The sequence below is a fragment of the Oncorhynchus masou genome, chromosome 5, assembly GCF_036934945.1.
Source record: "Oncorhynchus masou masou isolate Uvic2021 chromosome 5, UVic_Omas_1.1, whole genome shotgun sequence".
NCBI lineage: Eukaryota > Metazoa > Chordata > Actinopteri > Salmoniformes > Salmonidae > Oncorhynchus > Oncorhynchus masou.
In genome coordinates, this window is record NC_088216.1 from 25990464 (window position 1) to 26056535 (window position 66072).

A 66072-nucleotide genomic window follows, 5' to 3' on the forward strand; every position below is an offset into this window, starting at 1 on the left:
TATAAAGGATCAAAACTGACAGAGGAATAAAAATAGCATAAATAGGAAAGTATACCAGTTTCATTTGAGGACCAGGATGTTGACAACTGTGCCATACCGATTGCAAAATAGAGATTTTTGATGTACCGATTCCATGGTACGATATATAAAACAACTCAAGATTCAAGACTTTGTGCTTTTCAGCTAAAATTATTATATAGAATTCTTGCCACCAACAAAATGTTGAATATTTGGGGCATAAAATCATCGAAGCTCTGCAGATTTTGTTGTTAAGGATACAGAATCAATAGACCATTTATTTAGGTATTTCCCTCAGGTAGCCTGTTTCTGGTCTCAGGTTCAGGAATGGCTGAAAATGCACAGCATTGATGTCAAATTGACCCTATAAATAGTACTGTTAGGAGATCTGGACAGACTGGGTCAGTCAATTACTAATATACTAATACTCTTAGTAAAAGTATTTATCTTCAACTCGCAATCTGTGAATTCTATTCGATTAGATTCATTGAAATTGTACGTTAAACATCACTGCATAGTTGAAAGATATGTTTTGTGGAGCAACCCATTGTGGGTGGCCAGCAGAGATAGATGGGATGGGCTGAGGGACTCTGAGGGTTGGGATGTGGAATTGGAGTCAAGTGGGAGTGGAGTTGCTGTGTGGGAGATAGAATGATGGTCAAAGATAAAAGTAAATGTTTTTTTAAAGTCTAAATGAAACATAATAAAAAGTACATTTGAATGACAATAAGTGACAGTGTTTTTACAACTAATGCCGGTTTACCTGAGGCTGATGCCGTGCAGGTGTTTGTACACATGCATATACACAGACTCTCATTAAAATGAACACATACAAGAACACCCACATACATGTAATAGTGCCAGACATGCACAGAAACATATCGTTGGCATTGCTGATATGACTTTAGTTGTCCTTGATGTCCTTTGTTTGAAATGTATTATTATTATTATTATTTTTTGCATTGTTGTTTACTGTTTTCTTCTGTCTTTTCCTTTAAAAAAATCTTTAGTTCATTCTCTTGGTTGTTGGTGCATTGGGGGGGGGGGGGTTCTTGGGGGTGGGGAATGGAATTAATTGTATTTTTATTTTTATTCCTGGGGGGACTGTGGGAGGGGTCTCAAATGGTTGATGGACAGCTATGGGGAACTGTGGGGGGATTTTGGAGGGTTCGGGTTCACGCTTTTTGGCCTGGTGGTAGATCGGTCAACATGCCCTTGAGCAGGGCATTGACCCTGGATGCTTCTGTGTGTCGCTCTGAATGGGAATCTGTTGGATGACTGGTATGATGTAGTTGTTGAGCGGCTTCCCTGCAAGTATATTGTGTGTTTTGAATATTCAATAAAAAAAACAATTTTATTATTATTCTTTTTTTTAAACATCATCTATGCCAATAGTTACTGTAGACATTTGCATTACAAACCTGCACATACTGTTGCAAACTTGACATAATCATCTAGCTGCGGCAGGTAGCCTAGTGGTTACAGCGTTGGGCCAGTAACCAAAAGGTTGCTGAATTGAATTCCTGAGCTGACAAGAGTGTTGGAGAATGGTTGTAATTGAAAGTTTGCTGGTTCAAATCCCCGAGCTGACAAGGTAAACATCTGTTGTTCTGCCACTGCGCAAGGCTGTTAACCCACTGTTCCCCGGGTGCTGTGGATGTCAATTATGGCAGCCCCCTGCCCCTCCCTGATTCAAAGAGGTTGGGTTAAATGTAGAAGATGCATTCAGTTGTACAAGTGACCCTTACAATGACATCATTGTGGACTTTGTAAACACTAGCAATAGAACCTGGCACCATATAGTCTGGATGGAGTACTTCAGCAAAAGTTTCTAAATGTAAATTGACAATTAATCAAAATCTTACCTTAGGCTCCATTGGGTTATTTTGACCATGCAGTTTGTAGTTACTCAGACCCTAGGAGTTTTACCACAGATGTGAGAATGTTGAGTGTTAGCAGTCCATAGTGTTCCGTACTCCTGTAGGAGTGCCTACCCTGTGCCTCACTCAGCGAAAGCATACCCTCCCCAAAGCAGAAAAACTGGTTCCACCTTCAGCATACCTTCTCCATGCCTCAGTCGGCGAAAACATACCCTCCCCAAAGCAGACAAACTGGTTCATCTTCGGCATCCCTTCCCAGCCACAAACTGTCACACACATTCTCCAGACCAGGTAGGCAGGGTGATCACAGAAAACTGGCCTCTCAAGACTGGAACTGTGAGATGGAGAGTGCTCTGTTTTTCCCTATCAACACACCAAGACAGGTGGAAAAAAATATTTGTCTGTTGATATAACAAAAATGCAGAGGTATGCCAAAGAGTTGTCTTGTTTCAAGGGAGGGGCAGCTAGGCGTTCATTCATGACTCATGGTAATTATAAGGCACAACAATGAACGTGTGGCATGATTGAGAGATTAAGACTTAAATAGAACTGATTTATGAGACATAAGTCGCTCTGGATAAGAGCGTCTGCTAAATGACTTAAATGTAAATGTATAACATTCTTACTACCGGTATGTAACCATACCTTTAAGGTGGGGCTCCTCCTCCTTCCAATTATCGTTAATGACAATTATGTAATCGTACTGACATTCTGATCAACCCAAACTCAAAACTATAACATGGGATGTGTAAAACAGAAATATAACTAATGACTAATTATGACGATTATCATAATGAACTTCAAGCAAACTCAATAAATAAAAACAGTGACAAGACGTGTAAAACCAGTAAAGCCATTTAATTTTGAACATGTTACACCTTCATATTACTGTACATGAGAGTACTGACCTCAAGTGAAAACGCTGTATGTTATGGCGATTCTCCCTGAGATGTTCTCTCTTACAGTGTATTACAAAACAGAAACATTCTCAAATGACTGATATACAGTAGTTCTACTACAGAATGGTTTGAAATCAGATGTAACAATATTGTGAGGAGCTTCCAAACAAATGTTATCTGTGTGAATGGTAAACAAATAGAAAAAGAGTAACTTTAAAATGTCTCTATTTATCTCAGTCTATTCGTCTGCAACACATCCATAGAGCAAACAGTGTGTAAACATGCATTTTATCTATGTAAAGAATGTCCATTATTGTGCACTCTGTCTAGCTATAAAGGTCATACTGCCAACAGACCAGGTGCAAGAGGAATCTCAGACATTCATAAAAGACTGACGATACTGAAATGTGAATGACTGACTTACTCTTGGAAGACAACTTTTCAGTCAAAATAAATCCATTATAGCTCTATAAATTACACCCTTCAAACACAAAAGCAATTACAGTACTTATTCTATGTTCCTTCATTCCTTCTGTGATACTGACACATCAGTTCTTTGTACCACATTAACGTGTTTCCTGAATAAAAAGCAGAGAAATTCCACAATGCCCAGGTTAGAAAATGAACCCGGCTTCCTAAAATGTAGTAAAATAATAATATCACTTGGGTTGGACTATTCAGACCTTGCTCTCAGAGGTCAAATGTCAGTCAGTGGGCCCTTAACCACAGATCTAGGATCAGATCACCCTACACTAAATCCTAACGATTATGGGGATGAAAAAAATCGATTATGACCCTGGACCAGTAATTATTATAGGGCCAACTTCTACCACCTTCATTGAACAGGTGGCTGGTTGGTCCACCGAGTCCAACCACCACTGGCCTCCTGTGAGGAAACAGAGAGAGAGAGAGAGAGAGATCCCCATTGACATTTCCCATTGTCTTTAGTCCTCTGATAGCTTCTCTTCTTACTCTCCCCTCCCACCAACCAGCTTGCAGAAAATAGAGTCATCTCTTTGGCACAGATCAGCAGGGGTGTCAAACTCCACCACCTTCCCAGAATGCATCACCAGCACCCTGTCGGAGTCCAAGATGGTGTTGATCCTGTTGACAGAGAAAATCAAGGTGTCAAATTACGTTATAAATTGTACCATGAAAACTTAAGTTATTTATAATTCAGTTTAAATGTCTACTAAAGCACTTAAGATTATTATGTAAAGTTGTGTTCATCAAGTCATTTACCTATGGGCAATGGTGAGGACGGTCTTGTCTTGAAATGTCTCTCTGATTGTCTGTTGTAGCAGTTTGTCAGTCTTTTGGTCAACGCTGGCTGTGGCTTCGTCAATACACAGTATCTATAGAGAGGAAACAATGGTTGAGAAATAAAGCCATGTTAGTTTTTTATTTAACGAGGTAGGCCAGCTGAGAACAAGTTCTCATTTACAACTACGACCTGGCCAAGATAAAGCAAAGCAGTGCGACAAAAAACAAGTTAAACATGGAATAAACAAAAGTACAGTCAATAACAATAGAAAATCTATAGACAGTGTCTGCAAATGGAGTAAGGAGGTAAGGCAATAAATAGGCCAATAGTAGCGTAAGTAATTACAATTTAGCAAATTAACACTGGAGTGATAGATGTGCAAGTAGAAAAAGACAAGCAAAAAAAGTAAATAAAAACAATATGGGGATGAGGGAGGTAGTTGGATGGGCTATTTACAGATGGGATGTGTACAGCTGCAGCGATCAGTGAGCTGATGCTTAAAGTTAGTGAGGGAGAAGTCTCTAACTTCAGCAATTTTTGTAATTCGTTCCAGTCATTGGCAGCAGAGACCTGGAAGGAGAGGCGGCCAAAGGAAGTGCTGGCTTTGGGGATGGCACTGTGATAGACTGCATCCAGTTTACTGAGTAGAGTGTTGGAGACTATTTTGTAAATGACATCGCCAAAGTCGAGCATTGGTAGGATAGTCAGTTTTACGAGGGTATGTTTGGCAGCGTGAGAGAAGGAGGCTTTGTTGCGAAATAGGAAGCCGATTCTAGATTTAATTTGGGATTGGAGATGCTTACTGAGTCTGGAAGGAGAGTTTACAGTCTAGCCAGACACCTAGGTATTTTTAGTTGTCCACATATTCAGGCGGGCGGGTGCAGGCAGCGATCGGTTGAAGAGCATGCATTTAGTTTTACTAGCGTTTAAGAGCAGTTGGAGGCCACGGAATGAGTGTTGTATGGCATTGAAGCTCGTTTGGAGGTTTGTTGACACAGTGTCCAAAGAAGGGCCAGATGTATACAGAATGGTGTCATCTGCGTAGAGGTGAATCAAGGAATCACCCGCAGCAAGAGCAACATCATTGATATATACAGAGAAAAGAGTTGGCCCGAGAATTGAACCCTGTGGTACACCCATAGAGACTGCCAGAGATCCGGACAACAGGCCCTCCGATTTGACACACTGAACTCTTTCTGAGAAGTAGTTGGTGAACCAGGCGAGGCAGTCATTTGAGAAACCAAGGCCGTTGAATCTGCCGATAAGAATACGGTGATTGACAGAGTCGAAAGCCTTGGCCAGGTCGATGAAGACGGCTGCACAGTACTGTCTTTTATTGATGTCAGTTATGATATCGTTTAGTACCTTGAGCGCGGCTGAGGTTCACCCGTGACCAGCTCGGAAACCGGATTGCACAGCGGAGAAGGTACGATGGGATTCAAAATGGTCAGTGATCTATTTGTTAACTTGGCTTTCGAAGACTTTGGAAAGGCAGGGAAGGATGGATATATGTCTGTAACAGTTTGGGTCTAGAGTGTCACCCCCTTTGAAGAGGGGGATGACCGCGGCAGCTTTCCAATCTTTAGGAATCTCTGACGATAGAAAAAAGAGAGGTTGAACAGACTAGTAATAGGGGTTGCAACAATGGCGGCAGATACTTTTAGGAAGAGAGTGTCCAGATTGTCTAGCCCAGCTGATTGTCTAGTAATTGATATGGATGTTTGAATTCAAAGCCATGATGGTATGGATGGATGAATTCAAAGCCATGTTAGTAATCGATATGGATGGATGGTGTGAGTTGGTTCTTACATTAGCTTCAGTCAGCAGAGCCCTGGCCAGACACAGCAGCTGTCTCTGTCCCAAAGAGAGAGACTTGCCCCGCTCTCCCACCTCAGCACCAAGACCACCTAAGATACACAGATGTTAGTGAGGACATCTGACCAAACTCTTACAGACAGAAACATGAACTAATTACTACCGTCAATCTCTTCCTTCCTTGTTCTTTCACTCTCACTTGGTTTGATACCAAACGTGAAAGAAGAATTAATGTCTTACAGGTACTAGACATGCTATGTTTTTTTAAATGGGTCTAATCTAAGGCTGTGGCGGTCATGACATTTTGTGATTGTAAAGCAAATAACTGCCGGTCTCACGGTAATTGACCGTTAATTAACAAACACATTTGGCATCTCCTGGCTTCCACACTGATGCAGACCTTTGGAACCTCTACATTTTAAAAAGTCTAATAAACCTATGTAATATAACCTACACCATCACAATAAATCCATTATTTATTTTAGACAGGTCTAAAGAAACATGATATGAAGAAAATGCAGTTTATTTCAGAAGAACAGAAACGCATATTCGGAGTTGTCGTTATGTTAGGCCCTGATCTGGCTTTGCCATATGGCTGTGGGCGACGCTATTTCAATTAGCAGACAAGATTTGCTTAGAATTCAGTGGCATTATTTTAGTGTGAAGAATACAATTCAAAAAGAATACATACAGTTGAAGTCGGACATTTACATACACTTAGGTTGGAGTCATTAAAACTTGTTTTTCCACCACTCCACAAATTTCTTGTTAACAAACTATAGGTTTGGCAAGACGGTTAGAACATCTACTTTGTGCATGACACAAGTAATTTGTCCAACAATTGTTAACAGACAGATTATATCACTGTATCACAATTCCAGTGGGTCAGAAGTTTACAAACACTAAATTGACTGTGCCTTTAAAACAGCTTGGAAAATTCCAGAAAATTATGTCATGGCCTTAGAAGCTTCTGATAGGCTAATTGACATTATTTGAGTCAATTGGAGGTGTACCTGTGGATGTATTTCAAGGCCTACCTTCAAACTCACTGCCTCTTTGCTTGACATCATGGGAAAATCAAAAGAAGTCAGCCAAGACCTGAGAAAAATAATTGTAGACCTCCACAAGTCTGGTTCATCCTTGGAGCAATTTCCAAACGCCTGAAAGTACCACGTTCATCTGTACAAACAATATCACGCAAGTATAAACACCATGGGACCTTGCAGTCGTCATACCGCTCAGGAAGGAGACGCATTCTGTCTCCTAGAGATGAACGTACTTTGATGTGAAAAGGGCAAATCAATCCCAGAACGACATCAAAAAGTACCCTGTGAAGATGCTGGAGGAAACAGGTACAAAATTATCTTTATCCACAGTAAAACGAGTCCTAGAGCGACACAACCTGAAAGGCCGCTCAGCAAGGAAGAAGTCACTGCTCCAAAACCGCCATACAAAAGCCAGACTATGGTTTGCAACTGCACATGGGGAAACAAGATCATGCTTTTTGGAAAAATGTCCACTGGTCTGATGAAACAAAAATAGAACTGTTTGGCCATAATGACCATTGTTATGTTTGGAGGAAAAAGGGGGAGGCTTGCAAGCCGAAGATCACCATCCCAACCGTGGCGCACGGGGGTGGCAGCATCATGTTGTGGGGGTGCTTTGCTGCAGGAGGGACTGGTGCACTTCACAAAATAGATGGCATCATGAGGACGGAAAATTATGTGGATATATTGACGAAACATCTCAAGACATCAGTCAGGAAGTTAAAGCTTGTTTGCAAATGGGTCTTCCAAATGGACAATGACCAAGCATACTTCCAAATTTGTGGAAAATGGCTTAAGGACAACAAAGTCAAGGTATTGGAGTGGCGTCAGCCTCAAAACCAATGTGATTTTCTGGATTTTTTTTCTTCTCATTTTGTCTGTCATAGTTGAAGTGTACCTTTGATGAAAATTACAGGCCTCTCATCTTTTTAAGTGGGAGAACTTGCACATTTGCTGGCTGTCTAAATACTTTTTTGCCCCACTGTATATGTGCTTACTTGAGCAGGGGGACCTTGCGGGCGCTGCAGGATTTCAGTCCTTCACGGCGTAGTGTGTTACCGATTTTTTACTTGGTGACTATGGTCCCAGCTGCCTTGAGATCATTGACAAGATCCTCCCGTGTAGTTCTGGGCTGTTTTCTCACCGTTCTCATGATCATTGCAACTCCACGAGGTGAGATCTTGCATGGAGCCCCAGGCCGAGGGAGATTGACAGTTCTTTTGTATTTCTTCCATTTGCGAATAATCGCACCAACTGTCACCTTCTCACCAAGTTGCTTGGCGATGGTCTAGTAGCCCATTCCAGCCTTGTGTAGGTCTACAATCTTGTCCCTGACATCCTTGGAGAGCTCTTGGTCTTGGCCATGGTGGAGAGTTTGGAATCTGATTGATTGATTGCTTCTGTGGACAGGTGTCTTTTATATAGGTAACAAACTGAGATTAGGAGCACTCCCTTTAAGAGTGTGCTCCTAATCTCAGCTCTTTATCTGTATTAAAGACACCTGGGAGCCAAAAATCTCTGATTGAGAGGGGGTCAAATACTTATTTCCCTCATTAAAATGCAAATCAATTTATAACATTTGTGACATGCGTTTTTCTGGATTTTTTTGTTGTTATTCTGTCTCTCACTGTTCAAATAAACCTACCATTAAAATTATAGACTGATAATTTCTTTGTCAGTGGACAAAAGTACAAAATCAGCAGGGGATCAAATACTTTTCCCCCTCACTGTATTTGGCTAAGGTATATGTAAACTTCCGACTTCAACTATAGCTGAATAAAATAGAAAGGATGCTTTCACCAAACAATTTGAGGCAGTGCGCTATTCTGTGTTGAGGGGTTAACGAAGAAATACAAAACTTTAGTTGTGATACAAACTTTGGGCTCTATGTTTTGATTTGTAATACAATCTAAGGCTGCAAGATGCGAGTAAGGAAGATTTGAAAAAAGTTGCATGAAAGGCATGAGCTCTGCTTTGTTGCTTGCACAGGCTGCACACACTTCATCAGTCTCTCATTCACAATTTGACAAGCACTTGATAATGCCTCAAATTTCCCGGTTGCATCCCCCTAGTGTGGCTGTAATGCAGCCTTAAAAAAACAATGCCTTTTTATGGCCAGTGGCAGTTGTGCGCTTGGTCTGAATATACAGTGCATTCGTAAAGTATTCAGACCCCTTCACTTTTTCCACATTTTGTTACGTTACAGCCTTATTCTAAAATGGATTAAATTAATTTTGTTCCTCATCAATCTACACACAATGACAAAGTGAAAACAGGGTTTTAGCATATTTATTACAAATAAAAAACCTTTTAAAAGCAATGAGGCTGATCATTGACTACAGATCAGAACATGTAGCTTAAAATGTTGATAAACATTAGGCTATTTCTTCACATTATAAGCACGAATGTTCCAAAATGCAATCAATTAGCAGGAAAATGCCATTCGCAAAAGTGAGCATAAATGCGATTATGCATGCAATTCTTTATTATAAAGGTGTATTTTTATGGTGAAAATTATTTGCCCCAAATTTGAAACTTGCGTGCTGCCTATGTATGCACGTTAGGCTCTACACCGGTCATTAAGCAGATTAATGTGTTTAATTTTAAGAAGTTATTTGGCCACTTTAGTTGTGATTCAAACCTTATCAACACATATAGGCCTATGGGCTTGGCTACATTAGGTGTTTCCTGCCTTAATGCACACAAGCGGCATCATTCACAATTGATAATATATCATTCACAAGTGATAGGCTAATCATGTCACCCATTAGACTATTCTCAAATCAAACTTTCTCACATGCGCAGAATACAACAAGTGTAGACTTTACCGTGAATTGCTTACTTACAAGCCCTTAACCAACAGTGCAGTTCAAGAAGAAAATATTTATCAAGTAGACTAAAATAAAAAGTAATAATGAAAATTAACACAATAAGAATAACATAACGAGGCTATATACAGGGGGCACCGGTACCGAGTCAGTGTGCTGGGGGTCAGGCTAGTTGAGGTAAACAAATGGAAGGGGGGGTTAACGTAAATTGTCTGGTGGTAATTTCATGAATTGTTCAGCAGTCTTATGGCTTGGGGGTAGAAGCTGTTGAGGAGCCTTTTGGTCCTAGACTTGGCGCTACAGTACCTCTTGCCGTAGCAGAGAAAACAGTCTATAACTTGGGTGACTGGAGTTTCTGACAATTCTATGGGCTTTCCTCTGACACCACCTATTATATAGGTCCTGGATGGCAGGAAGCTTGGCCCCAGTAATGTACTGGGCCGTTCGCACTACCTACTGTAGCACCTTACGGTCAGATGCCAAGCAGTTGCCATACCAGGCGGTGATGCAACCGGTCAGGATGCTCTCGATGGTGCAGCTGTAAAACCTTTTGAGGATCTGGGGACCCATGCAAAATATTTTCAGTCTCCTGAGGGGGAAAACATTTTGTCGTGCCCTCTTCACGACTGTCTTGGTATATTTGGACCATGATGGTTCGTTGGTGATGTGGACACCAAGGAACAAGAAACTCTCGACCCGCTCCACTACAGACCCGTCGATGTTAATGGGGGCCTGTTCGGGCCGCCTTTTCCTGTAGTCCACGATCAGCTCCTTTGTCTCGCTCACATTGAGAGAGAGGTTGTTGTCCTGGGAAAACACTGCCAGTTCTCTGACCACCGCCATATAGGACGTCTCATCGTTGTCGGTGATCAGGCCTATCACGGTTGTGTAGTCAGAAAACGTGATGGTATTGGAGTTGTATTTGGCCATACAGTCATGAGTGAACAGGGAATACAGGAGGGGACTAAGTACACACACCTGAGGGGCCCCAGTGTTAAGGATCAGCGTGGCAGACGTATTGTTGCCTACTCTTACCACCTGGGGGCGGCCCGTCAGGAAGTCCCGGATCCAGTTGCAGAGGGAGGTGTTGAGTCCTTAGCTTAGTGATGAGCTTCGTGGACACTATGGTGTTGAACACTGAGCTGTAGTTAATGAACAGCATTCTCACATAGGTGTTCCTTTTGTCCAGGTGAGAAAGCTCAGTGTGGAGTGCGATTGAGATTGCGTCATCTGTGGATCTGTTGGGGCGGTATGCGAATTGGAGTGGGTCTAGGGTGTCCGGGAGGATGCTGTCGATGTGAACCATGACCACCCTTTCAAAGCACTTCATGGCTACTGACGTGAGTGCCACGGGGTGGTAATCCTTTAGGCAGGTTACCTTCGCTTCCTTGGGCACAGGGACTATGGTGGTCTGCTTGAATCTATGCACTTAAATAGCAAATGAAGGAAACTTTTCCCGTGATTAATTTTAATGCCAGCAAGGGAGGCTATACTTCTGTTTTAAAGCAAAGCAATGTGTTTAATATTAGGGAAGCCTAGCTTATAGAAAGCTGATGGGATCCTCTGGTTTTTAATAGAGGCCATCAAAACACTTTTCTCCCACAATTTCATATCCTATAGAAATGTTGATCAACATGAGCTCATGAAGTGTTTGATTTGATTTCTGATTACATTTGCATTGCTGTCAGAGTGATTAGAAGGACAATAGAGTGCTGAGTACCAGGCAGTTAGCAAGTTTGGTAAGCTACTAATTACCATCAGCAGCATCAGAGCTTGGAGAAGCCTAGTTACCATGACTAAACGGTCACGCGGAATTTAACTGCGGTCATGACTCGTGACTGCCGGTGTGGCGGTAATATGGTCACTAACAGCCCTAGTCCAATCATAGAATGACATATAGATGGATATATTACATATATAATCACTATTAATGTCATATGATCGCCATGTCATAACTTTAATCATGTGTTCCCTTCGAACCACAGCACAATTTCAAGGGTATGCGGACCGATTTTAAGTCAACTCGCTCATTTTCATGCAGCTGACATGCGGTAATGTTAAATAATGGTGTCATTGCATATAGTTTTCTTGGCATTTCCTTTTAATTATTGCAATGGGCAACGTTTTACCAGGACGGCATTCCACCACTAATTATTTTGTCGGGACATGTTACCGGAATGTACCGACTTACTTTCACCCATGTTTGATACCCTTCTTCTCTCCATTGGTCTCTCATTCTGTTAGTCTGTTTAATTCAACTACTCCTCCTATTTCTTATTTGCTATATCACCCTTTCATTTGCATGCTTTTTCATCATCCATCTCCCTTCTATCACCATCACAATCTCCCTCCTCTATTGTCCTCAATCCTCTCCCACCCTCCCGCTTTCTCACCGATGCGGTTGATGACAGGGCTGAGGTGACAGTGTTCCAGGACCTCCAGTAGCCGGGGGTCAGGGTGACATCCACATGGGTCCAGGTTCTCCCTCACTGTCCCGCTGAACAGGAATGGGTCCTGGGGGATAATGGCCAGTTTGGACCTGCAGGGGGAGCCACAAATACAGTGTGAAAGATTGATCTGTCAACTACTCTAGATTCATGAATGAATGAAGGAAGGAACACAGATTTCTTATAGTTGAAAATATGCAGATGTGCACGATGGATGTCATCACCTATAAAGGGCTTTTATTACAGATGCACAGATCACCATCCAAGTACACAATAATGTTGAGTCTAGCAGTTGGAAAAGTACAAAAAAACATTCAAAGCCATCATCATCATATTCATCATCTCTTAATCCTCTCACCTGAGCTGGGCCAGTCCCACCTGTCTGGTGTCCACTCCGTCCAGTAAGATCTGACCCTGGTTCAGCTCCACCATGCGGAAGAGGGCCAGGAACAGGGTGGACTTTCCTGAGCCCGTCCGGCCCACCACCCCCACCTTCTCCCCAGGCCGGACCACCAGGCTCACCCCGTCCAGGGCGTTGGGCAGCCCCTCTCTGTAGGACAGCACGGCCCCACGGAACTCCACCCAACCCTGCTCCGGCCACGAGGTGGGCACCTATGGTAAAGACAGAAGTAGATGGGTCCTCAGTCATTTTACAAATGTACTTGTTTTCTATTCCCCTGAGTGGCCACTTCAGTAAGAAGTAACTGACCAGGCTAAAAGACTCAAAGAACTTGAACAAATAGATTTAGTAATTTTAGAAATAACATCTATCCAACACCTCATAAAAGACAACAATTGAAAACCTGCCACATAACCTTCTAAAGGTCTACAGAGTGGTGTACACTTCTGACATTGAAAAAAATGAATTATGAAACCTCTTCAATGAGGTGCAGCTGAGTGGTATGCTATAAGACACACGCCCTCACAGGACTCCTCACCTGTGGGTTGCTGTGTTGTGGCTCAGTGGGCAGGGTGGTGGAGTACTCCTCGGTGCGCTCCACACTCACCAGCTGCAACTCTGTCTGGGTGAAGCTGAAGATGAGGCTTGACAGCAGGCCTGTGATGGACAGAGCATAGGACAGGGACAGACCCACCAGACCTGGCAGGGAGAACACCCATAGGACAAACAGTCATTATTAAGGCCTAGACACAGCAAACAGGACATGTCTAGAGTATACTCAATACAAAACAATATTGCCCTCAGAACAGCCTCAATTCGTCAGGGAATGGACTCCACAGGGATGCTGACACCAATGCTTTCCACAGTTGTGTCAAGTTGGCTGGATGTCTTTTGGGTGGTGGACCATTCTTGATATACACGGGAAACGGTTGCGCGTGGAAAAACCCAGCAGTGTTGCAGTTCTTGACACAAACTGTGCGCCTGGCACCTACTACAAAATATTTTGTCTTACCCATTCACCCTCTGAACGGCACATAGACAATCCGTGTCTCAATTTTCTCAAGGCTTAAAAATCATTTAACCTGTCTCCTCCCTTTCATCTACACTGATTGAAGTTGATTTAACAAGTAACATCAATAAGGGATCATAGCTTTCACCTGGATTCACCTGTTCAGGCGATGTCATGGAAAGAGGTGTTCTTAATGTTTTGTACACTGTCTGAAAGCGCGAACCACTGCTTTTAATCAGGGCAAGGTGACTGGTAATATGACTGAATACAAACAGTGCAGCTATTCCCTCCGCAAGGCTATCAAACAAGCTAAGCGTCAGTATGGAGACAAAGTAGAATCTCAATTCAACGGCTCAGACACAAGAGGTATGTGGCAGGGTCTACAGTCAATCACGGACTATAAGAATAAATCCAGCTCAGTCACGGACCAGGATGTCTTGCTCCCAGGCAGACTAAATTACTTTTTTGCCCGCTTTGAGGACAATACAGTGCCACTGACACGGCCTGCAACGGAAACATGCGGTCTCTCCTTCACTGCAGCCGAGGTGAGTAAAACATTTAAACGTGTTAACCCTCGCAAGGCTGCAGGCCCAGACGGCATCCCCAGCCGCGCCCTCAGAGCATGCGCAGACCAGCTGGCTGGTGTGTTTACGGACATATTCAATCAATCCCTATACCAGTCTGCTGTTCCCACATGCTTCAAGAGGGCCACCATTGTTCCTGTTCCCAAGAAAGCTAAGGTAACTGAGCTAAACGACTACCGCCCCGTAGCACTCACTTCCGTCATCATGAAGTGCTTTGAGAGACTAGTTAAGGACCATATCACCTCCACCCTACCTGACACCCTAGACCCACTTCAATTTGTTTACCGCCCAAATAGGTCCACAGACGACGCAATCTCAACCACACTGCCCTAACCCATCTGGACAAGAGGAATACCTATGTGAGAATGCTGTTCTTCGACTACAGCTCGGCATTTAACACCATAGTACCCTCCAAGCTCGAGACCCTGAGTCTCGACCCCGCCCTGTGCAACTGGGTACTGGACTTCCTGACGGGCCGCCCCCAGGTGGTGAGGGTAGGCAACAACATCTCCACCCCGCTGATCCTCAACACTGGGGCCCCACAAGGGTGCGTTCTGAGCTCTCTCCTGTACTCCCTGTTCACCCACAACTGCGCGGCAACGCACGCCTCCAACTCAATCATCAAGTTTGCGGACGACACAACAGTGGTAGGCTTGATTACCAACAATGACGAGACGGCCTACAGGGAGGAGGTGAGGGCCCTCGGAGTGTGGTGTCAGGAAAATAACCTCACACTCAACGTCAACAAAACTAAGGAGATGATTGTGGACTTCAGGAAACAGCAGAGGGAACACCCCCCTATCCATATCGATGGAGCAGTAGTGGAGAGGGTAGTAAGTTTTAAGTTCCTCGGCATACACATCACAGACAAACTGAATTGGTCCACTCACACAGACAGCATCGTGAAGGCGGCGCAGCAGCGCCTCTTCAACCTCAGGAGGCTGAAGAAATTCGGCTTGTCACCAAAAGCACTCACAAACTTCTACAGATGCACAATCGAGAGAATCCTGGCGGGCTGTATCACCGCCTGGTACTGCAACTGCTCCGCCCACAACCGTAAGGCTCTCCAGAGGGTAGTGAGGTCTGCACAACGTATCACCGGGGGCAAACTACCTGCCCTCCAGGACACCTACACCACCCGATGTTACAGGAAGGCCACAAAGATCATCAAGGACAACACCCACCCGAGCCACTGCCTGTTCACCCCGCTATCATCCAGAAGGCGAGGTCAGTACAGGTGCATCAAAGCTGGGACCGAGAGACTGAAAAACAGCTTCTATCTCAAGGCCATCAGACTGTTAAACAGCAACCACTAACATTGAGTGGCTGCTGCCAACACACTGACTCAACTCCAGCCACTTCAATAATGGGAATTGATGGGAAAGGATGTAAAATATATCACTAGCCACTTTAAACAATGCTACCTAATATAATGTTTACATACCATACATTATTCATCTCATATGTATACGTATATACTGTACTCTATATCATCTACTGCATCCTTATGTAATACATGTATCACTAGCCACTTTAACTATGCCACTTTGTTTACATACTCATCTCATATGTATATACTGTACTCGATTCCATCTACTGTATCTTGACTATGCTGCTCTGCACCATCACTCATTCATATCTTTATGTACATATTATTTATCCCCTTACACTGTGTATAAGATATTAGTTTTGGAATTGTTAGTTAGATTACTTGTTGGTTATTACTGCATTGTCGGAACTGGAAGCACAAGCATTTCGCTACACTCGCATTCACATCTGCTAACCATGTGTATGTGACAAATAAAATTTGATTTGATTTGATTTGAAACTGATACCATTTCTAAATTCTCCTCTACACCAGCCTCAACAACTAGTAGACATAAACAGTGTAATCTGAGTCAAGGCCTGTGTTGTGCTAGGTCTGTGCTGACTATGGGACACATGCTAACACGCTAGCTGGCTGCTCACCTGGGTCGATGGATTTGAACTGGTGCTGGACGACGGCGATCACGCCGATGCCCGTCACCACGACGACGCCGATCATCTGCAGGCGGATGTCCAGCCACTGCATGGCGGCGTTGCAAAGGAACAGACAGCGCTGGTTCTGCTCCAGGCGCCGCTCATTCTCCTCCTCGAATCTGGAACCACAACAGACAGAGAACATGAACCTCCTTCCACTCAAAGTTAACCTAATTCATGCATTGATAGCAATATTTCAGCTGTAACTGCAGGCAGACAACTGTGTATTTATACTGAAATCCTATTCACTTATTTTTACATTTTCAAATATTACAGTAGTAGCCAGCACAAAAAACATGTTTCGGCTTGGACCTTGGACTGGTCCTGGTCCAGGTTAAGCAGGCTTTTGTGCCAGCTCAGCACTAACCGCTAACACCCCTGATTCAACGAGCCAAATCAAAGTTGGCAACCACAGATCTAGTTTGGCCTAAAATATCAATTCCTCATTCTAACTTTACCGTCCTCACCTGGAGGCACTGGAACTTGCTCGGATGGTACCCAGGCCACTAAGCGTCTCAGAGAAATGTGAATACACCGGCGAGAGGGTGAGGCTGCACAGACGCTTTAGGTCTCTGGATGTGTGTCGGTAGAAGCGCTGTGTGCAGTGGTAAAGCAGGCCCAGGGGAAGCAGGGGCACTAGGACCCAGGGCAGGCCGTAGCTCATCACTATCAGCATGCCCAGTAGGCCGAAGATGTTAGCCAGCAGGATGTTGAGGAAGAAAGGGAGAGTGTCGTCCACGCTGTACAGGTCGGAGGAGAAGCGGTTAAGGATGCGGCCCAGCGGTGTCGTGTCAAAGAAGGTAACTGTAGCCTGGATTGATATAGAGAGGCGGGTCAGGGGTAGTTAGGTGCGTTTGTACTCTATCATGGCAATGTAAATAGTAAACATTACAAACACGTGGATTAAGGTGGTCCAGCAGTCTAAACCGCTGCCTCCCGATCACATATAGCGCTGCAGCATGGGACCAAAGCCTTTTCAGTCTAAAACTAGCTTTCCCACTGTCTCTCCTCTATCCAATAAAGCATTTTTGTTTAAGTACAAAAAAAGTATGTATAATAATTTAATAAATATATATATATATATTTTTTTTTACAAACAGTACCCACCACTAGAAATGTGTGGACACTCAACAAGTACACTGTAAATTATTTGAAAGCATCAACTCTCACACAGTGGAGGCTGCTGAAGGGATGACGGCTCATAATAATGGCTGGAAGGGAGTCAATGGAGTGGTATCAACCACATGGAAACCACGTCTTTGATGTGTTTGATATCATTCCAGTGACTCCATTCCAGCCATTACTATGAGCCATCTTCCTCTCAACAGCCTCCACTGCTCTCACAGCATGAGAAGTTTTCAAAATTAATCATATTTATGCTACAAATTTAAAATACTGCCTTTGCATGATTGAAACCATGACCATGACTAAACCAGTTTCCAGAGGAGTCAACTTAACAGAAAAAGCCCACCTTGAGGACTGTGTTCAGCAGTCTGTTGTGGACAACCGATGCCGCACGGATGCCTCCATAGGCAAAGAGGAAGGCTCGGATGGCGGTGAAGATCGTGTTAGCCCCCGCAATGGAACCGTAAACCGTCAGATAGAATTTCACCTCTGAGCTTATGTTGGCGAAAGGTGTCATTTCCATAATACTGACCGGGTGCCTGGAGATAAGGGGAGAAAACATGCATTTTAATATGCAATTGCTTAATAAATCTTGTCATGCGTGTGCTGCATCATGGATGTCTGTGGGATTTGACACCTCCATGAAACCTAATCCTTTTACTGCACAATCTAAAATATGTAGAGGCTCTGTATATAAATGTATCTAAGTATGACTTAAAGCGGTGTGGAGTCGTAAGTGGATTATATAAGCGGAATCACACTGCACATTCTGGAATCTTATCTAGGGTATCAGTCCTAACGTTGTAACAACCTCTAACTTACATTAGTCCTCCAGGAGAGAATAGCAGCAGATGTGGTGAGCTGTAGGCAGGCATTAGAACACTCTGGGAGGAACCATTGTTCTTCAGGTTAGAGATCCAGTGGGACAGCCACCAGTCAGACACATTCTTAGAGGCTGAGAGACAAAGACAGCTAAATGTACAAAACATACACAAGCCTGCAAAGGCAACAGAAGTGTGATGTGATTAAGGCACCAGGTGGTCACTGTACCTTGCATGAGGAGTAGGGACAGTAGGATGGAGACAGCCAAAGCCCCTCCTACCGCTCTCCAGTAGGCGTGGTAAACCTTCCAGGCCAGCCCGCCCACAGCCTTCTGCTCCTCCCCTGAGAGTGAAGACTCCACCTCTGCAAACAGCTCATTGGACGGACCCTGCTCCTCCTCTCGCTCAATAACATCTGATTCAAGTCAGAATGCATATAAAAACACCTGGCAATTTTTTTCATACAATAGTCCACCACTCAATTCAAGATGTAGAAAGTAATTTAAATGGAGCTTCGTTCCTCTGCATCAGTGATATTAGCACTGTGTCGCAAGCAATATATTCCCAAAACACAATGCTAAGAGACATTAATGACTACTGTTACCTTTCTCCTTTGCATTACTGTCATTCTTCCGGTTCTTGGGCACTGCTTCTACCAAAGGAAGGACCTCTTCAGGTGTACCTATTTAAAACAAATGAGTTTATTCAGACATAAATGTGTTAACACAGAAAAGTAATTCATTATTCCATTATCAATTGAAGAACATAAGGCCCAAGTTCACTACCACTTTTAATAATTGTTCCATTGTCCATGAGAATCACCACATCAGCTTTGTCCACAAACTCTATGCGGTGGGTGCAAAGGATTCTGGTCTTGCTCCTGAGGATTCCCATGATGCATCTCTCCATGAGGTGATGGGCCACGTCAGTGTCTACTGCTGCCAGTGGATCGTCCAGGAGGAAAATGTCTTTCTCCTTGTGTGTTTAAAAGAGAGAGGGGGAGTATGCAGATGTGTGCAAGAGAGATAAACCTTCAGTATACAAAGCTAATCATTGAATGTTTTCTGCTATCCAAACTCCCAACCTGGTAAAAGCTTGCTTGTTAAATCAAGTTGGAGATTCACTGTTCTAGATGGCTGTTGTGTTACCATGGAATCTGGTGAGGACTCTTACCATGTAAACAGCTCTGGCCAAGGCCAGGCGAGCTTTCTGTCCTCCACTCAGATTAACTCCATTCTCTCCCACCTCGGTCCTGTCCCCGTTAGGCAGAATCTGGACAAACGACAATTCAGTCAAATACTTTCATATGCACTGAGTTTGGAATTTGTGTTTATAACATTCATTGGATAGATCACAAATATATTAGGGGTTGTCAAGTAAAGCTTGTACTGGGCCAAAATAAAATGGGGGAGAAAGCTAGCATTGAGGTTGTCTGTGAGGATAAGAGAGATTGAAGCAGAGACAGAAACAAATAAAGAGAGTGAAAAAGAAAAAAGAGAGATGCTGAGTCTCACATTGATGTCGTCTGTGAGAGCACAGGCCTCCACCACAGCCTGGTAGAAGGAACTGTTGTAGTCTCTGCCAAACAGGATGTTGTCCCGAACTGTTGCATGCTGGATCCACGGCTCCTGAGCAGCTAGACCAAAACCATCCTCCCTGCCCTGGACGTATACAACACCTCCACGCCTACAGAGGGAAGTAATAACTCAATGATAGATCGAAAAAGGTCACTGAAATAAACAAAACAAATTTACTTGAGCTTTGTAAACTTAGTAAATGAGGCGATGAGCACTACCTGTTGAGTTCTCCAGTGATGGCTGCCAGTAACGAGCTCTTCCCAGAGCCCACCTTTCCCACCACAACAACTAGGGATCCCTGACGGACAAGAAAAAAAGCATTACAACATTGCAGTGATTTGATGGTAGACCCCATGATTTACACGCTGTATAGGTTACATAGTTTGTGATGCAGGGTACACACCTTAGTGATGGTGAGGTTGAGGCTATGGAGCAGCAGACTTCCTTTGGTGGATTCAGTCTCAGAGCCTGTATCTCCCTCTGTGGGGTGGTCTGGCCCCCCAGTCCCCTGCCATGAGAATGTGCCCTGACTCATCACAATGGTGTCCTGGGGGTCCTCAGGAGCCACTGTAAGTTGGAGCCACAAAGTCAATGAAAAACATTCATACACATAATCGCATATCTCACTTTCATAGACAGAGTTATTGAACATGTATTAATTAATAATGTATGTACAAGCAAAATGTACTTAATTTATGCTGCGCACTCACACACACACACACACACACACACACACACACCCCCACCATGACTGAAGTATGCATCGAGGTCCTGGTTGGGCAGCTTGAGGAAGCGTTGGATGCGGTCCAGGGACACCTTGGCCTCCAGGGTGCCGTTGAGGACCCAGGGGAAGCTGTTGAGGGGGAGAATCAGCATGCCCACTAGAGCCAGAGTGGTGAACACCTGCAATGGAGGAGGGGAAGTGTCCCTATTCGAATTAGTCTCATGTACCCACATCCTCATTGTGTTCCTGGGTATCAGCTAGTAGGTCTTTCAACAGTTAATACGTCTCTTCCAATGTCCATTCTGGCATAGCCACCACTTGGAATGTTCTATCCGAAACATTACTTCATACAAGGTGGTATGCTAGTGAGGACATTGGAACAGATTGATTGCAAAATAGTTTGCTGACATTTAAAAGTGAAGCGCTCTAGTTTCACAAAATGAAACATGCCTACCTTGGCTGCAGTGAGCTCATGGCCGAGCAGCACGTATGTGACGAAGGTGATGATAGATATGACTACGGGTAGAGCTCCCCAGGTATACACACACAGAGCATCCAGGTACTTAATGGCCTTGAGGTGGGACAGCTCTTGCCTCCGACAATCTGCTATCTTCTGGGCAAAGTAGGCCCCCCAGTTGTAGAACTTGATGACTCGTATTCCAAAGAGGACCTCTGTCATTAGCTGGAAGGCAAGGACAGGGCAGACAGACGACATTGAATGAGTTCACATCTGATATCGAAGTATTTTAATATAAAAGCTGTAGGACTAGGTCTACAAGAACCCGTATATTATGTATGAAGTTGTATAATGTAATTACTACTTTATTACTACTTAATAGTACTACTCTAAACAATAAACATAGTGTCCATATGGATGTTTGCCATGGTTGGTGGGTTAAGATAAAAGTCAAAGATAGCCAAAGCCATAGAGAATTTCTCACCTTGACACGACTATCCTTATGTGTGAGCATGTGCTTGTTATTCTCCATGATCTTCGAGGCCAGCACCTTATTGAGCGGCACCAGCAGCAGAGCCACACCCAGTCCTCCTAGGAAGGCCACGCCCACCTGCAGGTAGAGCAGGTAGAGGGCAATAGAGAACTGGAAGGGCAGACTCCACATCTCGTGGAAACTGTTGAAGAAGTTGACCACGCGGTCCGTGTCCGTGCTCATGAAGTTGACCACCTCACCCAGGGTGAACCGCGCCGCCAAGCCACCGCCGTTGACCCGCAGTGCTTTGCCGTAGATGGAGGAGACGAGGGCGGCGCGCGCCGAGAGTGAGACCTTCGAGACCTCAAAGACGAAGAGGTTCCGGATGAGGGCGGAGAATAAGGTGCTGAAGAAGAGGCCCGTGGCACACCAGGCCCCCCAGCTGATGGGGGCCCCCTTCTCCTCCATGTAGGTCACCAGGCTGCTGAGGAGCAGGGGCCCCGCAAAGCCCAGCATGTTGCCTGCTAGCTTCAGCACTCCAAGCAGGTAGTAGCGCAGCCCGAAGGCTTTGTGCAACACTTTTAACAGTCCTACCTCCTCCACTGCTATGCCAGATAGTTCCTCCTGGAGGGGTGAAGTCCATGTTCCATTCTGTAGGCTCCTGTTTGCAGGCCTGGGTGTAGTGTTCCCTCTCTGTGTTGCTGCCCGCTGTTGGCAGTCCTCCCAGCAGCGGAGGAAGTGTCGGCGCACTGCGCTAGTGCGCAGTCTCCGGGGAAGGAGATAGACGTCGCATGGCCTCTCCAGCTCCCCACGCCGCCCACGCCTCAGCAGAGGGTTCAACCACAGGTACAGCAGGCGGGAGATGCAGCCACTGCCATCCTCTGCCACCATCTCTCCCGTGTCCTGGTAGAAACTCTCTGGGATGAGGAGTGAGCTGTCTGCATCATTGACGGACATAGATGTGTAACTCCATTCACCAACGCAGGGAGCAGCGAAGGCCAGGAGGTAGACCAGGAGAGGGAGTCCCCGGGCGGCTGCGAGCACCAGCCGGGCCACTCTAAGGGGCTCCGCCAGGTCCAGGTAGGTGGAATCCCGGGCGTAAGCCAGCAGGATGACCACCAGGTTAGGGATAGGCAACAGCACCAGCAGTAGTAACATAGAGGGACCCCTGGTTCTTCTATGGATGGACCTCTGGAGGACAAGCAGGGCCCCAAAGTGGACCAGCCAGGCTAGAACGGCACATCCATCAGCCAGGACGTCCAGGTACATGTCCCCCCGGTGGAGGAGGGCCACCAGGACTAAGTCCCCCACAAAGAGCAGGGCCACCAGTAGGGCTGAGGCCACCCTGAGGCCCCAGCCACACGGGGGAGAGGGCCGGAGGAGACTGCATCTGTGTAATGCAAAAGGATAAAATGGTAGATGAGCTGTCTGAAATATGGCCTGGCTAGATATAATAACTGATAAAGATGCCGATCTACAGAATGGGATCCAGTACAGACATGAACTAGATATGAACTTACTGTTCTGGAGGTATGCATCTTTATTTTACCTAGGTGCAATATGGGGACCTGTATTGCATGCCACTGTATGTGCTGTAGGATTAATAGTGGCCAGAATGTTCTAGCCTATGCCTTGTGATTTTGTGAGCGGCCTGACTGTGACCTAAAATTACCTCTGAGCACTCAGGTAGACGGCACTGAAGACGGCCACCACAGCGTGAGCCAGGGCTCCCAGAACCAGCTGGTTAAAACAGGGGCTGATGGCTCCATCCCGCCACACTGGGAACGGGTCAAGGGTGTCCGTGTGGCACAGGCCAGAGATTAACTCACTGGGGCCAAAATCAGCCACCACACCTGTCCCCATTCTCCAAGCATCTGGGGAAAAGATATATACACAATTTACACTACTGTTCAAAAGTTTGGGGTATCTTAGAAATGTCCTTGTTTTTGAAAGAAAAGCACATTTTTTTGTCCATTAAAATAACATCAAATTGTTCAGAAATACATTGTAGACGTTTTTAATGTTGTAAATAACTAGTAGCTTGAAACAGCAGATTTTTTATGGATTATCTACATAGGCGTATCGTGGCCCATTATCAGCAACCATCACTCCTGAGTCCACTGGCACGTTGTGTTAGCTAATCCAAGTTGATCATTTTAAAAGGCTAATTGATCATTAGAAAACCCTTTGGCAATTATTTTAGCACAGCTGAAAACTGTTGTACTGATTAAAGAAGCAATAAACTGGCCTTCTTTCGAGTAGTTCAGTATCTGGAGCATCAGCATTTATGGGTTTAATTACAGGCTCAAAATATCCAGAAACAAAGAACTTTCTTCTGAAACTCGGTCTATTCTTGTTCTGAGAAATGAAGGCTATTCTATGCGAGAAATTGCCAAGAAACTGGAGATCTCGTACAACGCTGTGTACTACTCCCTTCACAGAACAGCTCAAACTGTCTCTAACCAGAATAGAAAGAGTGGGAGGGCCCAGTGCACAACTGAGCAAGAGGACTACAGCGCAGTTCTGTACTACCTAGCTATAGTTACACTACATGTATAGCTAAATTATTTGTTTTAAGAAATGTGTTTGTCTCTCAATAAGCAGTCTACTGTCAACTCATTTGAAGCCCTCTATGATTCAGTTGCACATGGTTTAGCTAGCTAGCGGTCATATTCTACTGGTCAGCCACACTTGCTTGGGGGGAAAATGTGTAAACATTGGGATGAGACTGGCTAGCAAATCCCTCAACAGCAGCGTGTGTTATTGTTCGTCAAGTTAATTAAACATTGTCTTTTGCATGATATAAAGCGTATATATAGCAAGACTCTCTCTGCAACTTGGGATAACACAATTGTCAATATAAAGTTAAATACCTGTTCAAAGCTTTGGATTTATGGGAGAATATAGCGTTTGGTGGCGGAGCATCAGCAGTGTGACAACTTCCGGTGACGAGACAGATATTTTTCTCCAAAGCGTAGGGTGCGTTCGCAATTGTATACAAAATGTACAAAGAAGTTACAATAACTTTCTAGATTAGAAATCCAAATTAAAAACATATTTTCGCTCAAAAAATTAACTAATGTAACAACATTTTTTTAATCATTATTTTTTTTTTCACCTTTATTTAACCAGGTAGGCTAGTTGAGAACAAGTTCTCATTGACAACTGCGACCTGGCCAAGATAAAGCATAGCAGTGTGAACAGACAACAACACAAAATAGCGCCCCCATAGATGTAAGAGGTTAAGGGGGCTGAATAATTTTGCACGCCCAATTTTTCAGTGGCTCCTTCCACAGGTTAACAAGTTCTCATTGACAACTGCGACCTGGCCAAGATAAAGCATAGCAGTGTGAACAGACAACATCACATGGAGTAAACAATAAACAAGTCACAACATATTAAAACACCTAGATTCTTCAGGCTCCACCATAAATAGAACAATAAAACAATGTATGGTTATTAGTTACATTGAGCATAAAAGACACAGGATGCTTCTCTATATGGAATGTTTTTTTATTCCGTATCAGAAATATCATTAAGAAAAGTCCTTTAAAAGACAGGTATGTATGTATGTATGTATGTATGTATGTATGTATGTATGTATGTATGTATGTATGTATGTCTTTAAAATATAAATATATAATCACAAAGTTTAATAGCTTACAAATAATAAAATGTTTTTCTTTTTAAATGTAAGTAAACTGCAGGTGAACAGAATATTATTTGGTGACAGACATAGTCGCAGGCTATCAATACTATGAAGGCCTACATTGAAAATAAGACATATTATTGGACAAGCTCTGCATTGTGTTTGGTTTGAGGTAGGCTATGTTGTATTATCTGTGTCTCTGTAGATGTGTGTGTGTGTCAATAAGTCTGATTCGATGGCAACTCTAACATACACAATTCCAAACCTGTGCATCTCCTTGTTCCAGTATTGCCCTAGGTTTCTTCTTGCGGCCAAACAAACCGCAGAACCAGCCACAATACTTGTTTTTCTTGGGAGCCAGCTCCAGCCAGAAGAGGGGTTTCCTGTGAACAAACAGAGCTTGTGAGCAGTGGTGTGTATTCATGAATGCCAAGGGAAGCCAGTCTTTCCCAAAACATTTACCAAGAAAAAAAACATAAAATAATGAATCTTTCATCTCTCTGTGTTTCATAATTTTCCTTCAATTCGCAAGAGGCTGAATATGCAGCATCTCCACTGAGAAAGCATCCACACGACCGAAACAGCGCCCCTCTGCCGCTGTACAGTATGTGTAGGCCATCTATCTGATGCTGTCTGGTCCAAAAGAGTATAACATTGTTGCCGACTATAGCTTTGAACACAAGGGAAGCCAGCAAGCATTTGGTCTCCCTTGATAAAATTGTACATAAAATAATAGCCAATCAATAATAGCCAATTAAATTGAGTGCTTTCAACTGTAAATGGTCCTGGTACACTAAAAAAGTGTCAATGGATGCCAGTTTGGATTGTCCTTCACTCTTATCAAATTGTATTGAGAGTATACTGTCATTTAAAGAAACAACTTGAATTGTTGCATTTTGGTGATTTCATGCAAATTGCTATTTCCTATATTAGTCATGGATGGAGATAGGTATTTGGACTTGAGGTTTTACTTAATTCTCTGTACTGGCCAATGATTATAAAAGTGATTCTGATCCAACCATTAAGTCATACATTGTGCCCTTGGCCTGAGAGGATGGATGTTCAATATGTAGCTAGATGGTGAAGGTTAATGTTAGCTAGCTAACGTTGCCCATGAAAGGACGTAAGGCTAGCGAGCAAGCATTTTAGCCAGGTAGCATAGGAGAACCAAAAATAAAAGCATGTACTGTTTGACAGAGTGATAGACTGTTTTGTCAACATGAAAGAGAGAAGGATGGCATTGGCTGCAGCTCAGTATGGGACAGACAAAATTCAAATTGACTGATATTATCAATGAGACAACACAGAATACAGTGTAGCTGATCTTCTCAACTGGGGTGAGGAGTTTTTCCCAGCACTTGCTTTCTCGATATGTAGGTCCATCTTGGTTTTTATCTGGGATTAATGGTAGTGACAAAATAGGACCTGTTAGAACAGAAGTGCATTGTTATTGCCCAACATGTTAACAGCTGTGTACTCGAGGGGATGTAACTTCATTTTGTATGTATGTATTCATATTTGCTGACAATTATTATGACTAAATAAAAAATATTTGATCACATAAAAAAAGTAGCTGTGTCCTCAACATCGGATATTGTTGTGAAATTGTGAATGAAAAAACATTGTGGAATACAAGTAATTGACAAGAGACGAGGCCTGATTCTGAATGTACCACACCAACAGTAACAGTGTTCTACCTGTATCATCTGGGGTGCTAGTCTCTCTCTCGACCGGGATGTTGATGCAGTATGGCCGGTCATCACCCTTCCTGGTGTCCTTGGCGAATGTCAAGGTAGACCTCAGGTGAGCCTTGATCTCACTGACCGCAATGTTGCACACCAGCAGAGATCGTCTGTATGGATACAGCTGGGATTTACATCTTGCACATTGACAGAAGGTCTTGAAGTATTCCTTCCTAATGTAGAGTTTAATGTCTTCTAAGAATTTGGCCATATTGTCTGGCTCATTGTTGAGTTACTTCAGTGCCTAAGACTATACAGTGCCTCCAACACCCTACCTCTATCACAGTGACATCTGTTTTGTCCCCAAAGCCCCATACACTACCCACCACTGCGACCTGCACTCTCTCGTTGGTTGCCTCTCGCTTCATACTCGTCGCCAAACCCACTGGCTACAGGTTATCTACAAGTCTCTGCTAGGTAAAGCCCTGCCTTATCTTAGCTCAATTGTCACCATAGCAGCACCCACTCGTAGCACTCGCTCCAACAGGTATATCTCACTGGTCACCCCCAAAGGCAATTCCTACTTCGGTTGCATTTCCTTCCAGTTCTCTGCTGCCAATGACTGGAACTGCAAAAATCACTGAAGCTGGACACTCATATCTCCCTCACTAGCTTTAAGCGCCAGCTGTCAAAGCAGCTCACAGATCACTGCACCTGTACATAGATGGGCTGTTTACAGATGGGCTATATACCTCATCCCCTTACTGTATTTATTTATTTATCTTGCTCCTTTGCACCCCAGTATCTCTACTTGCACATTCATCTTCTGCACATCTACCATTCCAGTGTTTAATTGCTATATTGTAATTACTTCACCACCATGGCCTATTTGTTGCTTTAATTAACGCCCTTATCTTACCTCATTTGCACTCACTGTATATATACTTTTTGTTTTCTATTTTCTACTGTATTATTGACTGTATGTTTTGTTTATTCCATGTATAACTCTGTGTTGTTGTATGTGTCGAATTGCTATGCTTTATCTTGGCCAGGTCGCAGTTGCAAATGAGAACCTTTTCTCAACTAGCCTACCTGGTTAAATAAAGGTGAAATAAAAAAATAAAAAAATACTCTTTGGTTTTGGTATTTCAATGCCTCATTCTGAACGTGGATATGTATGTGCTGGACCATATCATTGCAAAGTGGGATGTTATTACATTCGTAATAGTGCTTGAATGTGCATGAATCCTGGAACACACTTTCCTGTCAATAATAACAGGAACAATTTCAAGGTTTGTCACCTTTGGTTTGTCCCTCTCTGCATCCTCCTGAGCCTGATCTTGTGGAGTCTTTCCACATTCCTTTGAAGTTGGTCTCTGATGTTACAACCTCTGCATAGTCATCCCCAACAAAATATTTGGGACGGATCCAGACCACATCTCTGACGGAGGGGTGAGGCAGAGTTACACGGTGGATGTATTCTAACTTGTCGCTGTCAGTCAAAGGAGGGAATTCCTCCTGAGGAGGGAACGCCTTCTGGGACAGTGCCAGTTTCCCAACCTGAGAGCTGCACTAATGGAAAATGTCCTTCTTTAGGTCTTCAGGTAGGGCAACTGTAAAGAACTTCCTCTGCAAAGCCTCTTCGCAGCTCTTAGCTATTGGACGCCATGGGCTGCGGACTTGAAGCGGATAGGTGTCACTTGTACACCATCAAGATTCCCTCACAGATATAATTGGGAATGGTGGAGATGACCGCTGGGTCCTTCATGGCCACAAGTTTTTTTTTTTTTTTTTTTTAAATTTTACTCGTGGTGCCAAACGTACAGTGCCTTGCAAAAGTATTCATCCCCCTTGGAGTTTTTCCTATTTTGTTGCATTACAACCTGTAATTTAAATGGATTTTTATTTGGATTTCATGTAATGGACATACACAAAATTGTCCAAACTGGTGAAGTGAAATGAAAAAATTACTTGTTTCAAAAAATTCAAAAAAATAAAAAACAAAAGTGGTGTGTGCATATGTATTCAGCCCCTTTACTTTGAAGCTCCTAAATAAGATCTGGTGCAACCACTTACCTTAAGAAGTCACATAATTAGTTAAATAAAGTCCACCTGTGTGCAATCTAAGTGTCACATAATCTGTCACATCATCTCAGTATATATACACCTGTTCTGAAAGGTCCCAGAGTCTGCAACACCACTAAGCAAGGTGCACCACCAAGCAAGCGGCACCATGAAGACCAAGGAGCTCTCCAAACAGGTCAGGGACAAAGTTGTGGAAAAGTACAGATCAGAATTGGGTTTCAAAAAAAATATCAGCAACTTTGAACATCCCACAGAGCACCATTAAATCCATTAAACAATGGAAAGAATATGGCACAACAACAAACCTGCAAGAGAGGGCTGCCCACCAAAACTCACGGACCAGGCAAGGAGGGGCATTAATCAGAGAGGCAACAAAGAAACCAAAGATAACCCTTGAAGGAGCTGAAAAGCTCCACAGCGGAGATTGGAGTATCTGTCCATAGGTCCATTTTAAGCAGTACACTCCACAGAGCTGGGCTTTACAGAAGATTGGCCTTTAAGAAAATAATAAGCAAACACGTTTGGTGTTCGCCATAAGGCATGTGGGAGACTCCCCAAACATATGGAAGAAGGTACTCTGGTATGATGAGACTAATATTTAGATTTTTGTCCATCAAAGAAAACGCTATGTCAGGCACAAACCCAACACCTCTCACCACCCCGAGAACACCATCCCAGCATTATGCTGTGGGGATGTTTTTCATCAGCAGGACTGGGAAACGGGTCAGAATTGAAGGAATGATGGTGCAAAATACAGGGAAATTCTTGAGGGAAACCTGTTTCAGTCTTCCAGAGATTTAAGACTGGGACGAAGGTTCACCTTCCATCAGGACAATGACCCTAAGCATACTGCTAAAGCAACACTCGAGTGGTTTAAGGGGAAACATTTAAATGTCTTGGAATGGCTTAGTCAAAGCCCAGACATCTATCCAATTGAGAATCTGTGGTATGACTTAAAGATTGATGTACACCAGCGGAATCCATCCAACTTGAAGGAGCTGGAGCAGTTTTGCCTTGAAGAATGGGTCAAAATCCCAGTGGCTAGATGTGCCAAGCTTATAGAGACATACCCCAGGAGACTTGCAGCTGTAATTGCTGCAAAAGGTAGCTCTACAAAGTATTGACTTTGGGGGGTGAATAGTTATGCATGCTCAAGTTCTGTTTTTTTGTCTTATTTCTTGTTTGTCTCACAAATAAAAATGTTGCATCTTCAAAGTGGTAGGCATGTTGTGTAAATCAAATTATACAAACCCCCTAAAAAAACTATTTTAAATCCAGGTTGTAAGGCAACCAAATAGGAAAAATGTCAAGGGGGGTGAATAATTTCGCAAGCCACTGTATGTATCATGGCACTCTGCATTTGCAACACTGTTTAATACTTGATTAAAAGTTAAAAGTAAACGCTATACATCAAATTCCTTATATTAAGCAAACCGGATAAGTCGTCATTGATGATAAGTCGTCATCATCAATGAAGGTATTTCACGGCAAATATATAGACACAAAATATGTAGAATGAGTTGTATTATAACGATGCACACATGGATATTTATTTATTTTAAAAAGACACAAAAGATGAAGACTGAGTTTTATTATAGTTTGAGTTTGCCTACCTTATGCCCAGTCCACATTTATATACAGTGGGGAGAACAACTATTTGATACACTGACGATTTTGCAGGTTTCCCTACTTACAAAGCGTGTAGAGGTCTATAATACACTTCAACTGTGAGAGACGGAATCTAAAACAAAAATCCAGAAAATGCTAATGAATCATACAATGTGATTTCCTGGATTTTTGTTTTAGATTCCGTCTCTCACAGTTGAAGTGTACCTATGATAAAAATGACAGACCTCTACATACTTTGTAAGTAGAAAAACCTGCTAAATCGGCAGTGTATCAAATACTTGTTCTCCCCACTGTATGTATGTATGTATGTATGTATGTATATATATAAAATAATTGAGTGTGAACATACCATGGACACAGAATCTTGTTAAAGGTTGATCCTGACTTTCGAGTCTGTCTCCCGACCGTATTCTGTCAGCATTCACATGGTCATTCAGAATTTTTAATTACATTTTTTTTTTTAATAAATAACTTATTTTAAAGTTAAAGAAATTATTGTGGGAGACGAATTGACCTATTCTGAATATTTGGCGGACATGTCCCCCCATCCCCAATGGCAATTTTGCCTATGCATCACAGCATACAGTACATGTCTAGCATGAACAGCTGGGGTCTATGCTGTTTCAGTTGGGCTACAGGTGATCATGCTTATTGCTAATAGCACATCTGATAGTATAGTATCTCCAACCAGCTGTACACCTGTAGGTTTTTGCTCCAACCCTAGTTGTAATTGACCTGGTTCAGAGCTTCAGTCCTTCTACATAAAAATGATCCCGATGAGGACACTGAACCCACTAAGCAAGGGGACTGGAATTGGTCAAACTTACAGCTTAATACATGTAGAAAGTTATCCTCTTTCCCTAAAAACACAATGGTCATTACTTATTTTTGTACATGAAAGCAGAGGTTAACTTTGCCCCGCAGACAATCGATCAGAGATCGACTTAAGTTTGCTTTAACCCTAAAGAACATTATGTGACAAACACATTTAAGTCAACTGTCCAGACATCAATCCATGAAGGGGATACAGCACCGAGACCCTATAGCTTGGAAACACTCAATCCTTTTGTTTTCTGAAAATACAATTTTAAAAGAAATGATTTTATTTTCTCATTTAGCCATGCACATTTAGCATAGGGTTTCCCAAGCTCGGCCCACGTTTCGGGGCAGCGCACAACTGGCCCAGCGTCGTCTGGGTTTGGCCGTGGTAGGCCGTCATTGTAAAAAAAAAAATGTTCTTAACTGACTTGCCTAGTTAAATAAAAGGTCATTAAAAAAAGTTTTTTTGCCCGAGTACTTACACAACTGATTCAAATAATCAAAGCTTGATGAGGAGTTGGATACTTGAAATCAGCTGTGTAATCATAGAGCAAAAACCAAAACATGCACTCAGGGCGGGGCCACAAGACCAAGTTTGGGAAACCCTGATTTAGCGGACACTCTTACCCAGAGCACCTTACAGGAGCATTTACGATTAAGTGCCTTGCACAAGGGCACATCATATTTTTTCACCTGTCAGCTCAGGGATTCAAACCAGCAACGTTTCAGTTACTGGCCCAATGATCTAGGCTACATGCCGCCCCATGTAAAACAAATGGCAGCCAGGTAAATACTTATACACACACACACCTTTTTCAAAATTCACCCTATGGTCCTCAGTGAAGGCAATCTCTCGCGAAGGCTGATGGGAACCTGAATGAAGAAGGACAACACAGAATACAGTTTGAATGCTTTATTGAAGGGGTGGGTGACTGTAAAAAAGGAGCAAGCACCTGTAGTAAGCGCCTTAATACAAGTTATAAAAGATGGGCAATAGCTGGATATCTGAGAACTTCTGTTAAACAAAGGAAGTCTGAAATGTCACCCTATTCCCTATATAGTGCACTACTTCTGACCAGAGACCATAGAGCTGTGGTTGAAAGTAGTGCACAATATAGGGATTAGGGTGCCATTTCAGACATACACAGGGTATGTATCTATTACTGTGGTAGATTAGGTTTAGAGAGGGAAAAGCACCTGGTTCACTGAGACCAACATTAGGACCTTTTCAGTTTAGGTAAAATAACTCATCCACTGATCATTACTTAAAAATCAAATAAAAATCACATATTTTCAACCTGGGCTCAAGTCAGTGCACAAACATTGGCATTATGTAACATAAGTTAGACAAAAATAAAAGGAACTCTACAAATGCCATTCCCTGGAAATTAGACAGAAATCTCTTTAAATACTGGGTGCAACTGTCTAAGGCAACTTTAAATTCGATAGAAAAGGGATCATCTAGAAGTAATGGTGTACAAAGCAGGAATGAAGCTATACAATGTCACATTACTCATTTTCCTTTCACACTATACAGAGTCCACTTCCTTCAGCTCTGACCAGGCTGGCCAAAATACAAGGCAGTGCAACTTTCTATCCTACATTTTACTGTGTCTCCCAGACACATTGTATATACACATTCAGGACATACAATACAAACATAAATATGAGAAGGACTTTCTTTCCGTCCCCAAGGCCCAGTTTAGGCATCCAGACATACTGGACATTATTTTCATATTGGCTATTCAATGAAACGTTGATCTCATTTTAAAATGCACGAGGATCATATTTTTTTGTTGGGGGACATTTATAAATCTTTCTGATTAGTTAATTAAATATTTGAAGAAAAATAAATGTAGACTGTTGTGCAGTTAGCTACATAAACAGTCAATATGTATTCATTGAACAGAACTTATTGTAATACTACGAGTAAAGGTATAGCGCTGGTGTTCTCCCTTGAGGGTTAAAGGAATTGAAACACCAGAAACCTTAGATAAATAATACGTAGATAGCTTGTCAACTTTTATGTCATACGAATCGGAAATGTTTTATCAAACATATTTGCCTCAAACGGATCTTAATGTAGATCATAATAGACAAGTTATGACTTCTAATGTAATCTAATAACTCGTGACAAGCCCGAGAAAGCATTTTAATGTCGATTTTTTTCTCTCTTCATCTTATGACATGATTGTCATGCCAGACCAATATTTGGGACATATTTAGTTAATATCATAATGATATACACATAGCAAAGCACTACATTTAAACTCATTAGGAGGGAGTCTGTATTCAAAATAATTTGTAACTCTTCACTCAAACAAAAAAATGCCAAAACCTAAATTACATTTTCGATTTACAAAAAACCTCCCGAAAAGGGTATTATGTCTGAACATCATAAATATCTATACTTACCCATGTATGTGTGGATGTATGTTTGTACGCATATGCACAAATTATTTTGCCAACTTAGGTTTTCCAAGTCTGGAACTGTGTAAGGTTTCAAAGTGGTCACCAAGGCCTCATAGGTATGCATGTTTTCTTTCCAAACAATTCATTTATGTTGGAAAATCAATAATATTACTTTGATATTGAACAAGAATAGAATTACAAATACCGTTCAAACTATGTAAAAGGATATGCATGTAGTGCAATTTACTGAATAGGATTTGTTTGACTGAAAAAAGTACCCTGGATACTCATGGGGCTTGAGGATCAACTTTGAAAAAACCTTATTCTGGAGCTTCAACAACAATAATATTTGTTATTATTAATATTGAAAAGAATAAAACATGGAAAAACAAGAAGGGGCAAGAGTGTCTGGAGTCTCCTTTTGGGCTCGGGTAGACTAAATCTATCTGTTTCGCTCTCATTCCTCCCTCAGGCCTGGTGACTGGATTTGGATATGGCGCTCAGAGCGTGAGGTCATCAGAACACAGCAGCCACGCTTGTCTGTCTTTCTGGGAGATAACCTTTCGCTGTTATACGCCTTCTGCCTACATAGGTAAGCATGCTGCCCATAATTATATATATATTTTTGTCATTAATAACTTGACTGGAACAGTTGAGTCCGTGAGGGGGAGGATTGGTATGTACACCAGGCTACGAAGCCTCTGTGGGGGAGTAAGGAGAATGGGGCGTATGGGGGCTTTTTGGGGTTCACCCATCTTGGTATCCTCTCCTGCGGCCCTCTATGGGGTTTAGTTCATCAGGGCATGTCTGTGTATACAGTCGGTATACAGCACAGCTCAGCTCACAAGTTCTTGGTGTTTATGTGTGTTTTGTAATGCTTCGTGAGATGGTCGCTCCTCATGAACCGTTTCTGACACTGGTTGCACTCGAAGCGCTTGTCTCCTGCAAGGAAAAGACAGAATAAATGAGTGGTTTAATTTTCCTGCATAACACAAAACTATGAAACAGCAATACCATTCTTCTCTGCTGCAAGGGAATCTCTGCTTCAAATCTGAGTGCCTGCTTGAGTCCTGGAAACTTCCGCAAAACTAACATACTGTATGTGCATCGTCTGCTTGAGTCCTGACATGTGGTGAAAACAAAGGTGTATGAGAATGATTTGGCATATGGAGCATTGTCGACTGACTTGCTGTGTACGTACCTCCTGGGGTGTGTTCAGTAGGGGGAAAACATTTTCAAAAACAGGGGAGGTACTATCTGAACTTGTCCAATGAGAACACAGAATTTTATCCATTGAAAAACATTTTGCTACAGTGTCTTACTGAACATTACCCAGTCAGTGTTGTGCAGACTGACCTACATTCATCCTACAGTGTGTATCAGTGTGTCCCCTACGGTGGACAGACCTGTGTGTGTCCTGGCGTGTCGCTGCAGCTCGTCACTGCGTGTGAAGCGTTTGCCACAGAAGACCCAGTTGCAGACGAAGGGCCGCTCGCCGGTGTGCAGGCGCACGTGTGCCCGGAGGAGGGATGTTTTCCGGAACGTCTTCTCGCAGCCCGGGATGTGACATATGTGCTTCCTCTTCCCCACCTCGCCGGGCCTGCACAACACAGAAAACACAAACTTAACTACACTATATATACACAAATGTATGTAGACACCCCTTCAAATTAGTGGATTTGGCTATTTCAGCCACACCTGTTGTTGATAGGTGTATAAAATCAAGCACACAGCCACGCAACCTCCATAGACAAACATTGGCAGTAGAATGGCCTTTACTGAAGAGCTCAGTGACTTTCAACGTGGCACCGTCATAGGATGACACCTTTCCAACAAGTCAGTTTGTCAAATTTCCCCCCTGCTAGAGTTGCCCTGGTCAACTATAAGTGCTGTATAGTGAAGTGGAAACGTCTAGGAGCGTCATCGGCTCAGCGGTGGTAGGCCACACAAGCTCACAGAACGGGAGTGCCGAGTGCTGAAGTGCGTAAAAATCATCTGCCCTTGGTTGCAACACTCACTACCGAGTCCCTCTGGAAGCGACGTCAGCAGTTTAATGAAATGGGTTTCCATGGCAGAGCAGCCCATCACAAGCCTAAGATCACCATGCGCAACGCCAAGCATTGACAAGAGTGGTGTAAAGCTCGCCGTCGCCATTGGACACTAGAAGTGCGTTCTCTAGAGTGATGAATAATGCTTCACCATCTGGCAGTCCAACGGACTAATCTGGGTTTGGTTGATGCCAGGAGAACGCTACCTGACCCAATGCATTGTGCCAAATGTAAAGTTTGGTGGAGGAGGAATATTGGTCTGGGGCTGTTGTTCATGTTTCGGGCTAGGCCCCTTAGTTCCAGTGAGGGGAAATCTTAACGCTAGAGCATACAATGACATTCTAGACGATTCTGTGCTTCCAACTTTGTGGCAACAGTTTGGGGAAGGCCCTTTCCTGTTTCAGTATGACAATGTCCCCATGCACAAACGAGGTCCATATAGAAATGGTTGTCGAGATCGATGTGGAAGAACTTGAGCCCTGATCTAAACCCCATGCGAGGCCAGGCCTAATCGCCCAAGATTACCGACCATTTCGAATCTCACCATACCTTCTCTGCTATGCAATCTGGTTTCAGAGCTGGTCATGGGTGCACCTCAGCCACGCTCAAGGTCCGAAACGATATCTTAACCGCCATCGATAAGAAACATTACTGTGCAGCCGTATTCATTGATTTGACCAAGGCTTTCAACTCTGTCAACCACCACCGATGGTTTCTCAAATGATTGCCTCGCCTGGTTCACCAACTACTTCTCTGATAGAGTTCAGTGTGTCAAATCGGAGGGTCTGCTGTCCGGACCTCTGGCAGTCTATGGGGGTGCCACAGGGTTCAATTCTTGGACCGACTCTCTTCTCTGTATACATCAATGAGGTCGCACTTGCTGCTGGTGAGTCTCTGATCCACCTCTACGCAGACAACACCATTCTGTATACTTCTGGCCAGTGCCCGTCCTCACTAATGCTCTTGTAGCTGAATGGAAGCAAGTCCCTGGAGCAATGTTCCAACATCTAGTTGAAAGCCTACCCAGAAGAGTGGAGGCTGTTATAGCAGCAAAGGGGGGGGACCAACTCCATATTAATACCCATGATTTTGGAATGAGATGTTTGATGAGCAGGTGTCCACATACTTTCGGTCATGTAGTGTATTCACTATATTTCTGATTGATGCACAGGTATTTAACGCAGGAGGATGGAAAGTAGTTGCTTGCAATCGTGGTTGTTTCCCTGCCCCAATCTCACAAAAGGGTACATTTTGCCATACAGGTATCAGTTTATATCAACCAAGACTTTCCATATTGGTAAATAAATATATGGGTTTATACTGTATATCATGTTTTTTTCCACCAGGTGCTCAGGCCTGTCTCTAGTTTGCTAGTAAGAGCCACTTGCCTCTTCTCGGAGTCCTTACAGTTGGGGCAGGTGCAGGCCATGCGGCGTTTCTTCTCCCCAGGCTGGCCCTGCAGCTCCAGAGCCAGAGTCTGCTCCATCTGCACCTGGTGGCCCTGGGAGGTCACGCCGCCCAGCTGGAGGGCCCCGCCCTGCACCGTCTGCACTGTCAGGTGCTGCTGCCCTGAAAGAACAGTAGAGAAACTTTAACATATTGCACATGAGTAATAAACATATATTGTACATATATAAACATACATTACACAGACATGCCCACACACACACATACTGACACACATGCAGGACTCCATTAGCTTGCTAAAAGTACAATGGAATGCAAACCATTTTTAAAGGAAGACAGTATGGAAATAGAGCGGATATGCCCTTGTGGATTTGGATACGGACAAGCACTTTTTATATTTGTCACGAACACACAGTACACACACACACCTCCTGCATTGGTGATGGTGACGGGCACTCCTTGCACCTGGACCCCGTTGATGTTTATAGTCTGCACGGCCTGGCCCGCCGAAGAGAGCTGGGCCGCGTTCAATGCTATCATCCCCCCCGCCGGAGCTATTTTTGGTAGGGTCCTCTCCTTCCTACCCCCCGCCAGTGTTCGCTTGGTGGCCCCCACGGACGACAGGGTGGTGGTGACCATGCTGGAGGGTGTTGTTGCCGTGGAAACTGTGGTTTCCTGGAGCTGCACAGTCTGCCATTCGCCTGATGCCGTTTTGATCAGCAGCTGAGAGGAGCACAGGGGTGTCAGACTAACATGGAACAAATCTGTCAGATTTGGACACAATTCTGTATTAAAGTCCCACTTCCATTACATTTCAACTGTTTGGAAAGCGCATGTGCAATCAAGACTCAATCATGGACACCCTTACTGACAGTTGTGGCTGCTTCGCGTGATGTATTGTTGTCGCTAACTTCTTGCCCTCTGTGCTGTTGTCAGTGCCCAATAATGTTTTGTGCTGCTGCCATGTTGTGATGCTACTATGTAGTTGTCATGTGGTGTTGCTACCATGCTGTATTGTCATGTGTTACTGCCATACTGTGTTGTTGTCTTGGGTCTTTCTTTATGTAGTGTTGTCTCATGTCGTGATATGTGTGTTGTGCTATATTTATTTTTAATCCCAGCCCCCGTCCCTGCAGGAGTCGTTTTGCCTTTTGGTAGGCCATCAGTGTAAACCCGAATTTGTTCTTAACTGGCTTGCCTAGTTAAAAAGCATAAATAAAAAAAATAAAATAAATAAACATGAATAGCCTGGAGTGAGTGTAGAGAGGTGGTGTGCATGCAGTACCTGTAGGTGTTTTTTGTGTGTGTGCGTGTGTGCATGACTACATTGACAACTTCAGACTGACCAATCTACAAATCACCTTGCATCCTAACTAACTACTCTGAGTAACTCCTAGATCTGTCAGTTTGCTGACAACTTGTGTGTGTACCTGAGTAGGCTCTGGCTGCAGGCTGGGTGCAGGCTGTCTCTGGGGGACCTGAGGCAGGGTGGCGGAGGCAGCCTGCACCACCTTCAGGGCTTGCTGGGGGATCTGGACCACCTGCTGCTCCTGTTTCTGCTGCACCAACTGCACCAGCTGCTGCTGGCCCGACCCGGTGTTCTGCACAATCAGAAGCTGGTTCCCCGCCTGGGAGAACACCGAGAGAGCAGCAATGAAACACAGCCCTAAATCTGCCCAATACTTACTCATACAGGGACCCCAATATTGGAGGTTGAAGGGGTGATAAGAGTAGGCTAACCCCCACGTAAAGCATTGCATTTTGAGTTTGAGAAATACAGATAAAATAATTAGATACTCATTTACACACACACACACACACAGTAATTAGTACCCATTTGTAGCCCAATCAAGCAAGTGAATTGGTCCACAAGTCATGGTTGACCCCACACCAAATGCAGCAGAACAACAAACATACCTGAATAATATTCTCCCCGGCTTCTAACAATATAGTCTCCATCTGCTCGGGGGGCGGAGAGGTGGTCTGTGGTGGAGGGGCTGCTGCCACCAGCTTCTTCCTTCCTCGTCTGCCCTTTGTTGGCGGGGGAGGAGCTGCCGCTGGCTCATCTCCGGTGGCTACGTTGAGGGGCAGCGTGAGCCCGCTGGGCAGCCGCACCACGTTGGCTGCATTGGGTTTCCGCCCCCTGGGGGACGGCTTGATGGCCACAGTCTTCTGCGGGGTGATGGGCGCTGTAGCGGGCTGCGGCTGGGGGACCGTCATGGGCGTGGTGATGATGGCGTGGTTGGTACCCGGGATGAGCTGGATCTGTCCGCCCTGCTGCATCATCTGGATGGTCTGTGTGCCTCCCAGCTGCGGCATCACCTGGTATTGGATGTTGGATGTTTGATTCGAGCGGCCAGGGCTCTGCTGGATGGTGAGGACGATGGGGCTGCCGGGGTTGTTGGAGCCCAGGCCAGCTGGCAGCTGGATCACATTTCCTTTAGCGGACAGGAAGCCCAGGTTTTTGGGAGGGGCGGGGGCGATGGGGGCGGGCTTGATGGGGAGGAGACGGCGAGGTTGGGGTTGGGTAGGAGGGGCACTGACAGGGGCCTGAGCAGCAGGGGGGCCGATCTTACTACAGGTGGCGGCCAGGAGGGCCAGTGGGGAGGGCTGGGAGTCCTGTAGACAGGACCAAAAAGAGATGGACAAATGGTTAGGGGTGCAACGAGTCGGACACAAATTATTTACTGCTGATACCAGACCTGGGCCAAATCCCTGTCATTCACATGAAGAAGCGACGCAGATACAGGGGACGCAGGTCCCGGGTGCTTTGTGAGAATTCATCGGTAAGTGGGTAACCCGCCTCTACCATCTGTCCTATTGGCCAACGTCCAGTTATTAAAAGAATAAACTGGATGAGCTCTGTTCAAGAATATCCTACCAACAGGACATTAAAAACTGTAATATCTTTCAGGTTTCACAAGTCATGGCAGATCGACAACATGAATAACATACAGCTAGCTGGCTGGGTTTTCCATGCATTGACAAGACAACAGCTGTCTCCGGTAAGGGGTGGCAGTCTGTGTCTATTTGTCAATAACAGCTGAATTGAATTGAATTGAATCCTACTGCACTGCACTTCTATGCGCACTTCGACACTGAAGCATGCATGAGAGCACCAGCTGTTCCCGACAACCATGATCACGCTTTCCGTAGCCAATGTGAGTAAGTCCTTTAAAACAGTCAACATTCACAAGGCTGCCGGGCCAGATGGATTAACAGGACGTGTACTACGAGCATGCGCTGCGCTGAACCAACTGGCAAGTGTATTCACTGACATTTTCAATCTCTCCCTGACCGAGTCTGTAATACCTACATGTTTCAAGCAGACCACCATAGTCCCTGTGCCCAAGAACACCAAGGTAACATGCCTAAATTACTACCGACCCGTATGACTCAAATGTAGCCATCAAGTGCTTTGAAAGTATGGTCATGGCTCACATCAGACACCATCATGCCAGAAACCCTAGACCCACTCCAATTTGCACACCATTCCCAACAGATGACGCAATCTATATTGCACACCACACTGCCCTTTCCCACCTGGACAAAATAAACACCTACGTGAGAATGCTGTTCATTGACTACAGCTCAGCGTTCAACACCATAGTGCCCTCAAAGCTCATCACTAAGCTAAAGACCTTGGGACTAAACACCTCGCTCTGCAACTGGATCCTGGACTTCCTCACGGGCCACCCCCAGGTGGTAAGGGTAGGCAACAGCACATCTGCCACGCTGATCCTCAACAAAGGGGCCCCTCAGGGATGTGTGCTTAGTCCCCCCCTGTACTCCCTGTTTGCCAACGACTGTGTGGCCAAGCACGACTCCAACACCATCATTAAGTTTGCAGAGAACACAAGTGGTAGGCCTGATTACCGACAACGATGAGAGGGAGGAGGTCAAAGACCTGGCAATGTGGTGCCAGGACAACAACCTCTCCCTCAAGGTGATCAAGACAAAGGAGATGATTGTGAACTACAGGAAAAGAGGGCAGAGCACGCCCCCTTTCTCGTAGACGGGGCTGGAGTGAAGCAGTTTGAGAGCTTAAAGTTTCTTGGTGTCCACATCACCAACAAACTATCATGGTTCAAACACACCAAGACAGTCGTGAAGAGGGCACGACAAGAGCATCACCGCCTAGTATGGCAACTGCTCTGCCTCCAACCGCATGGTGCTACAGAGGGTAGTGCCTTCGGCCGAGTATATCACAGGGACCAAGCTTCCTGCCATCCAGGACCTCTATACCAGGCGGTGTCAGAGGAAGGCCCTAAAAGAAGGCCCTAAAAATGGCAAAAGACTCCAGACTGTTCTCTCTGCCACCGCCCGGAAAACGCGGTACCAGAACGCGGTACCGGAACGCCAAGTCTATATCCAAAAGGCTTCTTAACAGCTTCTACCCCCATGCAATAAGACTGCTAAACAGCTAATCAAATGGCTACCCCGGCAGTGACCCCCCCCCCTCCCCTTTACGCTGATGCTACTTGCTATTTATTATCTATGCATAGTCACTTTACCCCTACCTACATTTTACCTCGACTAACCAGTACCTCCGCACATTGACTCGGTACCGGTACCCCCTGTATATAGCCTTATTATTGTATTGTTGCTCCATTTTTGTTTGTTTATCTTTTGTTTATTTAGTAACTATTTTCTTAAAACTGCATTGTTGGTTAAGGGCTTGTAAGTAAGCATTTCATGGTAAGGTCTACACCTTTTGTATTTGGCACATTCTTTTGCACCATGGATGGATATGGGCTGGGCGATATATTTAATTAGAATGTATATTTTAGCGCAATGTTCCAAATGCCTGTATCACAAGAATCAAAGTTTTATTTTTGTTCGTTTTTATAAGCGTTTTTCCCTTTTTGGTCTCGTCTCCTGTGCTGTGTGCGTGCACCTTCCCAATCGCACAGACACCAAGCCCCTCCCCCTGCCTCTCACCACAAGATCACTTCTTCCTCTCTGACAACAAGCAATTCCAACTTGCATTTGAGGTTTGGTCCAACAGAATCGGTTAATTCCCCTTCTAACGATACCCTTTTTATGTCTAAACTTATGTCTCAAAATTTAGAACAGAGCAGATCATACTAAAACGGGAGTGTCAATGAACATGATTGTGGAAAATGAATGCTCAGTTTGTCGCATGCAGTATTGCAGTACGGTTAGTGCTATATGTGATCCTTGGGACATGCCTACCCTAAATCTTACCTAGCCCCAAACATTTAAAATGTCAACTTCAATGGGGTAGGGACGTCCCAAAGATTTCAGATAGCCAATATCATTGCGGTACCATGTACCGCTAGCAGCATTTTAGCCACATACTGTTATGTGCTAGCTGTCTAGTCTGTGTTTTATACATTTGCAATGAGCATAAAAAGACGCATTTATATAAGGTATTGGCAACTCGTTCTCATTCTGAGAAATAAACATCTTATCCAGGTAGGTCACTTGATTTCAACATCTAAACAAAGTGAGCAGGCTGTTGGAGACTGACAGCAGGGTGTATTCATAACAGTTCAACTGTTCTACGCTGTTAGCAAGCAAATAGATCCACGTTGGCTAGACTTTAAATATAAAAATTAGCTGGCAACCCAATGGCACGTGGGCTTGTGCTTGAGAAATTACTGAGACCCGTGTACAATTTTCTATTATGCCTATTACAAGAAGGACATTATTAGTGGATGTGCATTGTGCATGGTTCCAGTATATATTTTTTTAATCAAAAAAGGGCATTTTCATAGACTTGAAAGCCAGATCAGTGATTATTGCAACAAAAAAAAAACAGGTTAAACTATTTTAATGAAATTGTTAGTGTGTCTTATATTTAGCCGAGGTATATTTTTTACAATCCCTGAATTCATTAGATTGCATGCAGTGTATTGACCTTTAATTGTGGGTCATTCCATGTCATTTCAGCAAGCTATGACACCCACCATCTCAGATTGCTCTGAAATTGTTTATGTAGTTAGAAACATATGATTCGCATTCCTGAAACATTGTTTTGTTGAAATGTGATTTGATCTGAGAAATTAAGCTAATTGATTGCACCCAAATTGCCCATTTTTAAAATGTGTAAGATTCATATAATCTTCCATAAATATAGTACCTAACATCCGATTTGGACCATAATTCTTGCTAACATTGAGTAAGACATGAGGAATCTTATAAAATTATGAAAAGCCACCCACGGACCTCCCACACCCCACGCCAATCCCACCCCAACAACCAGTATCAGTTCTCTGTCTGACAGTAGTATGGAACTGCCGCTTGGAGTATTGCTTCTTCATCCTTTGTAATGTATTCCTGGTGAATCTGGTGATGTTTCCCACCATTCAGAGAAAATAGCCATTGAAGTCACTTGCATTCTTTACCATAAATTAATGTGAAAGTACCTAGTTTTGCACACTAGATGCCGCTGTTTCTGCTTCTGCTACCACACCCTAGATCCACTTTGTTTTTCTCCTGTTTTTAATTTAAACGTATCACAAAATTGTTTTTGCAACTTTGGATAGAAAACCAATGGCTATTGCTCATGATGAAAATAAATTGTGTGGTCATCCTCACAATTCAAGCCAGTCCTCCATGAACGCAATTCAGTTTTTCCTTCTCTTAGGCTTAATTTGTGTCCAGGAAAAGTCCCCTCTGTGTCTGGTTTACTCCCTTAAAGAAAGGTCTGGATTAGACCATTCCTGGTGATTGACGAACAAGCAAACCATTAGGCTACAGCAGTTCTAATGGTTTCCATGCTACGGCCTCCAATGGTCTTCAATAATAAAAAGTCCTAAAACATACACTGTATAGTGTTTTGCAATGGTAATAGTATCGGGTTTGGTATAATGGTAAATGTCACTAGTCATACTACAGAGATATTTTCGAATCATTTTATTTAAAAAACATACAACTTCCATGCAATGGTTTATAATTGTACTTTATTAGGGTTGTCACAACATTTTAGTCACTAGCACATTTCTCCATCAAAGTTTTGGGCCTGCAGAAAAAGTATTCACCATACAGATGGAGCTCTCTGAGAGGGCTCCAATGTTTTAGACTATTCAAGGAGAATTGGGTTGAAACATTAGGTAGCTAAGAGAAGGTCAACCTGAATTGCTTTTATGGAGGACTGGCTTGACCACACAATTTATTTTCATCATGAGCAAAAGCTATTGGTTTTCTACCCAAAGTTGCAAAGAAAATGTTAATCCATTTAATAAACACAAGAGACTGGCAGAATTGATAAAATTGTGTGGTGGCAGTGGCAACAGAGAAAAACCTGGTACTTTCACACTAATTTATTGTAAAGAATGCAAGTGAATTCAACAGCTAATTTCTCTGAACATCGGGAAAAAACATCACCAGATTCATATACAGTTGAAGTCGCAAGCTTACATACACTTAGGTTGGAGTCATTAAAACTAGCTTTTCAACCACTCCACCAATTTCTTGTTAACAGGCTATAGTTTTGGCAAGTCAGTTAGGACATCTACTTTGTGGATGACAAGTAATTTTTCCAACAATTGTTTACAGACAGATTATTTCACTTATAATTCATTGTATCACAAATCCAGTGGGTCAGAAGTTAACCTCTCTGCGCACGGACCCCGCGAGCGGGCTGAAATTCCACAACATACGGTGATCGCTACATAAATAGTCATATTAAACATTCATGAAAATACAAGTGTCTCGCATGTATCGAAAGCCTAGAATCTTGCTAATCCAACTGCGTTGTCAGATTTTAAAAAGGATTTACTGCGAAAGAATACGATGCGATTATCTGAGCATAGAGCCCCATAAAAAAAAAAAAAATTTTAACCAGCACAGGCGTAACATATTCACAAACTGCATTAAAATAAATAGTTTACCTTTGACGATCTTCATCTGTTTGCAATTCCAATGCTCATTGTTACACAATAAATTATATTTTGTTTGCTAAAATCCGTTTCTATAGCCTAACACGAAACATTTTGTGAACCGCTTGTGTCGTGAATTCCGTCTCATTCCATTCTCGACGACACATTCCAGGTAAATAACCCACACAGAACGTGACTTTTCCAGTCATGTTTGGTTTCAATGCAATCAACTGGTTTGTTTGTAACACAATCAAACCTGATGGGCAATTTCGCGGGACGTATTGACTGAAAGAAACCGATTTGAAGAAAACAAGTCATGACATCATTGTGCACCAATGATTTGCCCGCTGTTTCGTTGATTGACTGTCTTTTAACCCAATGACCACTGATCGTCTTGAACTCTAGCTGGGTAGATAGCCAATCAGCTGAGCTAAATGGCAATATGCCATGTTTATGTGTTGCAAGACCAACCCATGTAGTAAGCTCCAGCGTAAAGTGAGTCATTCGCTATTGAGGTTTCATACCGGAAGGAGAAACACATTACGCATTGCATTGTTTGGTAAACGCACAGATTCAGCTGTTTATATATCAATCATTATGGTGACTAAATCAGGGAAAGCTGAATCTAAGTCTAGATATACAGATGTACACAAAATTTTAGAATAAATTGATTGGGAAGACGAGACAGAGATTGTTGTAGGACGATTGATTTAGCGATTGTGGAGGAATATTTTTTGAACGGGAGAGGACATCGTTTTGGACTGGTAATACGTTCTTATCATGCTAATGCCCTTGTTAGAAATTAATAATATAACATAACATTTGTGATTTTTTGTAAATTTTAGAAGCAATATATAAACATGTAATGTCATGAAATGTGAGATGCGCGTGTCTGCCATTTTCTTTCACAGTGACACTGACTCCGAATGGGAGTCTTATCCGGTGTCCTGTGTGAATTTAAGTATGCTCTCTCTAATTCTCTCTCTCTCGGAGGACCTGAGCCCTAGGACCATGCGGCAGGACTACCTGGCATGATGACTCCTTGCTGTCCCCAGTCCACTTGGCCTTGCCGCTGTTCCAGTTTCAACTGTTCTGCCTGCGGCTATGGAACCCTAAACTGTTCATTTTTCCTCGAGGTGCTTTCCTGTTGCACCCTCTACAACCACTGTGATCTCCACCCGGCACAGCCAGAAGAGGTCTGGCCACCCCTCATAGCCTGGTTCCTCTCTAGGTTTCTTCCTAGGTTTTTGCCTTTCTAGGGAGTTTTTCGTAGCCACCGGGCTTCTACACCTGCATTGCTTGCTGTTTGGGGTTTTAGGCTGGGGCTATATAAATTGATTTGATAGAGGACTGAGGGTCTTCCAAATATTGAAAGTGTGTAAATAGTTACCCATGTTATTTTGTAAATGTATATATATATTTTCATATATTTTTTAATCACTAATTATCCCCCCCCCCCATTTTTTCCACTACATTTTTTGGGGGGTGTGTGTTAGAATACCATTTTGGTATTTTGTAAATAGTTATTTGTTTCAAAATGTATACCTTCACCAATTTGGCCACTTGGGTACATTTGGGCTACTTGTGTGGGACACCTGGGTGACTCATTTAGGAAGTTATCATTATCAACTTTGCACAAGTACTGTTGCCCTCATTTATTTTTCACTGAAATTGTCCCCATCATCCTATCTGAATGTTTGTTTTATCTTGTTCATTTTAAAGATGATGATAACAAAAATAAAAAACATGTGTTTTTTTTTCATTGTTTTATCTAAACCAGATCTATTGTGTTATATTCTCCTACATTCAATTCACATTACCACAAACTTCAGAGTGTTTTCTTTCAAATTGTACCAAGAATATACAAATCCTTGGTTCTGTGCCTGAGCTACAGGCTGTTAGATTTGGGTATGTCTTCAGGCGGAAATTGCACAAAGTAGGGGGCTTGGAAGATTACAGAAAATGATGTCATGGCTTTAGAAGCTTCTGATAGGCTAATTGGATAATTTGAGTCAATTGGAGGTGTACCTGTGGATGTATTTCCAGGCCTACCTTCAAACTCAATGCCTCTTTACTTTGACGTCATGGGAAAATCTAAAGAAATCAGCCAAGACCTCAGAAAACAATTGTAGACCTCCACAAGTCTGGTTCATCCTTGGGAGCAATTTCCAATCTGTACAAACAATAGGACGCAAGTATAAAAACCATGGGACCATACAGCCATCATACCGCTCAGGAAGGAGACGCGTTCTGTCTCCTAGAGATGAACGTACTTTGGTGCAAAAAGTGCAAATCAATCCCAGAACAACAGCAAAGGACCCTGTGAAGATGCTTGAGGAAACAGGTACAAAAGTATCTATATCCACAGTAAAACAAGTCCAATATCGACATAACCTGAAAGGCCACTCAGCAAGGAAGAAGCCACTGCTCCAAAACTGCTACATAAAAGCCAGACTACGGTTTGCAACTGCACATGGGGAAACAAGATAGTGCTTTTTGGAGAAATGTCCTCTGGTCTGATGAAACAAAAATAGAACTGTTTGGCCATAATGACCATCGTTATGTTTGGAGGGAAAAGGGGGAGGCTTGCAAGCTAAAGAACACCATCCCAAACGTGAAGCACAGGGGTGGCAGCATCATGTTGTGGGAGTGCTTTGCTGCAGGAGGGACTGGTGCACTTCACAAAATAGATGGCATCATGAGGAACGAAAATTATATGGATATATTGAAGCAACATTTCAAGATATCAGTCAGGAAGTTAAAGCTTGGTTGCAAATGGGTCTTCCAAATGGACAATGACCCCAAGCATACTTCCAAAGTTGTGGAAAAATGTCTTAAGGACAACAAAGTCAAGGTATTGGAGTGGCCATCACAAAGTCCTGACTACAATCCTATAGAGAATTTGTGGGTAGAACTGAAAAAGCGTGTGCGAGCAAGGAGGCTACAAACCTGACTCAGTTACAGCAGCTGTCAGGAGTGGGCCAAAATTCAACCAATTTATTGTGGGAAGCTTGTGGAAGGCTACCCAAAACGTTTGACCCAAGTTAAACAATTTAAAGGCAATGCTACCAAATACTAAATGAGTGTATGTAAACTTATGACCCACTGGGAATGTGATGAAAGAAATAAAAGCTGAAATAAATCATTCTCTTTACTATTTTTCTGACATTTCACATCCTTAAAAATAAAGTGGTGATCCTAACTGACCTAAGACAGGGAATTTTTTACTAGGATTAAATGTCAAGAACTTTGAATGTAGTGTATGTAAACTTTAACTGTGTGTGTGTATATATTAGAAACTTTGAAGGAACAATACTCCACGCAGTAGCTCCATACTACTTGTTAGAGATAGAACTGATACTGTATTCTGGTTGTTGGGTGGGCTTGGCGTGGGAGGGTCCGTGGGTGGCTTTTGATTAATTTGATAGGATTCCTCATGTCTTACTCATTGTTAGGAAGAATTATGGTCCAAATTGGATGTTAGGTACTATATTTATTGAATATTATATGAATCCTATAAATTAAAATGGCCTATTTGGATGCAATCAATTGACTTAATTTCTCAGTTATGAAATTATATTTCAACAAAACGTTTCAGGAATGCTAATCTTATGCGTTTCTAACTACAGAAACGATTTCTGAACAATCTGAGATGGTGAGTGTCGAAATGCTCTTTCTTGTGCTTTTTGAAGTGGAATGACTCTAGTGCAACAATGCTTTTTTTTAAAGAGATATATCGTGAATTTCACCCAGCCCTTGGTGGAACACAGTTTACATACAGGAGGTTAAGCTACATCTCACCATAGGCTACCAATAAAATACATAAACTATTAACATCATGATTCACAATAGGAATAAAAAGCTAAAGTCAAATAATGAACCCCTTAGTTACTTTTAAGACACCACTGTGTGATATTTACACATCCAAGAACAAGCAGGAAGTAGTCGAGATGTGACTCACTTGAGAGGAAGTGGCAGAGGGCTGGAGATACTCGCTGGGACTGACAGCAACAGTGGTGGCCATACTGTCCTGTTGATCTGCAACACACATGGAAACACTCATGGCATATACTGTAAATAGTCTAACACATTTCAAGTACCAAAAATAATGGTCGGTGTCAATACCTCTGCTGCAGAGATTCAGGAAATTATTACATCCGAGGGAGCTGTTTTGCCCTAAACGCATGTAAAGGCATTCAAATAAGACAGTTCACAAAGGAAATGGGAACTGCAACTCCAATAGATGAGTTGTGGATGGCTAGCTACCACCCCGTGAATGCCAGTCACCGCAGATGTGTGTAAATTGCGTGACCTTTAATCCGTAATAAAAGGGCGGGTCTATGACAAAAAAAAGATTGTCAGACACATGCATTGCCAACTACAACTCCTCGTCTACGAAGTACAAAATTAAAAAGCCCTAAACAAAAGTACAGTATAATAGCTAGCAAATGGGCACAGTAGAGGGCTACGACTTGTGTACAGTGAGTTAGTGACTTCGGTACCTGTCGGACTTCTCACGCAATCTCACAAACAGCTCGAGCATGATAATGTATCGCGAGAGTATCAATAAAAATTTGGACTGTACATAAAATTTGCACTGTGGATTATTGGGGTCAGTTGCAATCATGAACAATGTGACTGTCTCTTTAAAATCTGATATTTTGTGTTTAGAAAAAAAATATGTTTGAGCGCGGCCTGAAAATAGCGCCGCCATCAAACGTACACAGATAGCTTCTTGCTAACTAAACGGTTTGCTGGCTAACTGGCAGTCAGAAATGAAACAATTAGATAGCATTGCAAATACTTTTTGGTGCAGCTGACTTTTCGAACTGAGTGGAATAGACAGCCCATGACGATACGTGCATGTGGAGTTTGTTTTAATGTGAAATATCGAAAATGATTAGCATCAATGTATAGCTATCGGTAGCTGGAATTACAAACAGGATTCAGCTTTACTGGCTAGTATGCTAAGCTAGATACGCGTAGCAAATCAAACTCTTTGATACTGGAAAAAAGGCAGCCCTTTTCCGGAAATGCATAGGTGGCTTGCACAATGCTCCTATTCAACCTTAAACATAAGGAATTTCCAGCACTAACTGTTCAATGTGTTTTGTTTAACACAGACCAAATTGTTTTACGAAGTACAATGTAATATAAACACCAATGTTTTAATTCCTACCCACCGCTCATGACGACACTCGCTCTCCGTGAGCCTTCAAGAGCAAGCCCCTGGAAGATTCCGCCCACGCTCATAGACCAATCCACGCGCTGTTGTTCAATGAAGGATGCCCAGGCCAGCCAATCGACAAGAGCTCTCAGTGTGATTGAAATTAAATTTAGCCAATGAATAACCTGAATCCTCTCACAACCGTCGATGGACGCAATTTTAACCAATGGATTATATAGATTAGTGTCAATAGGGTGGATTTTAAGGAACAGGTGGACTAGGCAAAGGGCCTATTATAATGCCTTTACATTTAAATGACGTCTATAATGTCCAATAAGGGCTCTATGGGACAAATCGGTCAAACTCAGAATGACATCCATTTTGATCAATGAGCTTGTTTTAAGCCATTTGAATCAGATACAACCTGCGACAAAAGCACAGATACAGTATGTTATTAGAATGGATAGGCTATACTCAGTTTGTCATAGTCAACACACAATAAGGCTTACGGATAACAAGGTAGGAAGGCAGTGCTGATAAGAGCACAAGGCAAACTGTTACAAACATGTTTATCACTCAAACTAAATTACAGCAGATCTGTAGTGATGTAGGTCCTCGGGTAATCTATAGTAATAACATGTGCATGTTTTCTAAATACTCACCTACACCTTTGTCAATATCCCAGTCATTTGTCATCTGTTACAGGTGTAGCGCAATCATTGAGTGCATGCAAAATAGGCTTATTATGCATGATGATCAAGCTTGCAAAATTATGTCTAGGGGAACTATCAGATGTGCATTTCTGTTTATTAAAACATTATAGTACCACTTTACACTAGTACCTAGTGGCCTACCCTTAGGCTGATTTGATTTATGACATGGATAATAAGCCTGTAGAGCAGGGGTATTCAACTATTACCCTACAAGGTCCGGAGCCTGCAAGTGTTCTGTTCTACCTGATAATTAATTTTAAACACCTTGTGTGCCAGGTCCAGGTCTAAATCAGTCCCTGATTAGAGGGGAACAATGAAAACAAGCAGTGGCACTGGCTTCAAGGTCCAGAGTTGAGTTTGATGGGTATAGAGGGCAAGAATTTGAAACCAGTCAGCAACAAGAGACCAGTTAATGGTTAGAGTAATTTCCATTTCAACACAATCAGTAAAACAATTATACAAAAAAAATCAGCTCAGAATTTAACATATCAAATGATTAAATTCTTAGTGTAGATCTGCTGGGCCTTCATATCTAATTTCCTATGTCAATGTATCATCACAAACCCATTCACACAACTGGATTCTCTCTATAGAGGCAAATCACCAATACTGCTGGCATAGTTAGCTGTCAAGTTCATCTGTTGTTCATCCATTGAGCTGGCCCCCAACATAGGAGTATGTGTGAATGAGCAGTCCTTGTTCTCCTTAAAATCATCCTTCCTCTGTGTGTGTGTGAGTCTGTGTGTGTGTGAGAGTCTGTGTGTGTGCATGCATGAATAGGATAACAATGAAAAAAGAGCACTATGACATAAGCATACGTTTGGTAGGGGGGAACTAAAAAGCAAAGCAGTCAAAATTACAGGATGAGTTGTTTTTGTCAAGTGCAAGTGTTAAAAACGATTCTGTGTTAAGATTGCCTTTATGCTTTGCATGCCTCTTGCCCCCACAACTATACAACAGGGTGTGTGTTGTCATTGGTGGTTTAGTTATCAAGAGTGTATGACAGAGTAAAAACATTTGACACTGATGCTGTTTACACTACTACTTAATTGTTAAATCAGTCTGTATGGATTGAAAGGGCCATGTTCATCATTACCACAAAAACACCATACAGGGAACTAACATACACTGAGTGTATAAAACATTAGGATCAACTTCCTAATATTGAGTTGTGCCCCCTCATGAAGGCCTGCATGTGTGTGTCAGTGGTCATGTGTCACTATGTACAGTGGGGCAAAAAAGTATTTAGTCAGCCACCAATTGTGCAAGTTCTCCCACTTAAAAAGATGAGAGAGGCCTGTAATTTTCATCATAGGTACACTACAACTATGACAGACAAAATGAGAAAAGAAAATCCAGAAAATCACATTGTAGGATTTTTTATGAATTTATTTGCAAACTATGGTGGAAAATTAGTATTTGGTCACCTACAAACAAGCAAGATTTCTGGCTCTCACAGACCTGTATCTTCTTCTTTAAGAGGCTCCTCTGTCCTTCACTCGTTACCTTTATTAATGGTACCTGTTTGAACTTGTTATCAGTATAAAAGACACCTGTCCACAACCTCAAACAGTCACACTCCAAACTCCACTATGGCCAAGACCAAAGAGCTGTCAAAGGACATCAGAAACACAATTGTAGACCTGCACCAGGCTGGGAAGACTGAATCTGCAATAGATAAGCAGCTTGGTTTGAAGAAATCAACTGTGGGAGCAATTATTAGGAAATGGAAGACATACAAGACCACTGATAATCTCCCTCGATCTGGGGCTCCACGCAAGATCTCACCCCGTGGGGTCAAAATGATCACAAGAACGGTGAGCAAAAATCCCAGAACCACACGGGGGGACCTAGTGAATGACCTGCAGAGAGCTGGGACCAAAGTAACAAAGCCTACCATCAGTAACATACTATGCCGCCAGGGACTCAAATCCTGCAGTGCCAGACGTGTCCCCCTGCTTAAGCCAGTACATGTCCAGGCGACTCTGAAGTTTGCTAGAGATCATTTGGATGATCCAGAAGATTGGGAGAATGTCATATGGTCAGATGAAACCAAAATATAACTTTTTGGTAAAAACTCAACTCGTTGTGTTTGGAGGACAAAGAATGCTGAGTTGCATCCAAAGAACACCATACCTACTGTGAAGCATGGGGGTGGAAACATCATGCTTTGGGGCTGTTTTTCTGCAAAGGGACCAGGACGACTCATCCGTGTAAAGGAAAGAATGAATGGGGCCATGTATCGTGAGATTTTGAGTGAAAACCTCCTTCCATCAGCAAGGGCATTGAAGATGAAACGTGGCTGGGTCTTTCAGCATGACAATGATCCCAAACACACCGTCCGGGCAACGAAGGAGTGGTTTTGGAAGAAGCATTTCAAGGTCCTGGAGTGGCCTAGCCAGTCTCCAGATCTCAACCCCATAGAAAATCTTTGAAGGGAGTTGAAAGTCTGTGTTGCCCAGCAACAGCCCCAAAACATCACTGCTCTAGAGGATATCTGCATGGAGGAATGGGACAAAATACCAGCAACAGTGTGTGAAAACCTTGTGAAGACTTACAGAAAACGTGTGACCTCTGTCATTGCCAACAAAGGGTATATAACAAAGTATTGAGATAAACTTTTGTTATTGAAGAAATACTTTTTTCCCACCAGAATTTGCAAATAAATTCATCATTTCTAATTTTGTCTGTCATAGTTGAAGTGTACCTATGATGAAAATGACAGGCCTCTCTCATCTTTTTAAGTGGCAGAACTTGCACAATTGGTGGCTGACTAAATACTTTTTTGCCCCACTCTATGTGTGGATTGAGATGTGCATTACCCTCAGAACAGCCTCAATTTGTCAGGGTAGGGACTCTACAAGGTGTGAAAAGTGTTCCACAGGGATGCTGGCCCATGTTGACTCCACTGCTTCCCACAGTTGTGTTAAGTTGGCTGGATGTCACTTGGGTGGTGGACCATTGTTGATACACACAGGAAACTGTTGAGTGTGAAAAACATAGCAGCGTTGCAGTTCTTGACACACTCAAACAGGTGCGCCTGGCTCCTACTACCACTTTACTTCAGTCAATTGAAAATGATTGTGCAAAAGAGGGAAGCCATATTTTTTCTGTTTTACTGAAAATGCTAGCCTGTGGCCAGCTTGGGGTACCGAGGAACAGAATGATGAGCAAGTTACAATCAGGGATTTTTTGACAATTAAAAACAACAAACAAAGATCAACCATGGCCTCCTGTGGGCCAATTGGAGTCCACAAAAACCCTCATAGCAACAGGAGGGAAGAAAACAAGAAAATTATGATAATGGAAAAAAATAGTAGTACAAATGGACCAGTGCATCAACTTCAGTTCATAGGTACAGTGAATATCTGTCTAGGGATTGATTCAAAGTCTAGGTTCAAGTTGTTGTTTTTTTTGTTTTCAGGTTGTTACAGGCTAGACGAGTCCGTTCTCCAGTCCATTCTCAATGAGGCTGTGTCCTTTTTTGTCCCAGCCCCATGTGTGCACTCCGTATGGACAATTTTCCAGCATTCCACTACTGTCCCTTTCTACTCTCATTGGCCAAAGTCAAGAGAAGGGCTAGGTAATCTGGACCCCTTTGACTGCAGCCGACTGGATTCAGAGGGTGCCGAGGACTTTGATTGGCTGATGCTGGAAGACTGGCAGACCAGCAGACACCTCTTCCAGTTACGTCTGAGACTCTGCCTCTTTCTCTACTCCAGCCCCTGGTCGAATGCTCTTGATTGACAGGTACATCTCTTCCTCTGCATCATAGTAGTAGAACTTCCTCAGGTATATGATCAGTGGTCTGGAGAGGGAGAGGTCAAATGAGTAACACCTTATGCAAAAATATACCTTTACATTATGTTTAGCATGTGAAGTAGTTTTCTTTCTGTGTATAACACTCTCCATAAAAGAAAGGAAACTGATGATGATGATGATGATGGATTGAATTAAGTAGTATTCTATCTGTGTATAACACTCCATAAAATAAAGGAAACTGATGATGATGATGATGATGATGATTGCATTAAAGTACAGCTGCTATATATAGCACTTTTCACTTGGTCTCAAAGCGCATCATCCATGTCTAGTCTGTCAGCAATCAAGGATTATTTCCATTAGTTCTTTATTTAAACTAAAAGAATATGCTGAGGCATTTCTGTCAAAGCTCAGGAGAGAATGCTTATTCACTAACAACTATTTCCAAGAAAACAAATACAAGGTTAAAATGAATGACTAAATCAATATTTGGGTAAATTGAGTATGGCAGTACTTGGGCAGCGGCAGCTCCTGGATGTGGTCGATGCGGACCATTTGTCGTATGCAGAAGCGACAGAGGTGCTGCAGGGACTTGACGTTGCTGAACCGGGACACTGGGTAGAGCAGCTGCACCGGGGTAGGGGGGAGCCCTGGAACACACACACACACATTCGACACGCACACACGAATGAGCACAAACAACCAATACAGATGTTTGTAACTTCTCAGCAACCTTGTATGCTATGCTTACTGTCATTACAACCACTACACTATGTGGTAGTTCACATAAACATCTAATTGGTTAGGCCGTGTAGGAATGGGGGACGTTTTTACCTGGCACACGTGAACGCAGGAAGTAGAGGAATTTTCCATTTTTGGAGTGCATGATGGCTCGCTCGATAAACTCCACCACAGAATGACATCGGTCCTCAAACTTGGGATGACACCACAAGCTGAATGTCCCTATAGATGGAAACATGGAAGGGACACACCACTGAAGGTTACACCGAACACTCACACGTACATAACATTTAAAGGGGAATGAAATAGAACCAAATACCATTTAAAGGGGAATGAAATAGAACCACATACCATTTAAAGGGGAATGAAATAGAACCAAATACAATTTAAAGAGGAATGAAATAGAACCTAGTGGTACCACTTTATTTAAAGTGTTCAGGTATAATGCTTTATTACTTTTTTTAACGGCACGCATTATATCATATGTCATGTGGCAAACCTGTTTTTCTCAACTACCCTGTGAGTTGGGTGGCTGATATTTGCAGTATGTGTAAAACATAAATATAATTAACTGCATGCTTTCTGTCTGTCATATATTTACACTGCATGATGAATGTGTCTGTATGTGAGTAAATCCTGTTAGAAGTGCTTTATGCATATGCCATGTATATTTGCGAGCATGTCGTTGTCATTTTCCCACTTTGTGTGTGGGTGACTCACCACTTTGCTCTGTGTGTGTGTGTGTGTGTCTGTGTGAGTGTATGGGTGTGTGTGCGTGTGTACGTGTGTTAATAACCATAATGACTGAGTGAGTAGCTACAACATTTCTATTACGACACCTCTTCAGTGATCCGTAGGGGTGTGGTGTGTGTAACTCACCTCTGTATTGCTCCGTGCGCGTGTGGTGTGTGTAACTCACCTCTGTAGTGCTCCATGCGCGTGTGGTGTGTAACTCACCTCTGTAGTGCTCCATGCGCGTGTGGTGTGTGACTCCCTGGGAGCGGAAGCTGAGGCTGAGGATGTAGCGGGGGTCAGAGCTGTCCCTCACCAGGAACGCCCCGTCAGGCTTCCCCTTTAACTTCATCTCTGCATCTTCCCAGTTCATAGGACCCCAATACCAGCCACACTGGGGATAGACATGTAGATGATTATGAATGAATATCATAGAAACATACACACACTCACACACAAACCATCCATAGAATTGAATACAAACACAGAACTGAATTAATGTCATGAGGCAGTTATTATCAATTAAAGGTTTGTTATTACACACACACACACACACACACTTGGCAGTTATTATCAATTAAAGGTTTGTTATCACACACACACCAAGGCAGTTATCATCAATTAAAGGTTTGTTATCACACACACACCCACCCACACCAAGGCAGTTATCATCAATTAAAGGTTTGTACCTATTTGTTAGTATGTAACCCAATCGATTAGTAGTGATTCAGTCAATATGTATGTGTTTTTGCGAGTGTTGTTGAGTGTGTCGTAATTACTTTTTCCAGCTCTCTCAGACTAGCGGTGAAGTTGCTGGCCTCAGGCCGCCTCAGAGGACAGAGCCTTGGGGGCGGGGCCAACCTGGAAGGGGGAGGAGCTGAGAGGAGCTGTGAAGAGGTGGAGTGAGGCAGGGCCCGGAGGAATGCATCTGAAACAAATGGAGAAATATTCAGCTAGACACAATGATATGAATGTGTAGCCCAAATGTGTAGCCCAAAATGGGAGTTGCAAGAAAGTACAAGTTAAATGCATAGATCTCAAGTTAGGACTTGTTACTAATAGATGATAACAGTGTTCAATTGGAGTAAGACTGCCTAGACAGACCAGGTGCCACAAATACTAATTCTCAAGGCATATAATACAAATATTAGACAAGCATTGGTGTCCGACCGCACACCATGCACCTTCACGATTCATTTCCACGCTGATCGGTCTGTATAGTCTTTCCTGAATACAAGCACTTACAGTATTTCACCTGAGGGAAATTATGCAACCTTCACCACAACAAGCAAGTGTCACACCATATCACTCTATGAACTTAGGCATTAGCCGACAGGCATATAGGTTTTATGTTACATATATATTCAGTACTGCAGATATTACACATATGAAGGATTACTGATATATTCACACGTTTATAAATACAGCATTATAAATATATCATATTGGTACTGTTTTGTATTATGGTCTTTTCAGAGTCTTAGCTCTGGCCATTACGTGCTCTATTACGACACCGTCCGCCCGTTTGCCCCATGCACAGCTCCCAGCTCTCTGCTCTCTGGTGTCTTACCATTGAGGCTGATACTATGCTGGATGGTGGCATGGGAGGGATGAGGAGGAGGAAGAGGCAGGGGAAGGGACTGTAGGGAGGCCCCCATAACACTCACTAGGAAAGGACCAGGCTGCGGCCCACCTATGTCATCTGGAACAGAGCAGGGGGAAGGGGGGTTTCAGACCAGGGAGGGGTCTATATCACAGGCTTTCTCAACTCCGCTCCTTTGGACCCACTGTGATATGAAGTTTTCATCTCAACTTTTTTATATATATATATATTTTTTAATGCACTCCTTGAAGTATTCTAGGGTAACTAACAAATCAAAACTACATCTGATGTAAGTTGATATTTATAGGTTGCGAGAAATGGGTGATTCAACGTGACATTCAGCAAATTGGTTTGTCCTTGTTTCACTGCTTGGCTGAACATTCAATTCTGGTAGGTTGAGAGGGTAGGTCCCCAGGATCAACGTTGAGAAACACTGGTCTGTAAGGCCACAATACAACAGTCCCTCATGGCTGTTGATGTGAGTGTTGCCGTGGGGATCAGAGAAGGTGTAAAGCTATTAGGCTCTCCATCACCATAGAACAGAATGGGTATGTTTATATACTGTGATATAGCTTTCAGGGGAGGGAGGTAATACAGTGGCTATAGGAGAGTAGGGTGAGTGAGGGTATGCAGTAATCATTTTTAGTGTTTATGTGTGCCTACAGGTACAATCATAAGCAAAAGAGATGCGTGCAAGAAAGGGAGGGACACAAGGAAACACACAGAGAAAAATAGGCTACTCTATAGAGAGACACACAGAGAGAAAGAACAGAGAGAAAGAAAGGAGGTAAAGTACCTAATAGACTGAGACTTCTGCGTGGCGGAGGTGGAGGCGTGGGAGGGTGCGGAGTGTTCGCCCCTCTCCTCGAAATATCCACATCCACCAATGAAACAGTCTCGCCTGCACCCAGAAATGGAAAGAAGGAAAGAGAAAGAGAGAGAGGGAATGTGAGTAAGGAAATGATAGAGGAAGAGAGTGATGCTAGTAAAGAAACGTGAGTTCTTGGACCAGAGTTTGCCTCCTCAGCCAAGAAATGGTAGAGCCCCTTACCAGTGAAAGGAGCAAAGGAAGCAGGAGAGAAAGCACTTTGGGCCCTGGTCATTCGGGGTTGGCTGTGGCAAGAGAAAGACAGCAAAATAGGAATGAAATAAGTTATAGATGGATGGAATATAGAGGTGATCGGGTGAAAAATAGATATTAGAGTTAGGTAGCCTAGATTTAGAGAAACCCAGATTTAGAAACAATTCTGACAGTTCTGGGCCTATAATATCCGGATATAAAATATTATATTTTAGGATAGGCTCTACAATAGTACCTGGCACTGTAACCAATATATAAATGAGTTGATCTCTATAGCCTGCTATAAATTATAGGTATACAATCAGTAATTACTCACAATGCTTAAAAGTGTGGAAGTCCTTACCTGTCCACGTCATGCTCCCCACCACTTCCACTGGCCATGTCCGTCAGACTTCCAGCGGAGGAGATTGAATAGGCCACTGATGGCCTCTTATCCAGAAGGCTATTGGAACCACTACAGCTTTTAGTTCTGAAAAGTTTACTCAGGCGTATTTTAAGTGAGCCCTTTCTGGACTTCCCTGGAACTTTGAGTGTTTTCTCGACCCGACCGGTTGGAGTCCGGGGCTCACTGACGCAGTTGTCCGCCCGCTTCCGGGGTGTCGATGCCTGGCTAGGGGTTGGACTGAAAGGTCGGTCCGAGCTCGGTGTAGCCGCAGAGGCCCCAGGTAATGTCGACACCTCCGGATTCTGTTCTGTATCCCCCGGGCTCGGTTGAGTTGGGTTAGGTACGTTTCCATGCAGGCTACATACTTGTGCGTCACCGTGCGCCGACGGACAAGGTTCTCCAGCCACCCCTTCCATCTGTCTGGTCAACTCTGCCTGAAAGCTACTGAGAGAAAATGCACCGGACATCTTCTGAACTCGACGTGCTCGACTTTCATCCGAATCATCCTCTGGGCATCCAGTGATACCCAGCCTGGCCACGTCCCCAGTCCCCAGCCCCTCTAGCACCAACAAAGCATCGCTAGTCTCAGTGGGGTCATCCCCATGCCCCATCCCCGCTGGTGCCGGCCCATGTGCGCCCTGACACGAGCACTGGGGCATCGCCCCGTCCTTGAATAATATCTTGGGTACCGCGCCGAGCCCCAGCTCCCCGAACCTTCTGGCCAGGTCGAACACTGGGCCGTCGGGCAGCTCCCCGGTTGTGCACCCCCATTTCGACTCTATCATTGTGAAAGGATTGGATTTATCCCTTAAGGGAGGCCAGTCTGATGGGTTGGTGATCAAACTGTGCCGGTGGCATAGCTCACCTCCCTCGATATCGGCAGCAGCCGTGGATAATACCACCCGGGGATGCAGACCCCAGCTCTGGGACAGATGGTTCTGCTGTTGCGCGTCGCCGGCACTGAGCGTATTGTTATTGATGCCTCCGGTTAGGTCGGAGACAGAGCCGGAGGTCTTGTCCAAACCATTATGTTTCCTCGACTGATTCCGACCGTCGGATTCACATTCTAAAATCCCCTCACCATCCCTCAATATGTTGGGAAACACAAGGAGCTGAGGCCGTAAGCCGCCTCTGTGAGCAAACTCAAAGCCCTTGGCCTCCATGGCGCTGTGTGGAGGAGGAATAGACACCGACGGTTTAGTCGCCATCACCCCGCTGTCAGGTGCCGCCGTTCCGCCGCTCTGCAGTGCATTGTTCAGCGAAGAGAGATTGCCGGAATGCGCGAGGCCTGTCGTGGGATCTCGGGCGAATTCCAAGCCCCCTTTCATGTTGCTATGAGCCAAGACCTCTTTACCGAGTCCTGCCACCACTCCACCCGACGACAGATTCCCATTCTCCTCGTCCAAGCGGTCATCCTCGGCCGCGGAAACCAGGCGCATCAAGACAAAATCGGGAGACATATCTTGCGCGTTGTTCATAATTATTCCTCAATTCACGAAAGGGAATAAACGAGTTCTACGCTTCACATAGCTACCGCGGTTTGATGGATCCCCGTTGTCTTATAATAAAGAAGGGCCAAAGCGCTATCTACCATAAATAGGCTACAAGCGAATAAACTATTTCAAGCGTTCTTTCATTATCGCACAGATAAGCGCCTACAAAAAAACGACATCCATTTATATTCTAACGAAGACCGAGCGAGTGCACGCATAAATATATCCAGCTTGCTGTTGTAAGCAGGCGAACCCCGGGGTCAAACATACGGTCTCATTTGTTAGGATAAAAAGCCACACAAGTCTGACCACTCTCTCTCTCTTTCTCTCCCTATCTCTCTCTCTCTCTCTCTCTCTCTCTCTCTGGTTCCCAGCGAAGCCCCACCCGCTCCCTCACTTCCGCAAATCCTATGCATTCTGCGTTCAGTGTGTCACTTTGTGTACCTTGTCTCTGTCTCCCTCTCCCTCCACCGTTTCAATTCAAGGGGCTTTATTGGCATGGGAAACATATGTTAACATTGCCAAAGCAAGTAAGGTAGATTATACACAAAAGTGAAATAAACAATAAAAATGAACAGTAAACATTACACTCACAAAAGTTCCAAAAGAATAAAGACATTACAAATGTCATATTATGTATATATACAGTGTTGTAACGACGTACAAAGGTTAAAGTACAAAAGGGTAAATAAATAAGCATAAATATGGGTTGTATTTACAATGGTGTTTGTTCTTCACTAGTTGACCTTTTCTTGTGGCAACAGGTCACAAATCTTGCTGCTGTGATGGCACACTGTGTTATTTCACTCGGTAGATATGGGAGTTTATCAAAATCAGGTTTGATTTCAAATTCTTTGTGGATCTGTGTAATCTGAGGGAAATACATGTCTCTAATATGGTCATATTGGAATATTTAGGCTACTATGCCAAGTCACTGATTGCAAAGTAGCCTAGCACTCTGAAATGATTCATTATTAGTTTAATTTTGTGTGTATTTGTTTAAATTGCTAGATATTACTGCACTGTTGGAGCTAGAAAACACAAGCATTTTGCTGCACCTGCGATAACATCTGCAAATCTGTGTACACGACTAATAAACTTTCATTTGATTTCTCTCTCTAATATGGTGCAGGAGGTTAGGAAGTGCAGCTCAGTTTCCATCTAATTTTGTGGGCAGTGTGCACATAGCCTTTCTCTCTCCCTGTAGTGTGAAGTGATGAGAGAGAGAAATCATATGAAAGTTTATTGGTCGTGTACACAGATTTGCAGATGTTATCGCAGGTGCAGCAAAATGCTTGTGTTTTCTAGCTCCAACAGTGCAGTAATATCTAGCAATACACACAAAATACACACAAAATAAAACAAATAATAAAAAATGTCAGAATGCTAGTGTCACACCCTGACCATAGTTTGCTTTGTATGTTTCTATGTTTTGGTTGGTCAGGGTGTGATCTGAGTGGGCATTCTATGTTGGATGTCTTGTTTGTCTATTTCTATGTCTGGCCTGATATGGTTCTCAATCAGAGGCAGGTGTTAGTCATTGTCTCTGATTGGGAGCCATATTTAGGTAGCCTGGGTTTCACAGTGTGTTTGTGGGTGATTGTTCCTGTCTCTGTGTTTTCACCAGATAGGGCTGTTTAGGTTTTCACACATTTATTGTTTTGTTAGTTATTTCATGTCGAGTTCCTTTATTAAAGAACATGAATAACCACCACGCTGCATTTTGGTCCGCTTCTCCTTCACCAGAGGAAAACCCTTACAGCGAGGCTACTTTGCAATTTGTGACTTGCATAGTAGCCTAAATATTCTAACATTCAAATTGTTCCTATTATTGACATTGATTGGGGGAAATTAATTCAATACAGGACTATATTTGTTGTTGCTGAATTTGATTGATTGATGGCTGTATAATAGGCTATGTATTGATTCATTGCAAGAATCAGCATAGTAATAACATCCGTAATAGTTTAGGCAATAATAAACATTTAGTATGCAAGGCCTATTTTGATTTCACTGCATGTCTTGGCAAATTATTGCATGACTTCAACAAATTAGTCCATTATTTTCTCCAGTGCACAGAATAAAAATCTGACCACTTGTGCCAATGGCTGTGGGCAGTGCTGGGCACCTGTTCTGCTCAGTCTGTTCTTGGCATCTCACCGCCCAGTCTTCGCCAACTTAAAAGCTGTGTCAATTTCAATTCAATTTGGCTCAGGAAGAAATAATCTAACATTGTGCTATTAAAGTGACTAAGGAAATTAGGGGAGAAAAATAAGAAATAAAAGATTCAGATTCTATTCTACTCCAGACTGTGTCACAGTGTCAAAACATCCTGGACGAGAGTCCTTACACAGGCCCTCACACTCTATGACTGCACTTAAAAACATAAATATGGTGATTCAGCAATCCACGTGTCACTCATAAAATGTAATGTCATAGAATAGAACAGGATAGAATATAAATTCCACCAATTCATTTTCAAAAGATAAATCATCATGGGCATTTATAATTAGACCTCTCCTATCATAACCATTTGACTTCCACTTTTAGCCTGCTAGATCCAGAGGAGTGGCCTCCTAGACTGCACTCATTGTTCCCCAATTAAAGTGATAAGACATGATTGGGTGATTCTAGAGCCTTCCATCAGAGCAAGCCGCACGGTTCTGAGCTTGACAACCTACATTTCAGAAATGCCTATCTCCCCTTGTTGGATCCCCTATTTCAGGATGCTATCAATTTCCTCCACCTCTCATATACAAAACACACCATCTTGCAGACAAAGGATGACAAAGGTTTTCACCCATAAATCATGACTCATTCAATCCATCGTAAAAATACAATTGAAGTCGGAAGTTTACATACACTTAGGTTGGAGTCATTAAAACTCGTTTTTCAACCACTCCACAAATTTCTTGTTAACAAACTATAGTTTTGGCAAGTCAGTTAGGACATCTATTTTGTGGATGACACAAGTAATTTCTCCAACAATTGTTTACAGACAGATTATTTCACTTATAATTCACTGTATCACAATTCCAGTGGGTCAGAAGTTTAAATACACTAATTTGATTGTGCCTTTAAACAGCTTGGAAAATTCCAGAAAACTACGTCATGGCTTTAGAAGCTTCTGATAGGCTTATTGACATAATTTGAGTCAACTGGAGGTGTACCTGTGGATCTATTTCAAGGCCTACCTTCAAACTCAGTGCCTCTTTGCTTGACATAATGGGAAAATCAAAAGAAATCAGCCAAGAAGTCAGAAAAATAATTGTAGACCTCCACAAGTCTGGTTCATCCTTGGAAGCAATTTCCAAATGCCTGGAGGTACCACGTTCATCTGTACAAACAATAGTACGCAACTATAAACACTATGGGACCACGCAGCCGTCATACCGCTCAGGAAGGAGACGCATTCTGTCTCCTAGAGATGAACGTACTTTGGTGCGAAAAGTGCAAATCAATCCCAGAACAACATCAAAGGACCCTGTGAAGATGCTGGAGGAAACAGGTACAAAAGTATCTATATCCACAGTAAAACGAGTCCTAGATTGACATAACCTGAAAGGCCGCTCAGCAAGGAAAAAGCCACTGTTCCAAAACTGCCATAAAAAAGCCTGACTACCGTTTACAACTGCACATGGGGACAAGATCATACTTTTTGGAGAAATGTTCTCTGGTCTGATAAAACAAAAATAGAATTGTTTGGCCATAATGACCATTGTTATGTCTGGAGGAAAAAGGGGATGGCTTGCAAGCTGAAGAACACCATCCCAAACGTGAAGCACGGTGGTGGCAGCATCATGTTGTGAGGGTGCTTTGCTGCAGGAGGGACTGGTGCACTTCACAAAATAGATGGCATCATGGGGAACGAAAATTATGTCGATATATTGAAGCAACATTTCAAGACATCAGTCAGGAAGTTAAAGCTTGGTCGCAAATGGGTTTTCCAAATGGACAATAACCCCAAGCATACTTCCAATGTTGTGGCAAAATGGCTTAAGGACATCAAAGTCAAGGTATTGGAGTGGCCGTCACAAAGCCCTGACCTCAATCCTATAGAAAATGTGTGGGCAGAACTTAAAAAGCGTGTGCAAGCAAGGAGGCCTACAAACCTGACTCAGTTACACCAGCTCTGTCAGGAGTGGGCCAAAATTCAACCAACTTTTTGTGGGAAGCTTGTGGAAGGCTACCTGAAACATTTGACCCAAGTTAAACAATTTAAAGGCAACACTACCAAATACTAATTGAGTGTATGTTAACTTCTGACCCACTGGGAATGTGATGAAAGAAATAAAAGCTGAAATAAATAATTCTCTCAACTATTATTCTGACATTTCACATTCTTAAAATATTGTGGTGATCCTAACTGACCTAAGACATGGACTTTTTACTGGGATTAAATGTCAGGAATTGTGAAAACCTGAGTTTAAATGTATTTGGCTAAACCTCCGACTTTAACTGTATATATTTTTTATTTACATCTCTCTACCAGAAGGTGGTGCTACAGGCCACCAATGATGGTAAACCCACAAGTCCAGTTGAATACAAATGACCATAGTGGAATGGATGGAAAATACATTTAATTCTTGATGAGTGCTAGCTAGTATGTAAACACATATGTTCAAGTCAATGAGATGGTGCAGAGTAATGCATTATCATGATCACAGATAATGTTTAATTCAAAAGCTGCTCATACAGGTAATGTTGGACAGGGTTGGCAACACAAGGGGCTGAAAATGCACATATGCTCAACTATAAAATTGATTGCTTATCTAGGGTCATTTTAAACAGTGTCCTGATTGTGAGATTTGCACTGCCATTAAGTCCTGAATGTGAGATTTAAATGGATGTATACATAAACACAGACTATGCACTGATCATTAGGTATCTTAACATTTACAAGCCGGCTTAATTCTGTATTACTATGAACAAACTCCCAACTACATACAGTAAAAGCACAGGCACATTTGAATACACAGAAACACACAGATTATACACATTTAAATACACACACACACACACACACACACACACACACACACACACACACACACACACACACACACACACACACACACACACACACACACACACACACATATGTACGGACCCACACCAACAAATATGTTGATAAAGTCTGCACATACATTCACACAACTGCAATCAATGTACTGTGACATACACACGCACACACACACACATCTGTGCAGCCTCATTGTCTTTCCCACACCACTGCAGCACCTCCCCTGCTCTGCAGTCCTGGGTGGGGGTAGGGGGCCCACAGGAATGGATGAAAATTCTCAGAAGCCCGTTGCCATGGCACCAAAACAAGGATTTGCCTGCATCACCCAGAGCCTGCTCCATCACTGCGATATGGGATGGGGTGGGAGGTGTCTCTCTCTCATTCTCTCTCTCTCTCTCCCTCTCTCTCT

General features: G+C 43.2%; 3 protein-coding genes across 6 annotated transcripts; all 3 read right to left on the reverse strand.

Moving 5' to 3' along the window:
- Positions 1-2735: 2735 nt before the first annotated feature.
- LOC135538148 (ATP-binding cassette sub-family C member 10-like) lies at positions 2736-24331 on the reverse strand. 2 transcript variants are annotated; one of them, XM_064964124.1, is made up of 22 exons: positions 24259-24331; positions 23058-23259; positions 21398-22775; positions 20911-21138; positions 20479-20635; positions 20136-20299; positions 19951-20030; positions 19670-19841; positions 19329-19427; positions 18941-19130; positions 18760-18837; positions 18385-18570; positions 18157-18289; positions 17681-17873; positions 16677-17020; positions 16159-16328; positions 13136-13296; positions 12556-12809; positions 12144-12289; positions 5871-5968; positions 4040-4152; positions 2736-3901 (listed from the first exon to the last, which is right to left on the reverse strand). In XM_064964124.1, exons 2-22 carry the CDS (start codon positions 23246-23248, stop codon positions 3766-3768), a joined length of 4671 nt encoding a protein of 1556 aa, XP_064820196.1. In that variant the 5' UTR covers positions 23249-23259; positions 24259-24331; the 3' UTR covers positions 2736-3765. The 2 variants fall into 2 exon arrangements, 1 of the variants encoding a protein (XP_064820196.1); XR_010455330.1 differs by lacking the exons at positions 2736-3901; positions 4040-4152 and having other exon boundaries at positions 5879-5968; positions 12556-12724; positions 12766-12809.
- Positions 24332-32147: 7816 nt separating this feature from the next.
- Positions 32148-50216, reverse strand: LOC135538161 (transcription factor Sp2-like). Of its 2 annotated transcripts, none has more exons than XM_064964133.1 (8): positions 50147-50216; positions 48925-49001; positions 39034-39735; positions 38547-38744; positions 37545-37839; positions 37098-37278; positions 35068-35261; positions 32148-34603 (listed from the first exon to the last, which is right to left on the reverse strand). In XM_064964133.1, exons 1-8 carry the CDS (start codon positions 50214-50216, stop codon positions 34503-34505), a joined length of 1818 nt encoding a protein of 605 aa, XP_064820205.1. In that variant the 3' UTR covers positions 32148-34502. The 2 variants fall into 2 exon arrangements, with proteins under 2 accessions (XP_064820205.1, XP_064820211.1); XM_064964139.1 differs by lacking the exon at positions 50147-50216 and adding an exon at positions 49089-50140.
- Positions 50217-53943: 3727 nt separating this feature from the next.
- Positions 53944-60973, reverse strand: socs7 (suppressor of cytokine signaling 7). Of its 2 annotated transcripts, XM_064964147.1 has the most exons (9): positions 59106-60973; positions 58733-58794; positions 58478-58582; positions 57649-57780; positions 56858-57006; positions 56304-56472; positions 55440-55568; positions 55120-55255; positions 53944-54651 (listed from the first exon to the last, which is right to left on the reverse strand). In XM_064964147.1, the coding sequence occupies exons 1-9, from the start codon at positions 60623-60625 to the stop codon at positions 54531-54533; spliced, it is 2523 nt and encodes an 840-aa protein (XP_064820219.1). In that variant the 5' UTR covers positions 60626-60973; the 3' UTR covers positions 53944-54530. The 2 variants fall into 2 exon arrangements, with proteins under 2 accessions (XP_064820219.1, XP_064820223.1); XM_064964151.1 differs by lacking the exon at positions 57649-57780.
- Between the last annotated feature and the right edge of the window lie 5099 nt (positions 60974-66072).

Coding starts and splice junctions, on each gene's coding strand:
- LOC135538161 (XM_064964133.1), bottom strand. CDS start 50,216: ATGAGCGTGGGCGGAATCTTCCAGGGGCTTGCTCTTGAAGGCTCACGG. Junction 37,840..38,546: donor TGCAGCCAGAGCCTACTCAG/GTACACACACAA, acceptor TGCTCCTCTCAG/CTGCTGATCAAAACGGCATC. Junction 35,262..37,097: donor TGTAAGGACTCCGAGAAGAG/GCAAGTGGCTCT, acceptor TGTGTTGTGCAG/GCCCGGCGAGGTGGGGAAGA.
- LOC135538148 (XM_064964124.1), bottom strand. CDS start 23,248: ATGGGGACAGGTGTGGTGGCTGATTTTGGCCCCAGTGAGTTAATCTCT. Junction 19,131..19,328: donor TGGCCAGAGCTGTTTACATG/GTAAGAGTCCTC, acceptor TAAACACACAAG/GAGAAAGACATTTTCCTCCT. Junction 18,838..18,940: donor TGGAACAATTATTAAAAGTG/GTAGTGAACTTG, acceptor TGTTTTAAATAG/GTACACCTGAAGAGGTCCTT.
- socs7 (XM_064964147.1), bottom strand. CDS start 60,625: ATGAACAACGCGCAAGATATGTCTCCCGATTTTGTCTTGATGCGCCTG. Junction 56,473..56,857: donor GTCTGAGAGAGCTGGAAAAA/GTAATTACGACA, acceptor GTCTATCCCCAG/TGTGGCTGGTATTGGGGTCC. Junction 54,652..55,119: donor CAGGAGCTGCCGCTGCCCAA/GTACTGCCATAC, acceptor CTCCCTCTCCAG/ACCACTGATCATATACCTGA.